At 44.7% G+C, this 71,637-nt stretch overlaps 2 protein-coding genes across 5 annotated transcripts; one reads left to right on the top strand and one right to left on the bottom strand.

The window, feature by feature from the left end:
* The first annotated feature begins 441 nt into the window (after positions 1-441).
* LYRM9 (LYR motif containing 9) lies at positions 442-19,530 on the top strand. 3 transcript variants are annotated; one of them, XM_030222618.1, is made up of 5 exons: positions 442-599; positions 14,029-14,087; positions 15,196-15,328; positions 18,645-18,737; positions 19,366-19,530. In XM_030222618.1, the coding sequence occupies exons 1-5, from the start codon at positions 462-464 to the stop codon at positions 19,378-19,380; spliced, it is 438 nt and encodes a 145-aa protein (XP_030078478.1). In that variant the 5' UTR covers positions 442-461; the 3' UTR covers positions 19,381-19,530. The 3 variants fall into 3 exon arrangements, with proteins under 3 accessions (XP_030078478.1, XP_030078479.1, XP_030078480.1); XM_030222620.1 differs by lacking the exon at positions 442-599 and adding an exon at positions 4,205-4,222 and having other exon boundaries at positions 18,645-18,822; XM_030222619.1 differs by lacking the exons at positions 442-599; positions 14,029-14,087 and adding an exon at positions 4,114-4,222 and having other exon boundaries at positions 18,645-18,822.
* Positions 19,531-25,672: 6,142 nt separating this feature from the next.
* METTL27 (methyltransferase like 27) lies at positions 25,673-47,526 on the bottom strand. Of its 2 annotated transcripts, XM_030222616.1 has the most exons (5): positions 47,336-47,526; positions 39,120-39,248; positions 35,877-36,012; positions 34,088-34,180; positions 25,673-26,402 (listed from the first exon to the last, which is right to left on the bottom strand). In XM_030222616.1, the coding sequence occupies exons 1-5, from the start codon at positions 47,453-47,455 to the stop codon at positions 26,164-26,166; spliced, it is 717 nt and encodes a 238-aa protein (XP_030078476.1). In that variant the 5' UTR covers positions 47,456-47,526; the 3' UTR covers positions 25,673-26,163. The 2 variants fall into 2 exon arrangements, with proteins under 2 accessions (XP_030078476.1, XP_030078477.1); XM_030222617.1 differs by lacking the exon at positions 39,120-39,248.
* Between the last annotated feature and the right edge of the window lie 24,111 nt (positions 47,527-71,637).

The following is a 71,637-nucleotide window of genomic DNA, read 5'->3' as shown; positions in this document are numbered from 1 at the left end:
GGGTGGACTGTGCAGGTCTTTTTCTGCCGTCATCTACTATGTTACTCCCAAGTCAGATCAGTTTTTGCAGATGCACTGGGTCTGGGAGGTTCTGGCAGTGCAGATGTATTCCTTGGAATCGGCCAGGTTTCAGTGATTCTGCTGCTCAGAATAAAATCAGCATCACTGAGCACACCCACACCAACTATAGGTCAGGTCACATGATTCTCCCGTACACTGAGCGAGATGATGATTTGTTCAACTAGTTATTTTTCTACAGCTCCAGCTCTATTCTTTCATTGGTTACACACTGTAATCCCCGCCCTTCTGTCAATTCTTAACTGGTGATCCACGTCAGCTTCTGATTGGTTACTTTAGAGGGGCCTTGATTGGTCAATGACGCTGACGAATGGGATGAGCGCCGTCATTAGGTCATCATAACGCTTGAAGTTGGAGGTGGGTGTCTCCCTATCGATGGGGGCATGTTTGTCTCTCTCGTGTTTCGCTACGTATTTGTGGGGGCTTTACTCGTTAGCTACAGCCGATACTGCGGCTCAGCGTGGGTAGAAGAACCAGGCTCTGACAGCGCTGTGCAACACGTGCACGTAGCCCTAGCAGAGGTAATATAAGCTTGTTAAACTACGAGTCCCGGGATGCACTGTGCTTTTTAGTACGCATGTCCAGGGCGCAGGGGACGCACCTGATTGGCTGTAAAGACATGGCCTGTATTGGTGGAATTAGCAGAAGTTAATAAGATTGTTTATTATTAGCTGGGTAATTTGACAGCTTTGGTAAGGGTCTGGAGACTCAACCCCCTTCCCCACTCAGATTGGCATCTTTGAGGTTTCTACCTACCCCCCCCCCCCCCCCCAGCCTACCTATCTGTTCAGCTATAAGTACGGCAGGGTGACAGTATTTTCAAAACCTTTGGGTATCTTGATTAATTCTTATTCCACAATGATCATCAATAATAATAATAATTGTAACGCATCACCACTTACCTGATATTCTGAATGTTTTCTTTCTATACCAAATTGCTTAATCCATACATGTTCTTTATTATGTAATACCAATTGTATCTTTACTCTGGAATGGCGAATGCCATGTCGGAACATTGTAATCCACATTGAGCCTGCAAATAGGTGGGAAAATGTGGGATACAAATGCAATAAATAAATAATTAAATTGTCTTCCTTTTATGTTTTATATTATTATTTCTTTAGATTTCTTCTTATTTACTAGCTATTCCTTACTTATTCACTTTATCCTTTCCCATCATTCTTCTCTCCGGTCTTCTATAACTCATTTTATTCTCTTGGCATTTCCTCTAGATTTTTTTCATCCTGTTTTCTTTCTTGTCATAGGTTTGTGAGCGACTTTGTAAGAGGTAGAAGAAGCTTGCCCTCTTGTGGGTGTCACAAAGATTTCTAACAGAGTGGACATCCTGGAGGGAGTTGAAAATATGAAAGAGATCTACAAAAATTAGAGTAGCGTAAGGTCTGGCAGTTCAAGTTTAATGTTAAAAACTGCAGAGTGAATCACATGGGGTATAGAAATCCAAAGAAGATGTACAAGATAGGAGGCAAGAAACTGATGATCATAGGTGCGAGACCTTCAGGTGATAGTGTTTGAGGATCTCATGGCAGTGGCTGTACTACTACTAACTACTACTAACATTTCTAAAGCGCTACTAGGGTTACGCAGCGCTGTACAATTTAAACATAGAAGGACAGTCCCTGCTCAAAGAGCTTACAATCTAAATGACAAGAGAACAATCTAAAGACAAGTGTACAATCTAGAGGACAAGGGTGGATAGATTGGGGCATTCTATGTTTCTCAAGCGGTTAGGCGCCGAAGGCAGCATTGAAGAGGTGAGTTTTAAGCAGAGATTTGAAGATGGGTAGGGGCATGGCGTATGGGTAAAGGAAGATTGTTCCAGGCATAGGGTGAGGCAAGGCAGAATGAGCGGAGCCTGGAGTTGGCAGTGGTGGAGAAGGGTACAGAGAGAAGGGCTTTGTCCTGTGAGCGGTGGTTACGGGCGGGAACATAGGGGGAGATGAGGGTGGAGAGGTAGTGAGGAGCCGCAGACTGAGTGCATTTGTAGGTAAGGAGGAGGAGCTTGAATTGTATGCGATATCTGATCGGAAGCCAATGAAGTGATTTGAGGAGAGGGGTGATATGAGTATATCGGTTCTGGCGGAATATAAGACGTGCGGCAGCATTCTGAACTGATTGAAGGGGGGATAGATGGCTGAGTGGGAGGCCGGTGAGGAGTAAGTTGCAGTAATTGAGGCGAGAGGTAATGAGAGCGTGGACGAGATTTCTGGTGGTGTGCTCAGAGAGGAAAGGGCGAATTTTGCTGATGTTGAAGAAGGATGCTAGGCTAGAGAGAGAGAGACACACACACATAACCGTCAGAAGAAATAAGGTGTTAATGTCTCTATATGGGTAGTTAGTGAGGCTCACTTGGAGTACTATGTATAGTTTTGGAGGTCGTATCTAGCTAAGAAGGTTTGAAGCAATTCAGAGAAAAGCAACAAAAATGGTATGGGGTTTGCACCAAAAGACATGAGAAAAGTGGAGGAGTGGCCTAGTGGTTAGAGTGGTGGACTTTGGTCCTGGGGAACTGGGTTCGATTCCCACTGCAGGCACAGGCAGCTCCTTGTGACTCTGGGCAAGTCACTTAACCCTCCATTGCCCCAGGTACAAATAAGTACCTGTATATAATATGTAAGCCGCATTGAGCCTGCTATCAGTGGGAAAGCACGGGGTACAAATGTAAAAAAAAAAAAGACTTGAGGACCTGAATATGTATACCTTAGGACAGTGATGGCGAACCTTTCAGAGACCGAGTGCCCAAACAGCAACCCAAAATCGAATTATTTATCGCAAAGTGCTGGTACTCATTATGGGCGGGGTCACCACATGACTCCACCCCTATGATAGCCACACACCCTACACCAGCCATGGCGCATATAAACAGACATCATTGAAAATATTATACTAGTATAGGAGAAAAAAAATAACATGATTTTCTTTCATTATAAATCATTTCTGTAAGCTGTTACAGCTCCAGTATACCCAGTGCAAAATAAGACAGCAGATGTAAATTCTCAAATTGGACATATTCCAAACACTAAAATGAAAATAAAATGATTTTTTCTACCTTTGTTGTCTGGTGACTTTGTTTTCTGATCATGCTGGCCCAGTATCCGATTCTGCTGCTATCTGTCCTCTTAACTCCGTTTCCAGGGCTTTCTTTCCATTTATTTCTTTACTTTCCTCCTTTCTTCTTCATTTCTTGCCCTCCATCCATGTCCAGCAACCCTCCGCTCCCCTCCAGCCACAAATGTCCAGCCACCCATGTCCAGCCACCCATGTCCAGCCACCCTCCCAGCACCAGGCAGCCTTCCCTCCCAGCACCCAGCATCAGGCCTTCCCAGCACCCAACATCAGGGCTCCCACCCAGCACCCATCAGGCCTCCCTCCCTCCCACCCAGCACCCAACATCAGGGCTCCCTCCCTCCCAGCACCCAGCATCAGGCCTTCCCAGCACCCAACATCAGGGCTCCAACCCAGCACCCAGCAGTAGCAGGCCTCTCTCCCACCCAGCACTACACAGCACCAGGCCTGCCTGCCTCCCTCCCTCCCAGCACCAGGCCTCCCTCCCGCCCTCCTTCCAACCAACCAAAGAAGCATCAGGCCGCCCGCCTGTCCTCCCTCCCAGCACCAGGAACCCCCCTCCTCCTTTGAAATGTAAAAAGGAGCGAAGAACACACGCTTCGCTGCCGACACACGTTGCCTTAACCCCTACTACTACTCGGGGTTAAGGCAGCGTGTGTCGGCAGCGAAGTGTGTGTTCTTCGCTCTGCGCGCCTTCGGTCTTCCCCTTCTGTCTCTCAAGCTCTGGTCCTGCCCCATAGGTGAGAGATAGGGAAAACAGCTACCTTAGCTTCAGGAGAAATTCCCTACTTCATAAATAATCCATTATGACTTCTATCTCCTAGTACCACCCACTATCTATTCTTATAATATTTTTGATCTCATACATTACATCAGTGGTATCTAATTTTCTCATACCTCACACTATCTGCTTTTGTCTCACCTAGATTGTAATCCACGCTGAACCCTGGAAAGGGGATATTGGCGGTATACAAGAATTGAATCGAATATGGAAAGAGGATGGAATCAAAACAACATTTAGCGGTTGCTTAGACAGCAATTCCAGCAGTTGGGAAGTAAAGCAAGTGCTGGGCAGATTTCTACAGTTTGTGTCCTGAAAATGGCCAAAAAACCCAGATCATATTCATGTAGAAAATATAGTCTTACAGCATGAATATCTCGGTGGTGGACACCTCGAAGATAGCAAGTAAAATGTCAGTCAACAGCATTATTGGGTATTGATTTAATCAAGTATTGACAATGAATGAATTATAAAACCACTCTTCAAGACTGCATGAAATATAACTGCTTATATGGATTAGGAACTGGTTGACGGACAGATGCCAGAGGGTGGTGGTGAATGGAATTCGCTCGGAGGAGCGAAAGGTGAGTAGTGGAGTGCCTCAAGGATCGGTGCTGGGGCCGATTGTGTTCAATATATTTGTGAGTGACATTGCCGAAGAGTTAGAAGGTAAAGTTTGCCTATTTGCGGATGATACTAAGATCTGTAACAGAGTGGACACCCCAGAGGGAGTGGAAAACATGAAAAAGGACCTACGGAAGCTAGAAGAATGGTCTAAGGTTTGGTAATTAAAATTCAATGCGAAGAAATGCAAAGTGATGCACTTAGGGAGTAGAAATCCACGGGAGACATATGTGTTAGGCGGGGAGAGTCTGATAGGTACGGAGGGGGAGAGGGATCTTGGGGTGATAGTATCTGAGGATTTGAAGGCGACGAAACAGTGTGACAAGGCGGTGGCCCTAGCTAGAAGGTTGTTAGGCTGTATAGAGAGAGGTATGACCAGCCGAAGAAAGGGGGTGTTGATGCCCCTGTATAAGTCGTCGGTGAGGCCCCACCTGGAGTATTGTGTTCAGTTCTGGAGGCCGTATCTTGTTAAGGATGTAAAAAGAATTGAAGCGGTGCAAAGAAAAGCTATGAGAATGGTATGGGATTTGCGTTACAAGAAGTATGAAGAGAGCTTGCGGACCTGAACATGTACACTCTGGAGGAAAGGAGAAACAGGGGTGATATGATACAGACGTTCAAATATTTGAAAGGTATTAATCTGCAAACGAACCTTTTCCGGAGATGCGAAGGCAGTAGAACGAGAGGACATGAAATGAGATTGAAGGGGGGCAGACTCAAGAAAAATGTCAGGAAGTATTTTTTCACGGAGAGAGTAGTGGATGCTTGGAATGCCCTCCTGCGGGAGGTGGTGGAAACGAAAACGGTAACGGAATTCAAACATGCGTGGGATAAACATAAAGGAATCCTGCTCAGAAGGAATGGATCCTAAGGAGCTTAGACGAGATTGGGTGGCAAAGCCGGTGGCGGGAGACAGAGATGGTGCTGGGCAGACTTTACGGTCTGTGCCAGAGCCGATGGTGGGAGGCGGGACTGATGGTTTGGAGGCGGGGATAGTGCTGGGCAGACTTATACGGTCTGTGCCAGAACCGGTGGTGGGAGGCGGGGCTGGTGGTTGGTAGGCGGGGGATAGTGCTGGGCAGACTTATACGGTCTGTGCCAGAACCGGTGGTGGGAGGCGGGGCTGGTGGTTGGTAGGCGGGGATAGTGCTGGGCAGACTTATACGGTCTGTGCCCGGAAAAGGACAGGTACAAATCAAGGTAAGGTATACACAAAAAGTAGCACATATGAGTTTATCTTGTTGGGCAGACTGGATGGACCGCGCAGGTCTTTTTTCTGCCGTCATCTATCATGTTACTATATGTGTTTGGCATTGTGGCAAATTGCCAACTGCTCTGTTTGTGAGCCAGTATTTGATCTTGAAAACAACAAATATTCTGTTCAGGGAGAATATAGCAGTTTCATCCAAAAACCTCCCTGAAAAAATTACAGATCACTAACGGAGACTTCGAGGGTAGGCAGAAAATATTCCACGGGTGATTAAAAACTTTTTGTAAATATAGGATCACTCAGTGTGGCACTGTAATCGCACACTAAAGAGCAAATATGGAGCTAACAAGCTACTATTTGCTACAATGAGTGGCAGTGTTCACACATCCTTGGGATCCTATCTGTGAACTAAACATAGCCATTTTTATTTTTTATCATATAGTGCCCAAACCTCCTAAGGATCTGTGGATCAAAATAAGTGTTCAATAAAGTGCCCAAACAAAATCATCAAAATCCATACTGAACATCTACTACTACTACTTAACATTTCTAGGGTTACGCAGCGCTGTACAATTTAACATAGAAGGACAGTCCCTGCTCAAAGAGCTTACAATCTAAAGGACACGTGAACAGTCAGTCCGATAGGGGCAGTCAAATTGGGGCAGTCTGGATTTCCTGAACGGTAAGAGTTAGGTGCCGAACGCAGCATTGAAGAGGTGGGCTTTAAGCAAGACTTGAAGATGGGCAGGGAGGGGGCTTGGCGTAAGGGCTCAGGAAGGTTGTTCCAAGCATAGGGTGAGGCGAGGCAGAATGAGCGGAGCCTGGAGTTGGCGGTGGTGGAGAAGGGTACTGAGAGGAGGGATTTGTCCTGTGAACGGAGGTTTCGGGTGGGAACGTAAGGGGAGATGAGGGTAGAGAGGTAGTGAGGGGCAGCAGACTGAGTGCATTTGTAGGTAAGAAGGAGAAGCTTGAACTGAACGCGGTATCTGATTGGAAGCCAGTGAAGTGCCCTGAGGAGAGGGGTGATATGAGTATATCGGTTCATAAAATGTAGAGATCACTTGTTTGGGTACTTCGCACTCCCCTAAACTTCTTCTGTCTCACACATACTCACTATCTCTCCTTCCATCCTTATTCCTAGCAGTCACTCATTCACACTCTGTCCCTCTTTGGAATACTCTCCCCTCCTCCCCATGCGCACACACACTTTCCATTTAACTTTCTCTCTTGGCACTTGCACATTTCAATCCCCCCCCCCCCCCCCCCCCCACAAACCAGGTCTAGCATATCTCCCCTGCCTCTTCTTCCCCTTTGCTGGTCCAGCATCTCTCTCCTTTCATCTTCTCTCCCCCCCCCTCACTAGGCCCACCATCTCCCACTCTCAAATCTCCTTTCCTTAGAGGAGCAGCAATATCAACATTAAAAACATTAATGTGCTGTGGATTGGGAATATTAGATGTTATTCTCTCAAAGATGGCCTGGGGTTACAAGAGTCCAGATGCCAGGTCATTGCAGGGAGGAGGAGAGGGGTGATTTTGTACACAACCATTAAATTTGAAAGGAAACTAGGGAGTGGAGGAAGTGGCCTAGTGGTTAGGGTGGTGGACTTTGGTCCTGGGGAACTGAGGAACTGAGTTCGATTCCCACTTCAGGCACAGACAGCTCCTTGTGACTCTGGGCAAGTCACTTAACCCTCTACTGCCCCATGTAAGCCGCATTGAGCCTGCCATGAGTGGGAAAGCGCAGGGTACAAATGTAACAAAAATAAAATAGATACTATTGGAGGTTCTACATGGAATGTTGCTATTCCACGTAGAAGGCTGCGCAGGCTTCTGTTTCTGTGAGTCTGACGTCCTGCGTCAGACTCACAGAAACAGAAGCCTGCGCGGCCACATTGGTGATCTGCAAGGACTGACTTCTACATGGAATGTTGCTAGTGGAATAGCAACATTCCATGTAGAATCTCGAATAGTAGCAACAGTGGAGGAGTGGCCTAGTGGTTAGGGTGGTGGACTTTGGTCCTGGGGAACTGAGGCACAGGCAGCTCCTTGTGACTCTGGGCAAGTCATTTAACCCTCCACTGCCCCATGTAAGCCGCATTGAGCCTGCCATGAGTGGGAAAGCGCTGGGTACAAATGTAACAAAAAAAAAAAAAAAAACTAGGGTAATGAGAGGGGAGGGGGTGGAGGTCTTCTCACACAACAAAAATGGGGTCATGTGGCTTTTTGTTATATGATGTTTTTGCTTATTCTGTTACCGTATGCGTGATTGCAGTCCCGTAATTGCTTGCTTTTTTTGTCTAGACTTGTTTGGTTGTTTGATCCTGAATGAAAACCGTTAAACCTAAAAACTTTAATAATGTGCATTGTGGAGCCTTCACACTCTCATGCTGTTGGCTGTGCTGTGTACAATTCTATATAGGTGTAATGGTATCAGTTTATTATATTTTGCTGGATTATATATACACCAATATATTTGTGCAGCTTTTATATATTTGACACTGCAGCAGAGAAAATAGTTTCATTTCAAGCCCCTCTCTCCCCATTCCTTTTTCTGGGAACTTCTGATAGCAGGGATAGTTAATTACAAACACTTAACAAAGACAAAAGAGAGATATATAACTCTCTCTGCCCTCCCACCTAAAAGGACTGAACAAAAGCATGACTAAGGTGGGTACCTGGACGCTCATCAGGACATCTCTGAAAACCAAAGACCCAAGAGACCGAAAGTCTGGAGAGCCCATTGAAGACAAAGACTTCAGAGGGGAAACCATAAACAGGACATTTGCTTGTCAAAGGTATACCTGCCCCTCCCATCAGCTTTCAGACATGTGCAGAAAGGAAGGACTTATAATGTGGTCATGTGAACAGACTACATTAACCATAATGCCTTGCAAAATATCCAGGACATGCACACACCATGCTTCTCTGCTAACATTATAAAAGGCCTGGAAACAGCCCAGCTCGCTCTCTTGGGACCTGCCTCCTCTTGGGACCTGCTGCTCTCTTTGGGGTCCGCTGATGCCTTGCTCCTGAAACATGTGCTCATCAATCAGCTGAACCACAGCATGCTTGTAACAAGGACTTGTAAGTAACATAACTTTTGATCTAGACCTGCTACTTTGCCTTACTTAAGCACAGATTATCTGTAAAGATCTCTTGAAACCTACCTCTCGTGTGCAATTGTATATTAAATCAACCTTTTTGAAGCTAAAAATACGGTCTCTTTGTGTTCTGAGTATATGGTATCTTTTATATATACTTAATCTATTTAATTTATTGCAATTATCACCTTTGGTGATTGGTGGAGAAATTAATATCCTAAAACTTATAAATACAGCATCTGCTCTTAAATTATAAACAGTAGCGAGTGCTCTCTAGAGCTATTTTCCCCAAAATAAATAATTTCTTGTAACATAGTAATAGGAAATGTAGATTGGGTTTGTAGAGCTTACAATATCATAGGGCATGAAGGTTCTGTAATGTGATTGCTGTTTTTAATGTTCATATTGCTGCCCTGGCAAGGAGAAGAGCAAGTGAGGGACTAGGGAACAGAAAGCAGTGGCAAGAGCCGTGCCCTCAGTGGATTTTTTTTTTGGGGGGGGGAGGGGGTTAACATTTGGACTGGCTAGATCCTGTGTGGCTTTCCCCTTTTCAATGCAGCATGTAAATGGTGGTGGTGGGGAGCCCTTAGCCACTTCGCTGCCTCTCCTCTTCCCCACCTCCCCAAACTACACCTGTGGGACTATGAATTGAGGAAGGTATTAAACCATGACCTGAAAAAATCCAGGCTGTGTGCTCTTGCTCCGACTTTACTGGATTGTGTCCCAGAGAACGATCTGATGTACGCAGTGCTTCAGAAAGCAAAATGAGGCCTAAGAAGACTTTGGTTATGGCCACTAAATGTTCCTTCAGTTGGTGGCCCTGTAGCTTAGAAAAATTTAGCAGATGAGGAGTAATAGCCCTGCCTGTTCCGGTTCCTGTAATGAGTACCAATAATCAGTGGACTAATAGTTCAAATAGAAGTTGCACGGGAAATTAGGGATGTGCACAGCCAAAAAAAATCATGCATTTTCCCCCCATGTCATTCATCTTTCTCGTGTTTGTTTCACTTATTTATTTTTCAAGACATAAACATAGTAGATGACGGCAGAAAAAGACCTGCACTGTCCATCCAGTCTGCCCAACAAGATAAACTTATATGTGCTACTTTTTGTGTATACCTTACCTTGATTTGTATCTGTCATTTTCAGGGCATAGACCGTATAAGTCTGCCCAGCACTATCCCCGCCTCCCAACCACCAGCCCCGCCTCCCACCACCGGCTCTGCCACCCAATCTCAGCTAAGACACTTGTTATACTGCCCATGCACTTTATATCAGAGTGGTTTATGTAATTAGCAATAACAAAACAAACAAAAAAAAGTTACATATGGTGCAACAAAAGGAGGGGATGCCTAGGACAACAACAACGTCAAAAAACCAAAAACTAACCATAAAATAAAAACTGTGATACAAAAGGGAGTAAGAAGCGATAACTTATGTTATTCATCATTAGACGTTTGGTTCCCAAGATCCATATTCTAGAGTGCAAGGGTGTACATTGCATGCAGGAACCTTTTTTTAAGCAATGGGATTGCCTATAAAGTAACATGCATGGAAGTAATTTCTGCTCTCGTAGTTAGATTATCCTTTTTTTTTTAAAGACCTTTTTTGTTTGTAGGTCTCAAAGATTAAGCAAGATTCCAGTCTAGTAGCACCACCTACTGGCCACTCAGCAACACTTCCCAAACAATAGGCCATTTGGGTTTTCCATTTTTTCCTTCTCTGTTATAAAAAATTCCTTTGCACTCTTCCCCACACCCTAATATATGCTTGTTTGGTTTTTTTTGTATATGAATTAGCTAGGCAAATAACCAGGTGCACTTTTTCTAATTCCAATATATCTTTTTTTGAGATGCTGTGCCCAGAATTGAACACAATATTTGAGGTACGGTTGCACCATGGACATTTTAAAGCATTCTAACATCCTCATTTTTGTTTTGTTACATTTGTACCTCACACTTTCCCACTCATGGCAGGCTCAATGTGGCTTACATGGGGCATTGGAGGGTTAAGTGACTTGCCCAGAGTCACAAGGAGCTGCCTGTGCCTGCAGTGGGAATCGAACTCAGTTCCCCAGGACCAAAGTCCACCACCCTAACAACTAGGCCACTCCTCCACTGTTGCTACTATTTGAGATTCTACATGGAATGTTGCTGTTCCACTAGCAACATTCCATGTAGAAGTCGGCCCTTGCAGATCACCAATGTGGCTGCGCAGGCTTCTGTGAGTCTGACATCCTGCAGGACGTCAGACTCACAGAAACAGAAGCCTGCACAGCCTTCTACATGGAATGTTGCTAGTGGAATAGCAACATTCCATGTAGAATCTCCAATAGTATCTATTTTATTTTTGTTACTTTTGTACCCTGTGCTTTCCCACTCATGGCAGGCTCAATGCAGCTTACATGGGGCAATGGAGGGTTAAGTGACTTGCCCAGAGTCACAAGGAGCTGCCTGTGCCTGAAGTGGGAATCGAACTCAGTTCCTCAGGACCAAAGTCCACCACCATAACCACTAGGCCACTCCTCCACTTACTTTCCTAATAATACCTAACATTGTACTTGCTTTCTTAGCGGCCGCCGCACACTGAGCAGAGGGTTTCAGCGTATCATCAATGATGACACCTAGATCCCTTTCTTGGTCTGTGACTCCTAACGTGGAACCTTGCATGACGTAGCTATAATTCGGGTTCCTCTTTCCCACATGCATCACTTTGCACTTGCTCACATTAAACGTCATCTGCCATTTAGATGCTCAGTCTCGTAAGGTCCTCTTGTAATTTTTCTCAATCCTCTTGTGATTTAACAACTTTGAATAACTTTGTGTTGTCAGCAAATTTAATTACCTCACTAGTTATTCCCATCTCTGTTAAAAAGCAGCGGCCCCAGCAAAGACCCCTGGGGAACCCCACTATCTACCCTTCTTCATTGAGAATACTGATCATTTAACCCTACTCTCGTTTCTATCTTTTAACCAGTTTTTAATCCACAATAGGACACTACCTCCTATCCCATGACTCTCCAATTTCCTCTGGAGTCTTTGTTAAACGCCTTTTGAAAATCCAGATACACAATATCGAACGGCTCACTTTTATCCACACGTTTGTTCACCCTTTCTTGGTGAGGCAAGATTTCTCTTCACTGAATCCATGTTGGCTTTGTCTCATTAATCCATGCTTTTGAATATGTTCTGTCATTTTGTTCATTATAATATTCTCTCCCATTTTTCCCGGCACTGATGTCAGGCTCACCGGTCTATAATTCCCCGGATCACCTGTGGAACCTTTTTAAAAAATCGGCGTTACATCGGCCACCCTCCAATCTTCCAGAACTACGCTTGATTTTAAAGATAAATTACATATTACTAACAATAATAATTACCTCCTGAACCAGATCCCAAAAATGTACAAAACATTTTATACTGCTTATCCCAGAAATAGTGGATTTTCCCCAAGTCCAAGTGATATTTCACTTATATATACTGTCAGCTACCAACATTTGCTTATTTCTGATCTGAAGAAGAAAGGCAACCTTCGAAAGCTAATCAAGAAATGTATTAAGTTATGTCCAATAAAAAAGGTATCATCTTATTTTTTTTTCCTTCTCTTGTTGGATCCTGTAAAGCAGTCCTTGATTTCGTCAAGGAATTTTCCTCCCTAGCATACCCTGATGTTACATTTACCCAGTCAATATCGAGTTAATTGAAATCGCCCATTATTGTGTTGCCCAGTTTGTTAGCCTCCCTAATTTCTGATAACAGTTCTACATCCTTTTCCCCTTTACACATGGAATTTCAATCCATAGGGATTCCAAGATGTGTTTTGTTTCCTGCAGAATTTTTAAATCTATTTGATTCAAGGCCCTCTTTAACATACAAAGCTACCCCTCCACCAATTTGAACCACCTTATCAGAACGATATAATTTGTTCCGTGGTATGACAGTGACCTACCAGGTCTCAGAGATGCCTGTTATATCTAATTTTTAATTTACTGCAATATATTCTAACTCTCCCATCTTATTTCTTAGGCTTCTGGCATTTGCGTATAGACATTTCAAACTGTATTTGTTGTTCCTATTTACATTAGTTGACAATATTAATTTGCAATCTTTTGTCTGATTTTTTTTTTTTTACTACGGTCTCTTTTGCAACCTCGCTATCGGATTACCCTTTCTTCCCTGTTTTGGTAATTTCTTTGAAAGATACCTTGTTCCAAACCATGCATTTTTGAATGACTGCCTTCCCCCAGGTTCTAGTTTAAAAGTTGCTGGATCTCCTTTATAAATGCCTATGCCAGCAGACTGGTCCCACCCTTTCGGAATAGGCTCCCCCTTCCCCAGAATGTTGCCCAGTTCCTAACAAATCTAAAACCCTCCTCCCTGCACCATCGTCTCATCCACGCATTGAGACTCTGGAACTCTGCCTGTCTCTTGGGCCCTGCGCGTTGAAGGGGTAGGTCTTCAGAAAATGCTACCCTAGAAGTTCAGGATTTGAGCTTTCTACCTGAGAGCCTACATTTGGCTTCCAGAACCTCTCGCCCACATTTTCTTATGTCATTGGTACCCATATGTACCAAGACAGCCGGCTCCTCCCCAGCACTATCTAAAATCCTATCTAGGTGATGTGTGGGGTCTGCCACTTTCGCTCCAGGCAGGCAAGTGACCAGGCTATCCTCATGTCCACCAGCCACCCAGCTATCTACATGCCTAATAATTGAATCATCAACTACAACATCCGTCCTAACCCTTCCCACCTGGGCAGAAGCTGCTGGAGACACATCCTCGGTGTGAGAGGATATCCTTTTTCTGATTTGACGCTGCATTTCGCTGTTCCAGCAGGCATGGCGACCAGCAACTGTTCCATATACCTTCGCGCTATGAAGGGTAGGTACTAGAACTGTTTGACGTTAGTTTTGCTGATTTTTAAAGTATTATAAGGAGCGGGGTCCCCGGAGCTCAGCTGCTATGCTGCTGGCGCTCTCAACGCATCACGTGACTCCTTATACTTGCTTTATATATTTTTTGTAATACAGGTTCTAGATAGACAGATATATATTTTTTACATTTATTTATTATTATTATTTTTATATTTGTTTTTTTGTTTGGTCTGCAAGCCTTACACCATCTTTATATTCCTTGTTTGGTTTGCCAGCTGTACACTTTGAGAAGACCGTTTCTTCTGCAAGAAATCATTACAGCAATAATATACAGGTACCTTCTCTACATTAGATTCTTTAATAGAATTTTTTAGTTGGTTCTTTACAGTTTTTTATAATACATTTTACAGTAAGCCATTTATAGTTAAATCTTTTATATAATACCCTTCTAAATATCCTATTTGTGTTAACATCACATCTCAGGCTCAATGTACTGTGATATAGAAATAGAGTATGCACTCTTGCCATTCCTAAACAATAACTATTTATTTTTTATCAGATTTATTTTTGTTACATTTGTACCCCACGCTTTCCCACTCATGGAGGCTCAATGCAGCAGGTAACGGAAGGCTAAGTGACTTGCCCAAAGTCACAAGGAGCTGCCTGTGCCGGGAATCGAACTGTTCCCCAGGACCAAAGTCCACCACCCTAACCACTAGGCCACTCCTCCTGCTTTCCAATAACTATGGCACCAAAACTGTTTTTGATACACACAGTCATTCCTAGATACATTGTTAACATATTTTTAATTTGATATTTTCAATTTAATGATTTTAATTAAAAAAAAAAAAAAAGTCTATTTGTACACTATTATTTGTATGCCATTTAGACTGTAAATTGGTCATTTCACAACCTTGCACATATAAATATTTGTAAATATATATGAAAGTCGTTTTTATAAAACTTTTACTTTATATACATACAAGTTTGTGTCTTATATTTGTTATATGTTTTAGTCACATTTTTTAGGTATGTACTGTTTAATTACTTTTACCATGTATATGTTATATACTGTTTTATGGACTTCTGAGGCAGGCCAGAGTGGCCGAAACACAACTCGTGTCGAGTCCAGGATTTATTAATAAACTTTTGCTGTGAACTTTCTTGAGTCCAGTAGAGGTTTCTTGATATCATCTGTTTTGTCTCCTTCGCTATGACATTGTTCTTTGGTTAGACTGGTGCAAAGGTTTGTTTTCTTCTGTGTTTGTCGATCTAGTTTTGTAAATCTCATCTGTGAGTATTCTGGGATATGTAGTCTTGTCTAATGCACTGATAAGTCCAACAGATCTCAGAAGGGTAAAGGATAGGCCTTAAAACTGGGACTAGTTTGAAGGAGTCTGGATTCTTTTGTACTCTAAAGGTATTTTGTGTCTGTCTGACAGGATTGTGATGGCCCCGCTGCCTAACGCTGCCCTGGTGCAGAGCCCTTTGCAACTGTATCGTTATCTTCTGCGCTGTTGCCGCCTTCTACCTACGGAGAGTATACAGCAGCATTACAAACACGCCATACGCCAGGTACTGTACAGCACAGCCATGGGCTCTGCATGGAGTGGAGGACGAGAGGAGGAAGAGACGGACAATGGGGAGGGGACCCTCAATGAAGTTACATGGAAACACTTTTAAAACAAATAGGAGAAAATATTTTTTCACTCAAAGAATAATTAAGCTCTGGAACTCATTCCCAAAGGATGTAGTAACAGCGGTAGCGTATCTGGGCTTAAAACAGGTTTGGACAAGTTCCTGGAGGAAAAGTCCATAGTCCCACTGCTTGCCCTGGGATTGGTAGCATGGAATGTTGCTACTATTTGGGATTCTTCCAGGTACTTGGTCTGACCCAGTATGGCTGTTCTTATGTAAAGAGGCAGGAGAGCACTTGAAAGGACTGGGAGAGGCAGGGATGAGGGAACACTGAGGAAGGGCAGCAGGGCATATGGGGGGGGGGGGGGGAAATAGGGCACAAGAATGTGGGCAGGAGATGAAGGCAATATAGAAATAGAGAAAATGACAGCAGATAAAGACCATACAGCCTATCCAGTCTGCCCATATATACCAGCTACTAAGATCTGCAGCCTCCTCGTGTGTGCCTATCCCATGCTTTTTTGAATTCAGATATAGTCCATTTAATCTCCCACCACCTTTTCCATGACAAAATATTTCCTTAATATGCTCCCTTTCACCTTCATCCTTTCTCCCTTCACTCCAGAGCTTCCTTTCAGTTGAAAGAGACTCACTTTCTGTGCATTTATGCCACAAATGTATTTAAATGTCTCTCCTCTGCTGCCTTTTTTCAAAGTATACTTATTTAGATCTTAAGTCTGTCCCCCATATGCTTTATGACGAAGACCACTGACCATTTTAGCAGCTGCCCTATGGACCGACTCTATCCTGTTTATATATTTTTGAAGATGCGGTCTCCAGCATTGTACACGATACTCTAAATGAGGTGTCGGCAGAGACTTACCTCCTTTTTCCTGCTGGCTATTCCTCTCCTTATGCTCCTGCTTTTAATTCTTAACCCTTCCTCGCTTGTTTGATCATTCCCACCATAGTAATTCCCTTATCTCTTATTTGTCCTGTTTGTCTTTCCTAATTAGATTGTAAGCTCTGTCGAGCAGGGACGTCTAGTAGCGCTATAGAAATGATTAGTAGTAGTAGTATGCTCCTGAGCATCCTTCTAGCTTTCACTGTCGCCTCTTCTACCTTCTACATACAATCACCCCAAAGTTCCACTCCTTTCATGTACAAAATTACTTAACCTCCTAAACTAGTAGTAGTATCAGTTTCCTGATATATTGCTGTTCAAAAATCAACATTATAGTGGTTTTCAAAATCAGAATTCTACATTAGTTTCGCATTATTCTGTACCACTCTGGCTTTTTGCAGGCCAAATGTGTGGCCCTGCATTTTTAAGCATTAAACGTATCACACACTAAACAATTTCTCAAGCTTCAAGATTCCTAATGTGGTTTTCCACAGCTTCCAAGATGTCTACCCTGTGGCAGATTTTGGTATTGTGTGAAGAAATGGCAAACTTTCCCGATAGCTCTTTCACAGTATCGCTTACATCAGGACATATGATTTGATTTACTAACTTAATATACTACTTTACACCCTAAGGTACCAAAGCAGTTTACAAATCATAATAACATAATTTAAAACACAATGTACATCAAATTAAACAGCAGAAATGAATCAAACTTCTCGTTACATTATCTTAACACTGTACATACCAATCCCGGTCGCACACTTCTGGTAACGCTCCTTTCCTTAGAGTGAGTGCCATTTACCAGTACCCTTTCTTGCCTTCCAGTCAAACAGTTTGTAATCCAGTCATTTGGAGCCCAAACCAAGTGTGCCCAGTTAATTTGCCTATGCAGAACAGCATCCTCCCCCAATTCAACCATTTGATCGCCCAGTCAAAAAATCAATCAATCAGATTTGTTTACCAAGACCTATTTCTGACCAAACCAAGCTGTGTTGGATCCAGTAGTCCACTGGATTTCAGAATCCACACAATTTCACTTTAACAGCATTTACTCACTACCAAGGTAGGACCAGGGGAGGAGGAATAAAAACCAGGAAGGAATAGAAGGGTTGAAGAGGGAACAGTTTCCCTTTTTTACATTTTCATGTTAGATATTTCTGGTTGTGAAACAGATTGCAGGATTAGAGCAGCGGTGAACAACCTCAGTCAGCAAGAGCCGCAACCCAGTCCGGTTTCTAGGATTTCTTCAATGAATATGCAAGAAATCTATGTTTGTGCAAATAGATCTCATGCGTATTCATTGGGGAAATCCTGAAAACCCAACTGGGTTGTGGCCCTCAGACAGACACTGAGCACCCCCTGCCTTACAGAATGCTAGTGTGAATGGGTGTATGTGCTTGTGTAGTTAGGCATGAGTCCTTGGGTTGGCCATAAAGTTTATAGTAGTCTGTAAGTCATTTGTGCAAGTGTGAGTTCTGCCCATACTCTGTATGTACACCTACGTGTAAGATACACACACATTTACAGAATCACTATTCAAAAATCCCAGTGCAAACTCTTCAAATATTTCATGAAGTTAAATTAGAAACAAAAAAAATAAATCTTTCACCACAGAGAGAATTATTTTCAAAAAGGACCTCTCAGCTCTGGCAATCTCTAGTAGCTCTCCAATTCAGAGGGAAGATTTGCTCACCAGGTATGTTCAGTGGTTCCCTTAAAAAAAAACAAACCTTTTGCAATATTTCAGTTGAGCAATACTTGAGGGTATAAACATGTATCTTAAACCGCAAAAGATGTGGTCTGGGGATGATATGGGGGTTTGCCCAGACTTGATTAATATTCTAAAGTTGTTGAAAGCTATCCCCCTATTTGATCTATGTATGAAGATACAGTGGGACTGGGGAAATATTGCAGTGTTTATTTTAGAGGAAACACTAGAAATTGTAGCAATAAAGGGGAAAGGCCCAAAACTGTGGCCTGTAAAATCTCGCACAGTAAGGGAGCATGAGAATCAGCTGCTTTCATATTGACAGTGGTGTAGTAAGTTACATGCACTCCTACATTTGGAGGTGAGAAATGCATGATATTCTGTCAAGTGTCAGACACAATTCTGCCTGTAGTTTCATTTTGAATCAACTAAGTGAACTTCACACACAATGGATTCCTTATCAGTTCCAGCATCTGCTTTGCATGATGGGATTTGTTGTTTTATAATGGTGGTGAGGGGGCTCTCGGTGTCCAAGCCCTCCATATACTGGATATCAGTATGAGAGTGGGGGAGGGACAGGTTTGACATGCTTTTGTATGGCAATTACCCTTGTTTTTCTGCCTGCACTTGTTTTGTAGAATTTCCGAGTCCATGCAGATGAAGATGATCCTGAGAGAATTCAGCAGATTATCAGAAGAGCCATTGAGGATGCCGACTGGGTCCTGAACAAAGTACGTTCCCCACTGAAGCTTATGTACACATGGGTAAACTTTTATATTTTCAGCACTGCTGCTGAACCAGAGTTCTGACCTTTGAGTGAGTAAGTTTCTCTGCTCGCATAAATTTGGAAGGAAAATCTTTGGACCTGAATCCTGTAATGTTCCCCTGGAGTGGAGGAGGAGCCTAATGGTTAGTGCAGTGGCCTGAGATCATGAGGAACTGGGGTCAGTTTCCACTGCAGCTCCTTGTGATCCTGGGTAGTTCACTTAACCCTCCATTGCTCTAGGTACAAAAACCACCTTAGATTGTGAGTCCATTAGTTGAGCTCTAGAACTTCTAAATAGTATGCATGAAACCAGCCTGGGGGTTTACACAGGACCATCCCTTCAGTGGTAGAGGATGCATCTGTCTGTCCATCGCTATGCATGAATGTTTAGTTTTGGGGTGGTGGTGGCACATGCCACAAGTGAGAGGGAGAACAGGTGAGACTGTGCCGCTGGTGCTTCCTATTTGTGCAGATGCCAGCAGCACTCCTTGTAGGAGGGAAGTGGGAGAGGTGAGGGTGGGTACTTTAGCTGAGAGAAAGTACATCTGTAAAGTGCTTGTTAACTTCTTCCTCTTTGTACTTTTCTGTTTCAGTATGAAAACAAATAGTCTATAGAACACACAAAGGAGACAATACGAGACTGAATCCACCTGTGGCACTTTACCCAGAACTCTGTGAACAGCAAAAGACAAGAGCGGAAAGCAGTTAGGAGAACCAAGGATCCTAGACTTGTAAATAAAGGCGCTTATAACACTGTAGCATAAGTGATCTGCACTTTCCCTTTAAGCATTACCAAAGCTGCTCCCTATCTCCTGTGTTGGAGATTATTTTAAATCTCTGACTTGCTTTAGTTTTCTGTAAGGCTTATAAATAATGTTTGTATATAGGTGGAACATACGGTACATATTAATTATATAAATCAGAATTTTGATTCAGTATAAAATCCCAGGAACTCTGAAAGAAAAAAAAGGGGGGGTTTTAAAGTGTCTCACAAAAGACCAATGAAGAGTAAGTCTGTATATTGTATATCACTTTATTATCATATGCTGTCAGTGAAGGTGTGCCTTAAGACATCGTAGAGTACCCAGTTAAATACTATTCACCATACTTCAGTTACAACCGACATTATCTCAAGACTGCATCATATGTGCTTGGCAGGATGGTAAATTCTCAACTGCTATTTAAGCATGAATGACTGTGATGTGCACAGAGTGGTGGGTGTTGGGCCGAGTGGATCTGCTGTCATTTACAATGTTGCTGTGTCTTAGTGTAAAAATAACTGTCTTCAAAAAACACTAGCTGATGAAATCAGGGGGGGGGACTGAGAGGCTTAGGCATTTGATACAGCACTATAGATACATTAATATAGAGCCGTTCACCTCCAGGGCTGCATAAGGGATACAGAGCCAGTCTCCTCATGCTGTTAACTGTAAGACTGCAAGGTTTAGATTTGTAAAGGGGATAGGTCTCATGGGCTCAGCATCTCTGACATTTGCTTTAGCAAACTTTCTGTGACTGCTGGCCCATTATGGCAGAAAGCATCTGGACCGATGACATTTACATAGACCGCTTGCCCAGCTTTTGAGTCCTGCTTAGGGGATACAGAACCTTTCATTCATAATTTTCTATCTGACGAAACATGCAGTGGTAAATTCAGTCCTGATCACATCATTAAAACCAATATGGGTGGCAGAGACTACCAGAGCAGCCAGCCCTGCCCTTACCATCATCATCTTGGTGCAGCAGTTCTCAAAATGGGACACTCACGGCCAAGTTTGGATTTCAGTATATCTGTAATGCAGTTGTATACAGTAGTTTACAGAGTGGTGATGCGGTTTAGTGTTTAGAAGACAGCTGCCCTCAAATTAAATATCTCTGGTACCTTTCAGAAAAATGTTTTTTCTAATGAGGTAGATATAAGCCAAGGCTAGGCTTCTGTTTTTGTGTGGGGTTCATATCTGCTTCATCAAGTACTTCTTTGCACATAGACAGTAGTAGCGGTTGCACAGACGGCACATACACCCCAGCTTGCAACAATCGACTAAAAAAAAAAAAAGAACTTTTATTGATTCCAAGGTTACAAATAACAGGAGCCTGTTTCAATGTGATGTTCTAATAGAATAAATAAAAATAGTCACATTGCTTCTGTCCCCCCCCCTCCCCCCTAAAATCTATACTGCATTTTTTTGAGGTGCTGAGGGACCACCACAAGGTTTTGCTGAGAGGAATGAATAAGGTACTCCAAATGAAAGATCTGATGAGTTAAAATCAAGGTTTGGAAAGACCTATGGGAATAAATCAGGAGTCAATGTTCTGCAACCAGTAGGGAAACTTCTGTTATAGCTCTTAGCTCCATGGATCAATTTAACTGCTGTATTAATTGAAATAGTAGCAAGGCAATTGGCAACAATGTCCAATGTAGCATATATTTCAGAAATAAAGAGGCTTGCAAGGCCAACATGAAAAGTAACTGGACACCATCTGCATAGATAGAGAATGTCATACTGAGGGTCAGGCAAAGGTTGCTAAAAAAAAACTGAGAACTGAGACATGTGGTACCCCAGAAAAGAATTTGTGGGCATCTGAGAAGAAATTTGACCAGTCAGCCTGAAAAGCTGTATCATTATGGTAGGATGAAAACCAGGGCAATACAGTCCCCTGTAAATCCTAAGAGTCCAATAGGCAAAGTGATTCAACTGGGCAGGACAGGCTTCTGTCCAGTTAAATTGCTTCCGACTGCTAAAATGCTGATATGCAAACCAGACTGTACTGTTGAATATTACCACAGACCACCTCTGCACTGTCCAGTTAAAGCTTGGGCGGAGCATGAGAAAAGCCAGGACCTAACCAGTTAGATAAGTGACTAAAGTTAGGACAGTAAAAAGGCTGTTCTAACTTTAGCCACAAAGCTAACTGGGCACCAAACAGAATACAGGCTGGTGCCTGGTTTGCTTCTGGATTCCAGCAGCTAGCTGTCCTGATTCCTTCTCCCTCCCACCTTGCACCTATCTTAGGCCCCCTCCCCCTCTGGGCCTGTCTAGTTGCCCCATAGGTGTTCGGTGGCCCAACTGTTTGGGGAGGCTAAAGGGGGTGGGGTTAGGGGAGGAGCCAGGGGTGGAGCTTATATACATAATTGTCTGATAACACAGAGAAAAAATAAATAAAAATAAAATAATCACAATTAATCCCTTTTATTAAATTTAGATATGTATCATATGTCAAAGAATAAAGTGGTTGCTCAAAGCATATTCTAAGCACAATCGCTCAACTGCAAAACACTATGAACAACTTTGTGCAAAAACACACTCAGAACCTTACTGTACCATACATATTACACTGGGCAGAACCTAATACACCAATATACCACCCATACGGAAAATGCAGACTGTCAACAATATGAAACAAGGGATCATATCATCACAATTCTCATGTAGAGCCACAAAAACACCCTAATTCATGTTTAATGTGGGATAAAATGCCATAAATAAGTAAATAAATATAAACTTTTAATGTTGAGCACCTGATTCTCAAAGTGGACATATTCCAAACACTATAATGAAAATAAAATTATCTTTTCTACCTTTGTTGTCTGGTGACTTTTTCTGATCATGCTGGCCCAGTATAAGTTCTGCTGCTATCTGTCCTCAGTGCAGGTCAGGAAGTCATCCTCGTTAAATATCTCCCTGGCAACCCAGGACACCTCCAGCCAACCCCCCCTGCTTTCCCAGCCGTAAGGTAAACAAACCATAAACCAATTTCTAGAACTGCTAGAGGGCTTTCACTGCAGCTCCTGCTGTGAGGATGGAGGTAAATCAACAATTTAAACCCCTCAGAGCACAGCAGCGGAGGCTTAGCCTGTCCAAGCCTCTTATACCGGGCTCCTATGAGTTGTCCAGTGGAATTGTATGAGCAAGAGCGATGCCTACTTGATCCTGCCTGTTGCAGCAGCCAGTGTAAAATGGCTGTCGCAGTCTCTAGCAGAAGCCTTACTCTTGGCCTTACAAACCCCTCTGGACTACCAGGTAGGCCCGGGGGAGGGCACAATTTAGAGGGTAAAGGATTTGTCAGTACTCAAGTTTATACCTTGCCACTTTAGTCCTGACGTAGGTATAAGAATGCAGATGTATGGGGTGCACTCAAAAATAATGGCATCATCAGCATATAGAGCTCTAGTCTTATGCTGATGACTAGAGGTCATCTTCAACCCCTGGATGTCAATATTTGGCTCTATAACACAAGTAAAGGGCACCCTAGACAAAAACAGTCTTAGTTGGCCCTGTATATCACCTGGATTACTCTCTGAAACACAGGCACTTAAAATTTTTGCAAGTCTCATATTTAAATGCAGAAAAACAGGTGCTGATGTGCGTTTTCATTTTTTGCTCGGACTTGCACGTTTGTTTCTCACTATCAGAGCACAGCTTCCTTCCACTTGCAAAAGAAAGACAAAGCCTACACTTTTATGTGAGAAACTGATAAAAATCTTTTCCTGAAAACCTTCTATGCTGTTCCTGACCTAGTGGTAAATTTTTCATTTCCTTCTGTGCATTGGGAAGAATACTTATTGTGACCTCATAAAATGGACATAACACAACTCTTCTGTTCTCCGATTCCCTAATGTGGCTGTGTCACATGAACTTGATCTTACCACAACATCACCCTGTACTTGTTCACACCGGAGCCTGCAAAGGCCTCTCCGGTACTATGTAAGCCACATTGAGCCTACAAATAGGTGGGAAAATGTGGGATACAAATGTAACAAATAAACATCTATTTAAATATAATTTACCGCCATCTTTAGTACGCATGTTAACACTGCTGCTTGAACCCTCCGCATTTGGCGCTGTATAATGTGCGTTAACTGCATGAGCATTGGCCCCTAAATAAGAACTCCATACTGATTACTGCTAGCAATCATACATATGTCAAGCTGTGAACATGTTTTGCCAGCACTGAAATGATTACATTGGCTACCTGTAAAGTATAGGACACAATATAACATTTTAGTTTTGATGTAGTTTTTTTTTTTTTTTGGTTACATTTGTACCCCGCACTTTCCCACTCATGGCAGGCTCAATGCGGCTTACATGGGGCAATGGAGGGTTAAGTGACTTGCCCAGAGTCACAAGGAGCTGCCTGTGCCTGGAGTTTATTCTGTCTTTCTCCTGTGTATTTGGCAAATATAGGGCCCTATTACGAAGCTGTGATAAAAGGGGCTGTTTTTGCCAAGCACCAGGGCCCCTTTTACCACAACAGGTGAAAATAACCAAAAATGGAATGGCCATGTGGTAAGTTTGCACTTGCCACACAGCTATTTTTTTTTTTTGGGGGGGGGGGGGGGGGGACAGCACCTACCGCAATCCCACACTAATGAGGCAGCGAGCAACACTGCCTGATTACTACTGTAGATATATTTGTTCAATATTTCTGCTAGCACACACCGGGGCGGAACTACTGCCAGCACCCGCGTTGGGCCGGCGGTCTTATCAGGCTAATAGATCTTTAAGATTGGCTATGGCAAGGAAGATTGTTGTTCCAGATTTGAAACATATATGTTATTCTGCTACCCTTAAAAGTGCTTTTTCTATTGCAGGTCTAGTGTTATGGAATGATCTCCATGGTCCTTTGTGATTTTGCTCTTCACATTTTAAAAAGGCTTTAAAATGCATTTTTTTGCAAACTTAAGATTTGATGTGTTTGACAGATTGTGTGTGTTTTTTTTTAATTGTAAGCTGCTTAGTTTTTAATGGGGGGGGGGGGGGGGGGTAATGAGTTTGAAAAATAAATAACTACTCTTCCTTTCCCCTAAAGCATTGTGTGTATTGTACGGCAGTATAAATTCTTTGTGAATGACAATGCGAGGAGGGTTTTTGTCAAAATTCCTAGCAGTAAGTTAGTAACTGAGCAATCTTTGAGTGAGGACCAAACTTTGGTAAGTATGTAGGTAAGTTTTCCCAGAGACCAGAGGGCAGAAAAGGGAGGAAGAAATGAGGCAATCAGATTTGTAGATCATGCACTCAACATTATTTTATTTCAGAATCTTTTTTTATTCATGAATAAAAAAGAATTATTACAAAGTGCGATTAAGTGTGTATTTCTTGCCAGTGATACAAGCTTTGCCCCAAACTTGCTTTTCTCCCCTTCCCCAAGCTCTGAAGGAAGATTATCCTAATGGATCCACTAGGATTAGCCTAGTGGATGGCCTAATATTGATTTGTATATAATTTAATAGTGCTACCCAAAAAGCTTTAATTCTCCTGCATTGCCAAAGACCAGGAGTGAGAGAATTCATACTGGATTGACATTTTAGACACAGAAGAGTGTTGGTATAAAATGCTACTTTTGAGCCCTGTGCACAATATGGAACTGGTATTACTCAACCCTTAAAACATTAGTGGACTATGAGGAACTGCAGACAGACTTACAAGTCTGGGCTTCACAATAGCAGGTGAAATTCAATTTGGAAAATTACAAAGTGATACATGCTGGGGAAAATAATCCTAACTCTAGGTACACATAGCGAGGGCAATGACTGGGAATGGTTGGACCTATTCTGTAGTGAAAAGTAGACACCTACTTTAATTGCTACATTACTGTTCTGTAAGGAACCTGTGAGCACGGTATTTAGGTGTGATCACTCATGCCCACCAGTGAGCTGGTGTAACTCCAGGCTCCGCTCATTCTGCCTCGCCTCACCCTATGCTTGGAATAAACTTCCTGAGCCCTTACGCCAAGCCCCCTCCCTACCCATCTTCAAATCCTTGCTCAAAGCCCACCTCTTCAATGTTGCTTTCGGCACCTAACCTTTATACCTTTCAGGAAATCTAGACGGCCCCTATTTGACTGACTGTACATTTGTCCTTTAGATTGTAAGCTCCTTTGAGCAGGGACTGTCCTATGTTAAACTGTACAGCGCTGCGTAACCCTAGTAGCGCTTTAGAAATGTCAAGTAGTAGTAGTATTTAAATGCCAAAGGGTCATACATACATTATAGCATTTAGTGCGAGTCCTGCCTACGCTTGCGCAATCTTCCAGAAGAGCGCTTAGGTTGGAATTTGGCATGTATGCACATATTCTAAACATTTACATGTGTAATGCCATGTAAATCTTAGCACCCGTTTTATAGACTTCCCCCATTAGGAGTTATCACCCTGGAAACTGATCTCGAAGTAACTGGACAATACGTTGAAAACCTCAACTTTGTGTGCAGCAGTGGTCAAAAAGGCAAGTCATTAGGGAAGGAAGTCAGAATATATTAGTGCTTCTGTATCAATCCATGGTGTGACTGCCATCTTGAATGTTGTGTGCAGTTCTGGTCACCACTTCTCAGAAAAGAAATGGTAGACCTGCTAATATCCAGCTATCAACCGTTCAGCTTGCATCTGCTATTCTCATCCCTGCGTAGACGCGCTTGCCACTTTCTTCCGATAGAGGTACACCGTTCCAGAGATGAAGTCCGAGCCTGGGCTGGCCTCCTCCATGGATGTGGCCTTCTCCCATTCTTTCACGTCCAGCACTGTCACCCTCTCCCACAGTTCTGTGCTCTCCAGGTCCTGCAGCCTCTCCTGCAGTTCAGACTTGTATTGCAAGTTGGAATGGTTAGTCCTGGTAGTGAGGCACAAGAAGCCACCTGAAAAGGGGGAGGGAAGATAAAAGAAATATCAAGAGCAGAGAAATCCACTCTAGAAGACAGGAGAGTTGGAGAGAAAGGATGAATTAATGAGCTGTCTCTCTCAGTGATCCCTAACTCTGGGGACCATCAAGGAGTTTGGCTTTAAGTATAACCAAGTTTATTAAAGAACTTTCTATCCTGGCAATCAATAGCAGTCTGAACGGCTTACATTCGAATCATGGGGTGGGGTGATGTGTAGACAACACTATTAGAGTAGGTAAGGGGGAGAACTACAGTATCAAATAGGACATAATGGGGAGTTGCTCTGTGAGCAGGTCTCACCTTCGATTTGTTCAAAAAGAGGTCAGAGAATAAAAATGTTTTAAGATCTCCTTTAATTTTTTGAAGGGATGGTTGCAGTCTAAGATGTTGCAGAAGCAGAGTTCTGGTTCTTGTACTGAAAAAATTGAGCTCCGTGTGGTGTGTAGTACTCTGCTTTTTTTGTAGGAAAAGAGGTACCGGTACTCATTACGGGTGGGGTCACCATCTATGGCTCCGCCTCTATGATAGCCACACTCCTTATACCAGCCGTGGCGCATATAAGCAGTATCACTGAAAATACTATACCAGTATAGGAGAAAAAATAACTTGTGATTTTTTTTTCATTATAAATAATTTCTATAAGCTGTTACAGCTCTAATATACCCAGTGCAAAATAAGACAGCAGATATAAATTCTCAAATTGGACATATTCCAAACACTAAAATGAAAATAAAATGATTTTTTTCTACTTTTGTTGTCTGGTGACTTTGTTTTTCAACTCATATTGGTCCCAGTCTCTGATTCTGCTGCCCTCTATCTGTTCCCTTTAACTCCGTTTCCTTTCCATTTATTTCTTTACTTTCCTTCTTCATTTCTTGCCCTACATCCATAGGTAAAAGCTGAGTCCTCTGCGGACTTGACTGGAGGCGTATAGAGTGGATCCAGCTTTTACCTATTTTATTCATTCATGTGCAGTTTTTCTCCTCTTTTCCCTTTCCCTCATCTTGTCAGTATGCATCTCCTTCTCCTTTCCCCCTCCCCTCCATCCATGTCCAGCATTTCAACTCTCTCCCCTAAATCCATGTGCATCTCCTCCTCCTCTGTCTTCCTTCCCCTCCAACATTTCTTCTCTTTTCCCTGCCCTCCATCCATGTGCATCTCCTTCCTGTCTTCCCTCTCCTCCATCCATGTCCAACATTTCTCATGCCCTTCCCTCCATCCATCCACATCAAGCAACTCTGCTCTCTCCTCTGCCCTCCCTTCCCATCCATGTCCAGATTCTCCTCTGCCCTCCCCTCCCATGTGTCCAGCGATTCTCCTTTGCCCCTATCCTCTCCTCCCAACCATGTTCAGTGACCAGCGATTCTCCTCCCTCCCCTGCCCCCATGTCCAGCGATTCTTCTCTGACCTCCCATCTATGTCCAGTGATTTCTCCTCTCCCCTCCCATGTCCAGCGATTCTCTGCCCTCCCTTCCTTGCCCAGTGATTCTCCTTTGCCACCTATCCTCCCCTCAATGTCCAGTAACTCGCCCCAGTCTCCACCTGCCCTTTTAAGCCTCCGTCGCGTTCCAGTACCCCAGCCCCACCTGCCCACCCTTAGCTCCCCGACAGCCCTGCTGTCTGTTCCTGCCACCCCGTGATGCATTAAAATTTTTTTTTTAACCTGAAGTCGCAGCGCCGGTGCTAGTGAAAGGACCAGGCTCGCCTCCTCCAGCCTTCCCTTCATTCCCTCTCAGTGTCCCGCCCTTGCGGAAACAGGAAATTACGTCAGAGGAAGGCGGGGCACTGAGAGGGAATGAAGTGAAGGCTGGAGGAGGCGAGCCTGGTGCTTTCACTAACACCGCCGGCGGTGCTTCGACTTCAGGTAAAAAAAAAATAAAAGATTTAAACGCGTCGTGGGGCAGCAGGAACAGAAAGCAGGGCTGTTGGGACGCTAAGGACTGGGACTACTGGGAGTTTAGCCTCCAGTAACCCAGAAATCACTGGGGGTAATTTGAGAGCAGAAGACTCACTCAGAGGTGGTTTTAACCCAGTCGGTGGGAGGAGGGTGCTAGAGTACAGCACAAGCAGCAGGTGCAGGCAGACCTGAGCTGTACTGGGGATAGACCCTCTAAGTGGCTGCGGGTTAATCCCAGGCGGGTGGCTAGGCGTTTTGTGACACGGTTAATTCTTGAGATTTGCACAGCTGAACACTGCACATATTTCCACAACCTCTGGTGGCTACTGACATCCTCAAAATAACAGGGCATCAGTGATAAATCCATAGCAAACAAGACTGTTGAAACGGCCGACTGCCTCCACATTCCCTCCACCTTGAGTGGTAGTGACGGCAGGAAGAGAGCGTTAAGAACACAGTGAACACACAGCTCCAGTTTCTACAGCTGCTGCTGCTCCTCATAATCATCCTGATTACAAAGGTGAAGGGGGAAGCGAGAAGCAAAAGCATCCAATAGGCAAGGGAATGCATTTTCATCATATCCCATCCTGCTCCTTTGCCATTATGTTGCCCCTCAAGCTACTGAAGAATCTGAAGGAGTGGAAGGAAGGAGAGAGAGAGAGAGAAAGGAAGAGGAGGTCAAGTGCAAGGAAAGATGAAGAAGATACTAGGGGGTAGGACCCTAAGAGCTGCTTATGTGCAGTTCAGTTAGATATTTTCTGTGTGTGTTCTCACTAAATGTTCAGGATGAAAAGAATGAGGAATGGAAGTGCCTGGCGTGGCCTAATGGTTAGTGTCGTGGGCTTTGATGCTGGCAACCTAGGTTTGATTCCCACTGCAGCTCCTTGTGGCCGAGCAAGTCCTTAACCCTCCATTGCCCCAGGTACAAAAACTTAGTCGGTGGTGGGAGGCAGGGCTGGTGGTTGGGAGGCAGGGATAGTGCTGGGCAGACTTATACAGTCTGTGCCAGAACCGGTGCTTGGGAGGCGGGGATAGTGGTTGGGAGGCAGGGATAGTGCTAGGCAGACTTATACGGTCTGTGCCCTGAAGAGCACAGGTACAAATCAAAGTAGGGTATACACAAAAAGTAGCACATATGAGTTATCTTGTTGAGTAGACTGGATGGACCGTGCAGGTCTTTTTCTGCTGTCATCTACTATGTTACTATGTAAGCCCTCTAGGGACAGAAATAGTGCCTGCAGATAATGTGTACAGCGCTACGTATGTCTAGTTGAACTATAGAAATGATTAGTAGTAGTAAGTGGCTGATTGGTTAGAGCAATGGGCTGAGAATCTGGGAAGCCAGGGTTCAGATTCTGCTTCTGCTGCTGACATTCTATGCAACCTTATGCAAGTCACTCTTCGCCATGGTTTAAACAAATTCATCTCTTAAGAGGTTGCAGTTATTTAAAAAAACCATCCGTTAAACTGCTCTGTAATGCAAATAAATATGATCACGTTACACCTCTGTTGTAAAAAGAACCTTGACTTCCTGTCTCTTATACAATTCAAGATTCTAGTAATTGCTAATCAGATTTTTTTTACTCCAAATTACCATGTTTCTGTTCATTATGCCCTCTTACTTGGACATTGCGATAATCACCACAAAATCTCATCTTCAGTTATAAGAACATAAGAATATTAGGTCAGACCAATGGTCCATCTAGCCCAGTATTGTGCTTCCAACAGTGGCTAATTCAGGTCACAAGTACAGAATCCCACATAGTAGCAAGATTCATGCTACTGCACCCAGGGACAAGCAGTGGCTTTCCCAATGTCTATCTTAATAGCAGCCTATGGACTTTTCCTCCAGGAACTTGTCTAAACCTTTTTAAAACCCACTCATACCACATCCTTCAGCAATGAGTTCCAGAGCTTAACTATTTGTTGAGTGAAAAAATATTTCCTTCTGTTTTAAAAGTGCCGAAAGCATTGTCCGGAAAAAAAAATGCCAAAACTATTCTGGACAACGCTTTCGGCACTTCAGGATTGAGAGATTTTGCACTGTGCCCAAGAGCACCTTTAATCTCAGACGTCAGGTAGGATTTTTTTTCAAGTTTGTTAAGCCTGCATCACTCCATTTTAATAGGAGAAACTTGGCCGAAACACGGCCCATGTCGGGTCTTTGCAATAAAGTTCTCACTTGTCCTGTTCCTGGAGTGCTTTTTTGTTTGCTTCTGTCCCAGTATGGCAACACTTATGTACATGAACTTATGTGGTCGCACCATAGCAATGCAGAGGCATTATAATATTCTTTGTCTTATTTTCTATGCCTTTCCTAATAATTCATAGCATCCTGTTTGCTTTTTTGGCTGCTGCTACACACTGGGCAGAAGATTTCAGCATCCTGTTCTCAATGACACCTAGATCTTTTTCTTGGGTGCTGACTCCTAGGGTGGAACCTAGCATCAAATAACTACAATTTGGATTATTCTTTCCAATGTGCATCACTCTGCAGTTGTCCACATTAAATCTTATCTGCCATTTAGATGCCCAGTCTTCCAACTTCCTAAGGTCTCCCTGCAATTTTTCACAATCCACGTGTTTTAACAGTGAATAATTTTGTGTCATCTGCAAATTTAATCACCTCACGCATTGTTCTCATTTCCAGATCATTTATAAATATGCTAAATAGCATCGGTCTCAGTACAGATCCCTAGGCACTCCACTAGTCACCCTTCTCCACTGAGAAAATTGGCCATTTAACCCTACCCTCTGTTTTCTATCCATCAACCAGTTCCTAATCCATAACAGAACACTGCCTCCCTATCCCATGGGTTTTTAATTTTCTCTCCTGAGGGACTTTTTCCAAACGTTTCCTGAAAATCTAGATACACTACATAACCAGCTCACCTTTATCCACATGTGTATTCACGTGTTCATAGCAATGAAGCATATTGATGAGGCATGCCAGTCTGTCTGTCTCATAACCCACACGCATACTTCATCCAGTCAGTCTGTCTGTCTGTCTCTCTCTCTCTCATATTAATGATATTAAAGGTATGTGGGGAAAATATGGGTATACCCCCCAATCAGAAGGGAATATTAGAAGGTAAATGCTAGTATAGAAAATAAGATGGAAAATGAACAAATGCTTGTCTGCTTTATCTGATGAAATGCTGAATTGACAGCTTCAAGCTGCTTAGTAAGCAATGCAACACAAATGTTGGAAATTGTTACCAGACATTAAACATAGACATGTTTGAGAGAGAATAGAGAACTGAAAGCGATGTATGCCCTTAGCCTTAATGTCTGAGCATGCAGGTGCAGTATGAAATAATGTATGCTAGTTGCAAAGGAATTCTTTTTTCATACTATAGACAGATTCTTTACCGGAATGGATCACGAACTTTGTCCTGAACCACTTTTATCTTGCTGATGGTAAGCAAAATATTATAGAGTGTAAACAGAGTATAACCTAGTAAATGATTCTTCAGAGTTTGTGTGTGTTCCACGATTTATGATGTACAGTGGTGGAAATAAGTATTTGATCCCTTGCTGATTTTGTAAGTTTGCCCACTGACAAAGACATGAGCAGCCCATAATTGAAGGGTAGGTTATTGGTAACAGTGAGAGCACATCACAAATTAAATCCGGAAAATCACATTGTGGAAAGTATATGAATTTATTTGCATTCTGCAGAGGGAAATAAGTATTTAATCCCTCTGGCAAACAAGACCTAATACTTGGTGGCAAAACCCTTGTTGGCAAGCACAGCGGTCAGACGTCTTCTGTAGTTGATGATGAGGTTTGCACACATGTCAGGAGGAATTTTGGTCCACTCCTCTTTGCAGATCATCTCTAAATCATTAAGAGTTCTGGGCTGTCGCTTGGCAACTCGCAGCTTCAGCTCCCTCCATAAGTTTTCAATGGGATTAAGGTCTGGTGACTGGCTAGGCCACTCCATGACCCTAATGTGCTTCTTCCTGAGCCACTCCTTTGTTGCCTTGGCTGTATGTTTTGGGTCATTGTCGTGCTGGAAGACCCAGCCACGACCCATTTTTAAGGCCCTGGCGGAGGGAAGGAGGTTGTCACTCAGAATTGTACGGTACATGGCCCCATCCATTCTCCCATTGATGCGGTGAAGTAGTCCTGTGCCCTTAGCAGAGAAACACCCCCAAAACATAACATTTCCACCTCCATGCTTGACAGTGGGGACGGTGTTCTTTGGGTCATAGGCAGCATTTCTCTTCCTCCAAACACGGCGAGTTGAGTTCATGCCAAAGAGCTCAATTTTTGTCTCATCTGACCACAGCACCTTCTCCCAATCACTCTCGGCATCATCCAGGTGTTCACTGGCAAACTTCAGACGGGCCGTCACATGTGCCTTCCGGAGCAGGGGGACCTTGCGGGCACTGCAGGATTGCAATCCGTTATGTCGTAATGTGTTACCAATGGTTTTCGTGGTGACAGTGGTCCCAGCTGCCTTGAGATCATTGACAAGTTCCCCCCTTGTAGTTGTAGGCTGATTTCTAACCTTCCTCATGATCAAGGATACCCCACGAGGTGAGATTTTGCGTGGAGCCCCAGATCTTTGTCGATTGACAGTCATTTTGTACTTCTTCCATTTTCTTACTATGGCACCAACAGTTGTCTCCTTCTCGCCCAGCGTCTTACTGATGGTTTTGTAGCCCATTCCAGCCTTGTGCAGGTGTATGATCTTGTCCCTGACATCCTTAGACAGCTCCTTGCTCTTGGCCATTTTGTAGAGGTTAGAGTCTGACTGATTCACTGAGTCTGTGGACAGGTGTCTTTCATACAGGTGACCATTGCCGACAGCTGTCTGTCATGCAGGTAACGAGTTGATTTGGAGCATCTACCTGGTCTGTAGGGGCCAGATCTCTTACTGGTTGGTGGGGGATCAAATACTTATTTCCCTCTGCAGAATGCAAATAAATTCATATACTTTCCACAATGTGATTTTCCGGATTTAATTTGTGATGTGCTATCTCTCACTGTTACCAATAACCTACCCTTCAATTATGGGCTGCTCATGTCTTTGTCAGTGGGCAAACTTACAAAATCAGCAAGGGATCAAATACTTATTTCCACCACTGTAAATATTGACCTATAACCCATGACTTAATACCTTTTGCCAATAAAACAGAACAGAAGTCCTGAGGGAGTTGAGAAAGTCTTCAGTGAGCTCACCACAGTTAAGTGTGGCCCGAGACTTTCTTTCATAGTGGTGAACGCATGTGTGTGGATTTCTTTCCCTTGACCTCTCCTACAGATGGGAGTGAACAGCCGAGTATGAAACTTGAGTACTTCTTCTATCCAGAAGTGCTATAAAAAGAAGCACTAAAAAACAGGACAGTCATGCATCTTGTTCTTGCTTATGTGGGACATTGAAAAATTTCACAAAAGTACAAATAGCTACTATACCTGAGTGTAACACACCTTCAACTACAACTGAAAAGAATCCAAAATCCAGCAGAACACATGGCCATCCTACTACAATCATTCATCTTAGGGGACTCAGATTGGAATAAAAGTCATCCAGATTCCCAGTTCTATCCAAAAATGCACAATTAAACAGGTAATTAAATTCATGGGAGTAGGAATTTATCTAGGGTAGCCAATGAAACAGACACCGAGGAATAACAAAAATAAAGGCAAGAAGAGGAGAAACAAGATGAAAGGATCACAATACGACATAAAGACAGACAGTCACAGAAGTGACAGAAATGGAGGATATTTATCACAGGTGTGTGACAGCTCTCACCTGGTTTGGTGACTCGGCAGAGCTCTGGAATCACACTGAGAGGAACCTGCCCAACACTTAGTGCTCCCACAATTATAACGGCATCGAACCAATCTGTGAGAACAAACACACCATTAAGGATCCAAACCCACTTCTTCATTTTCCTCGAAGATATTGCAGCAACATCAAGTACCATGTCTTTATCATCAATGACTGCGTTATCCCGGGAAGCTTGCACCTTCCATCATCAGCATTAACCTCGAGGTACAGTCCCCGACCCTGCACCTTCCATCCTCGGACAAGACTGCAGTGGGCTGAGATGGTTACATCCTGCTGCCTAGATCTGGGATTTGCCCTTGTAAGAGCAAAACTGGAGTGCCGGGTCCAATTTTCAGCCATAATGGAAACCGGACCCGGCCATCTCAAACCCGGCGAAATGCAAGGCATTTGGTTGTGGGAGGAGCCAGCATTTGTAGTGTACTGGCCCCCCTGACATGCCAGGACACCAACTGGGCTCCCTAGGGGGTACTTAAAAAATCTTAAAAACAAAACAAAATTAGCTTCCAGGTGCATAGCACCCTTCCCTTGTGTGCTGAGCCCCCCCAAATCCCACTGCCCACAAGTCTACACCATTACCATAGCCCTAAGGGGTGAAGAGGGGCACCTACATGTGGGTACAGTGGGTTTTGGGTTTTTTTGGAGGGCTCAACATTAACCACCACAAGTGTAACAGGTAGGGGGGGGGGGGGATGGGCCTGGGTCCACCTGCCTGAAGTGCAGTGCACCCACTAAAAACTGCTCCAGGGACCTGCATACTGCTGTCAGGGAGCTGGGGATGACATTTGAGGCTGGCAAAAAATGTTTTAAATTTTTTTGTGTGTGTGGGAGGGGGTTGGTGACCACTTGGGGAGTAAGGGGAGGTGATCCCCGCTTCCCTCCGGTGGTCATCTGGTCAGTTGGGGCTCTTTTTTGGGACTTGGTCCTAAAAATACATGGACCAAGTCCACCCGGCGAAATACTCGTTTCATAATAAGGTGAAGCTGGCCATCTCGTAACCCCGCCCCGCTCCGCCCCCCTTCGCTACCCTACCAACATGTCCCCTTGAAGGTTGGCCGGCGCCGCAATGAAAAAGCAATTGGGGCCGGCCAAAATCGGCTTTCGATAATACCGATTTGGCTGGGATTGAGAGAACACCGGCGATCTCCCGATTTGTGTCGGAAGATCGCCGGCGATCCCTTTAGAAAACAAGCCTGATATTTACCTCTATTTATATTGAGTGTTGCAAATTATAAATTGCAATACCAGGGAAGCATTTAATTAATATTGTTACCACTCCTCCAAGGACTATTTGTACTTTAGAGCTTTGTTGGGGTAAAGCCTGGCTGTGAAAGCTTTTGGTTAACGGGTATTTGGGGTTTTCATTTAGGTAGTGAGGATTTTTATATGTTTAATAAGTTAACTGTGATTTTATTTTAGTTATTTGTGGGTTGTTGTTGTTGTTTTTTTGATAGATGCAATTTAATCAGAGTAATCAGATAAATGCTGTCAACAAAGAACCAGACCCTGAATATGGCGTGAATGCATCCACTCTTAGGTCAACAACATTGCTTTATATAAGAATGATGATTATCTCTTTCTCTCATCCTTTTTTCTTCTCTCCTTATCTCTGTTTCTTTCTCTTCATCTCCTTCACTTCTTCTCCCTGTCTCTATCTCTTTACATTCCTTCCACTCTTCTACTCCTTCTCCTCTTCTCTCCCTCCATCTCTGTACTTCTTGTACTTCCTCCCACTAACAGATTCTGCTGTTACCTGTGGGTGCTGCTAGGGGTTCATGTCCCAGAATGTTTTGCTTCAGCTCCTGGTACAGCCTCTTCTGCTCCGCATGTTGCAGCATCTGTTCACTGCCGTCCACCCCATGAAAAATGCGGAATCCATGTCTGTATAACTGGGAAGTGGGCAGAAGTGTTAACTCACAATAGGACCATTTGGGCCACACAGTTTTTTGTGGGATTGTCTCCCAGTGCTCACTGCTTTTACTGTTCTGGATATAGCCATTGCCTTTCCTTACTCCCTCCTTGGCCTGTCTGCTGGAAGAATATAACAGTACTTGTCTCTAATTCAAAAACAGAGCCATGTTAGCCTGAAGCTCTGAGTAGCAAACCTACAACCCTACTGGGCAAACTGGACGGGACATTTCAGTCTTTATCTGCTGTCATCTCTATGTTACTATCTACCCCACCAACTGCATCCCTCTCCTCCTCCCATTATGTCTACGCAAGTATCAGAGCCTTGATGCAGTACCAGATTGGCTGATCTTGGCTCCTCTTTTTGGAAACTTTGTGTGAGCTGGTTCCTTCCAACATTTCTCCACTACCTCTCTGTTTCTGTTCCAAAATATGTTTAAATTCTGTCACAGCTTTCACTTGCATCTCTCATCCTCTCAGTAAAGAAATATTTTCTCACATTTTCTCTAAGCTGGTTTCCAAAATTATATCAGGACCCCCTTTAACTTTTTTTTTTTTAATGGAAAATGCCAACTTTGAGGCATGAATATTTGAGGGCCCCTTTTACCAAGCTGCAGCAAAATGGGGCCTGCTCTGGCGTTGACGCGATGGCGCAGTGGAGGAGAGAAGTACAGCCTGACTGCTGCAGTAGCCCAGCGGTACTTCCTTTTTTGCAAGCGGTAAGCCCATGTTGGGCTTACTGCCGCTTTGTAAAAGGGGCCCTGAATGTTTTTATCATAGCTTTCCTTTCTCTTCTGTTCCTAGGAATACATTTTGAGCTAGTCTTTCTCCAAATGGGTCAGTGTTGCACATAACATGGTACAAATGAACCTCATACATAGACCAGGAGTTTTGAAATATTATTTTCAGTCTGTCATATTTACTGCCGGGGAGGTTTGCATGACATCTGCATATTCTTCCCAGTGTTCTCCAGATCCACAACGAACCTTTAAGATCTCCACTTTTGCTACCCTACACTCTACCCAGCTGCTTGCGAGGTGCTAGGGATGTTTGCAGCCAATTTACATATTCCTCTGAGTGTCCTCCAGAGTGACCCCCAGGTCATAAGAACATAAGAGTAGCCATAGTGGGTCAGACCAGTGGTCCATCTAGCCCAGTATCCTGTTTTCCAAACAGTGGCCAAGCCAGGTCACAAGTACCTGGCAGAAACCCAAATTGTGGCAACAATCCATACTACAAATCCCAGGGCAAGCAGTTGCTTTCCATGTCTGTCTCAATAGCAGCCTATGAACATTTCCTCCAGGAATCTGTCCAAACCTTTTTTAAACCCAGATACGCTAGCTGCTGTTACCACATCCTCCGGCAAAGAGTTCCAGAGCTTAACTATTCGTTGAGTGAAAAAATATTTCCTCCTGTTTTAAAGGTAGTTCCATGTAACTTCCTCGAGTGTCCCCTAGTCTTTGTACTTTTGGAACGAGTAAAAAAAAATCTACTCATTCTATACCAATCAGGATTTTGTAGACTTCAATCCGTCTCTTTTCCAAGCTGAAGAGCCCTAACCTCTTTAGCCTTTCCTCATACAAGAGGGGTTCCATCCCCTTTATCATTTTGGTAGCTCTTCTTTGAACCTTTTCTAATTCTGCTATATCTTTTTTGAGATACGGAACCACAACTGAATGCAGTACTCAAGGTGCAGACTCACTATGGAGCGATACAAAGGCATTATAGTATTTTCGGTCTTATTCACCATCCCTTTCCTAATAATTCCTAGCATCCTTTTTCCATTTTTGGCCGCTGCCGTACACTGAGCAGAAGATTTCAGCGTATTATCTACATCGACACCCAGATCTTTTTCTTGAGTGCTGACCCCCAAGGTGGACCCTAGCATCAGGTATCTATGATTTGGATTATTCTTTCCAATGTGCATCACCTTGCATTTGTCTACATTAAATTTCATCTGTCATTTGAATGCCCAGTCTTCCAATTTCCTAAGGTCTTCCTGCAATATTTCACAGTCCGCACATGTTTTAATTACCTTAAATAGTTTTGTATCATCTGCAAATTTGATCACCTAGCTCATCATTCCAAATATGTTAAATAGTACCAGTCCCAGTACAGATTCCTGCGGCACTCCACTGTTCACCCTCCTCCATTGAGAGAAATGACCATTTAACCCTACCTTCTGTTTTCTGTCCAATAATTCCTAATCCACACCAGAACCTTGCCTCCAGAACCATAACTCTTTAATTTTCTCAGGAATTTCTCATGAGGAACTTTATCAAAAGGTTTCTGAAAATCTAGATACAGTACATCAACCGACTCACCTTTATCCACGTTTATTCACACCTTCACAGGAAGCAAATTGGTGAGGCAAGACTTCCCCTGGCTGAACCCATGCTGACTCTGTCCCATTTAATGTCCCATTAAATCATGTTCGTCTACGTGTTCTGTAATTTTATTCTTTATAACAGTTTCCACTATTTTGCCCGGCACCAATGTCAGGTTTACCGGTCTATAATTTCCCAGATCACCCCTAGAACCCTTTTAAAAAATCAGCGTCACATTGGCCACCCTCCAACCCTCAGGTACTACGGACGATTTTAACGACAGGTTATATATTACTAACAGCAGATCAGCAATTTCATGCTTAAGTTCTTTGAGTACCTTTGGATGTATGCCATCCGGTCCAGCTCTCAAATATTTCCCACACCTTTTGGAATTTCTCCATTTTAATTTGGTGCATTGCTGTGAACTTACTCAGAGGCCAATGGAGAAAGCTGCAGGTAGATCCATATGTAGATGGATACTTCTACCGCAAGTGTAATATTGTGACATGCAGTAAGCTAAGTGAATGCAAATTTTATGTATGCAGAACTTGGTATTCAAATGAGGGAGAGCCTGCTGGATGCATGCACACAAATACTGTAAGCGCGGCTTCTTGTGCTCCAGATCCTTCATTATCGCCCTGCCCATCTTCGCTTTTTGTTGTTTCTGCTCTCTGCAGAACGTTTTTGTTCTTCTCCTGTTTCTCTTCTTTCCTACAAAAATACGTTTCATAAACAGAGCTGGGATCCCCGTGTGTCCCTACCTCCACAGCCACTAGTCCTGTACCACAGGCCACATCAAGGATTGTTTGAGAATCACGATCCGCTGGGAATACCGATGCGAGACACTCAGCAGCCAGGCGCGGAGCTCGATACTCTAGAACGTCCACATCCTGCCAAGAACAGCAGAAAAGATGAGCATTTGAGTGAGGTGCTCCGTGCTCCAATACACTACATCCTACCAGACACATGCAGAAACAAGCACGAGTGAGGGACTTCATGCTTCAAAACACATCCAGTTACAAAAGAGACGGTACATGCGAGAAGGACTCTATACTCCAAAACACTCACATCTGGCTAGAAAAAAAAGAGATGGCCAAAGGGTGAGGGACTCTGTACTCCAGTTCATTCATATTGTGTCACTTAGGGCTCCCTTTACTAATCTGCGGTAAAAAGTGGCGTGCAGTAGTGTGGGTGGGTGGTTTTGGCATGCACTGGGTCATTTTTTACCACGACTGGGAAAAAGGGCTTTTTTAATGGGGCAGTAAATGGCCCTGCGCTAAAATTAAAAGTAGCTTGCGGCTATTTACTGCCTCAGCCCCCACCACCACCCATTGACCTAGCAGTAAGGGCTCACACATTACTTATTTGGCCGCACTGCTGATTACTGCTGGGAACGCCCCCTGCGGTAGAAAATAGAAAGTTATGTTCTACTGCAGAAATCAGCACGTGCCAACCAGAATTGCTAACCACCCTCCTTGCCAAATTCAAGCAGGAAATAGCAACAGGCAAAAGCATACTTCCCCTCCAATTCGACATGTTCACTGCATTCGACATGATAAACCATAACATACTACTAAGACTCCTAGACTACTTCGGGATTAGCGGAAACGTACTCAGTTGGATCAAGGGTTTCCTAACCTCCAGAACATATCAAGTGAAATCGAACTCAAATATATCATCACCGTGGAAAGCAGACTGCGGAGTACCTCAAGGGTCACCACTATCACCGATCCTTTTCAACCTGATGATGACTCCACTAGCCAAGTCTTTATCCACCCAGGGCCTCAACCCATTCATCTATGCAGACGACGTTACAATATACATCCCCTTCAAACATGATCTGACAGAAATCACCAACGAAATCAAACTCGGCTTGGACACCATGAACTCATGGGCAAATGCATTCCAATTAAAACTCAATACAGAAAAAAACACACTCCCTCATCCTCTCATCCCAATATAATACGAACATACCTACAAACCTAGTCACCCCAGACCACACCCTCCCTATTTCAGATAGTCTGAAAATCCTCGGTGTCATAATCAACCGGAACCTTACACTCAAGAGCCAAGTTAACTCCATAATCAAGAAAATGTTCCACTCAATGTGGAAACTCAAATGCGTGAAACCATTCTTCCCGAGGGCAACATTCCATAACCTAATACAATCAATGGTACTAAGCCATGCAGACTACTGCAATGGAATTTATGCGGGATGCAAAGAGCAACTCATAAAGAAACTACAGACCGCTCAAAACAGCAGCCAGGCTTATATTTGGAAAATCGCGATTCGAAAGTGCCAAACCCCTCCAAGAAAAACTGCACTGGCTCCCAATTAAAGAACGTATAACTTTCAAAATCTGCACCCTGGTCCACAAAATTATCTATGGCAAAGCCCCTGGATATACGACCGACCTTATAGACCTGCCAACCAGAAACACAATCGGACCATCACGAACATACTTAAGGGGACTCAAGTACAAATCAATTTAAGGATCCAGCTGCTCCTATATAAGCACGCAACTATGGAATGCACTACCGAAAGCCATAATAACAACCTACAACCACCTTAGCGTCCGGAAATCACTAAAGATCATCCTGTTCGAAAAGGCATACCCTACTGACCCAACTTAAGTGCCTGAACCCAGCAACACAACAAAACCAAAGCCCATAATGAACTCTGTATAACTCTTCTTGTCTACGATTCTCCTAATGTGTCTGTAACACATGAACCTCTTTGATAATAACATCACTTTGTATTTGTTTCATCATTGAAGGCGACTAACGCCTCATGGTACTATGTAAGCCATATTGAGCCTGCAAATAGGTGGGAAAATGTGGGGTATAAATGTAACAAATAAATAAATTACTGCCAGGTGCCTGAGCTACCCCAGCGGTAATGCTGATTTGGCGCATACTACCCGTGCTTTACCCCTACTATGTCTTAGTAAAAGGGTGCCCTTAATGAGGGAAACAAAGGGAAAGTATTGAATGAATACTTGAACAAAACAAAAAAAGAAAAGAAAATATTTGAATTCAACACAGGACTCATTTTGGTACATTCAAGAATGTGTGCAAAATAGCTGTCAGCCTACATACTTTAGGCGCGAGCACTTACGCTATGTCAAAGGCAGGTGTAAATGGTCGCTCTAAAGTTGGCAGCTACATGTGCAAGTGATAGAGTTTTATACTACTTCTACTACTTATCATTTCTATAGCGCTACAAGGGTTATGCAGCGCTGTACAAGTTAAAACATGGGGAAGGACAGTCCCTGCTCAAGAGAGCTTACAATCTAAAGGTAACAAGCTATGTAGTCAGTGTAGGTATCATGAATGGGGAAGGTGGTTAGGCGCCAAAAGCAAGGGAGAAGAGATGGGCTTTGAGTAAGGACTTGAAGATGGGCAGGGAGGGCGCATGGCGTATGGGCTCGGGGAGTCTGTTCCAGGCATAAGGTGATGCGAGGCAGAAGGGGCGGAGTCTGGAGTTAGCGGTGGTGGAGAAGGGTACAGATAGGAGTGATTTGTCCTGGAGCGGAGGTTACGGGTGGGACATAGGGGGAGAGGAAGGAAGAGAGGTAATGGGGGGCTGCAGATTGAGTGCATTTGAAGGTCATTAGGAGAAGCTTGAACTGTATACGGTAGCGGATCGGGAGCCAGTGAAGTGACTTGAGGAGAGGGGTGATATGAGAGTATCGGTTCACGCGGTAGATAAGACGTGCGGCGGAATTTTGGACAGATTGAAGGGGGGATAGGTGGCTAAGCGGGAGGCCAGCGAGGAGAAGGTTGCAATAGTCAAGACGAGAGGTAATGAGCGAGTGGACGAGGGTTCGGGTGGTCTGTTCAGAGAGGAATGGGCGAATTTTGCTAATATTATAGAGGAAGAAGCGACAGGTCTTAGCTGTCTGCTGGATATGGGCAGAGAAGGAGAGGGAGGAGTCAAAAATGACTCCGAGATTGCGGGCTGAAGAGACGGGGAGGATGAAGGTGTTGTCAACAGAGACAGAAAGTGGGTGAAGAGGAGAACAGGGAAAGACAAGGAGCTCAGTCTTTGCCATGTTCAGTTTCAGATGTCGATGTCTGAAAGGCAGGCCGAAACTTTGGCCTGGGTTTCAACTGTGATGTCGGGAGTGGAGAGGTAAAGCTGGGTGTCATCAGCATAGAGATGAGATCAACGAGCCCAGGGAAGAGGTGTATATCGTTTCCTCTTCGGTGATCTCAGGGAAGGAGGAGAAGGAGGACAGGTTAGGTTGGTGGAGGAGGTGGGTTAAGAAGTCATAGGGAGGAGAAGGCTTGGAAGTGAATTCAAGGTTTATCTTCTGCACTTTATCGCGGAAGTAGTCAGCTAGTGTTTGAAAAGAGAGTGAGGGGGTGGGTGGGAGCGGAGGGCACTTTAAGTAGGGAGTTGAGGGTGGCGAAGAGGCGACGAGGGTTGGAGCCAAGAGAATTGGTTAATTGAGAATAATATTCCTGTTTGGCAAGGAATAGGGAGGACTGGAAGGAGGATAGCATGAATTTGTAATGGGTGAATTCTGACAGGGTGCGAGATTTCCTCCAGAGTCGTTCAGCAGATCGGGTACAGGAGCGAAGGTAACGGATGCAAGGGGTTAACCAGGGCTGAGGATTAATGCGCTTAGTGGGGCGAGAGACAGATGGTGCTAGGGTATCCAGAGCAGTGGAGAGAATTTCATTGTAGGTAGACACAGCCGTGTCGACAGATTCAGAAGACGAGATGGACGGGAAGAGATTGGAGATGTGAGAGGATAGGGTAGGGGGGTCGACAGCTTGGAGATTCCGGAAGGCAGTGGTTATAGTTGGGCGAGGTTGAGGGGGAGGGTGATGAAGTGTGAGGGTGATTAGGTGATGATCTGAGATAGGAAGGAATGAGGTGCAGAAATTAGAAGGTGAGCAGGAAGAGAAGAGAACGAGGTCAAGACAATGGCCATGGTGAGTAGGGGTGGTAGAGGATAGTCGGAGGTTAAAGGAGGATATCAGAGTGAGGAATTTAGAAGTGTAGGAGTTGGATGGGTTGTCAACGTGAATGTTAAAATCACCAAGAATGAGCGATGGAGATGCGGGATCAAGAAAGACGGTGAGCCACGCGTCGAAGTCAGTAAGGAATGAAGAGAGGGGCTTATCAGGGGGGCGGTAGATGACAGCAGAATAGATGGGTAGAATAGTCGGATGGAGTGAGCTTCAAAGGACGAGAAGCAGTGAGACTGCGGCAAGAGGAGGGGTTGGAAACTACAGGAGGGCGAGAGAAGTAGCCCGACGCCTCCACCGCGGCCATCTGGGCGGGGAGTGTGGGAGAAGAGATAACCTCCATGACAAAGGGCCGCGACTGAGGCAGAGTCGTCAGGGGACAGACAGGTTTCGGTTAGGGCGAGTAGATGAAGGGAACGAGAGATGAAGAGATCGTGGGTGAAGGGCAGTTTGTTGCAGACCGAGTGGGCATTCCACAAGGCACATGAGAAGGGAAGGGAAGAGGGGGGGAGGAGGGGAATAGAGACGAGGTTGGAGGCATCACGGAATCGTTTGCGTGGATAGGAGGAGGACAGGTGAGGGGGCCCTGGATTAGGATTAATGTCTCCCGCGGATAGCAGGAGAGTGCGGAGGAGGGTGGGGGAGGACGGGCGACGAAGGCGGCGAAGACGGGGTGCACTTAGGAGGAATGGTGAAGAGTTAATGGCAGGAAGGAGGTGTTGAAGATTAAGGGCTAGGAAGGAAGAGGGGGACAAAGATGGTGAGGTGGTGAGGGATGGGGGTGAATAGGGTATTGCCGTAGTGGGCAGGTCGGGAGGGAACACAGGTGGGCAATGAGTTCCAGCGGTGGACAGCGGTAAGGGGAGGGGAAAAAGATTAGGAAGGGACAGGGTAATGAAGAGGATGTGGACAGGGGCCATAAGTAGTGATTGCGGTGTAATAGGTGTAAGTGTAGAGACTGAGGTGAGAAATAGATAGATAGAGCGGAGAGCCGAAGGCTTGGAATTGGAGGGATAGATGGATCGAAGAGCAGGTAAGTCAATGGCTGACAAGTTAGCAGTTATAACTTGTAGATGCAACTACAAGCCACGCCCTTGACCCACCCCTTTGTAGCTGCGAGCTATAGCATTTAGGCGCTCAGTTTCTAGAATATCGCCTAAGTGCAGTTCCACATGTAACCACAAATTAATGCCAATTAATTAATTTGTTACATCTGTACCCCACATTTTCCCACCTATTTGCAGGCTCAATGTGGCTTACATAGTATCGTAATGGCGTTCGCCATGTCAGTTGATAACAAATACAAGGTTATATTGTGGTCTGATGAGGTAGGTGTGTCAGGCACCATGAGGGTCGAAGGGAATTATAGGTACTTAAGGCCAAGTAATTTAACAATTAAGGGCTCCTTTTACCAAGCTGTGGGAAAAGTTGGCCTTAGCACGCACTTACGAGGGTGTTTTCCATGTGCTACGGCCATTTTTCCCGCTGGTGGCAAATGGCCAATTTTCTATTTTCACAATTAATGGCCATGCACTAATGTTGCCATTAAAAAGTTCCTTGATGCAAACAGTTGCTAAATAAAAATAATCTTGTTGCTTACAAAAAAGACTCAACATGGAATCATGTTTTAGCACGGCATGTCTACCTCAGGAGTCGTAGTTGTTTCTCCAAGTCCCTCAGCTATATGGTAAGCCGTATTGTAGAAAATCTATATTAGTTGAATGTTCTAATGCAGGCTTATTAGGTGCATCATTAGTATAATAACTCTGGTATTTGAATTCAAGTGCTGTTAAATGTGCATAATTTTGATACTGTTTCACAGTAGTTCTGTTATTAGGTTTCAATTTACTGTTTTCAAGCTTACCCCATTTATCGTATTTATATTTACTCTTGGTTATTTTACTATTGTTATGCTGTTAACAAAACTGTAAGATTTATGTTAAACTGTACCTGCTGTACACCGCCTTGGATGATTCTCTTCATATAGGCGGTTAATAAATCCCAATCTACTATAATAATTTGTACCTCCAATGTTCTGAAGCTGACTGCCAGGAAGTTGAAGCCCAGTTTCGTAATGTCTGAAGCCTTCCGGTGATGTCACCGTGTTGCCTGGGAAACCGCGACACGTCTCAAGCATGGGCGCTACGAGTTCACACCACCATCTCCATCCCTTCCCAGTTTAGCAGTCCCGCCCCCCCCCCCCCCCAGATGGGAAGGCAGTGTGAATCACCACTTGCCTTCAATGCTGACGCCGGACCCCGAGGTAATTTTTAAATTACAGCCGGCACGCAGGAAGGCGAGGGGCTGCCGGAGGACAGGTCCTGCTTGCACTTCGAGGGAGGGAGGCGCGGGGGCGTGGAACTCTGAGGGGAGGGGGGCATCCTGCAACTTGAAGGGGAGGAGGGGCATCTTGCAGCTGGAAGGGGAGGGGGCCGTGGAACTCGAAGGGCAGAGGGGTCCTGCAACTCAAAGGGGAGAGGGGCCTGGAACTCGGAGGAGACGGAGGGAGGGAGGGAGGGGGCCTGGAACTTGGATGACAGAGAGGGACAGAGGGAGGAAGGGAGGGGGCCATGGAACTCGGAGGGGAGGGGGGGCTGGAACACAGACGACAGACAGGGAGAGAGGGAGGTAGGGAGGGGTGTGTGGAACCTTGCTAGTGCCTGTTTCATTCCTCTACGAAATGGGCCTCTTTTACTAGTAAATAAATAAATAAGTACGTAAGTGAAACGGAACAGCTACAATGATTACTATCTGTGGTCTTTAAAAAGACCGTACACAAAATGCCAAAGTGTTTCCAACAGTTCTTAGAAGTAAATCTCTGGGAAAAAAAGAACATGTCAGCGGTCTGTGCGGAGCGCTATGCTTACAAACAACTACAAGACTACTGAGGCAGGCATGCCGTGCCGAAACACAGTTCCATGTCGAGTCTTTTTGTAATAACCAGAAGATTATTTTTATTTAGGAACTGTTTGCATCAAGGAACTGTTCCTAAAAGTTATACACATTAAAGTACCGTTTTATTTTTATGTCTCATTGGTTGTTGAGCCTTCTTCTGTTTCCCGCTTTTTGTTTTTTGCTTTCCTTCTGTGGGATTTTTACGTTCGGCCAGTAAATGGCTAATGTTGCCATTAGCACATGGCCATTCACAGAAATTAGAATGTAAACACTTACCACCACCCATTTTGTAAGCGGTAAAGGCTCACGCACCAATCCTGCGATAATCAGTTAGCGTGTGGTAATGCAGAAATGCCCATTCTCCATCCCCAACAAACCCCCTTCATTGTTTCGCATGCAGTTTGTGCGTACAAATGTCACTTACCACAGGCCACCTGAGCATATCCCCTTTTAAGCTGCGTTAATTCCGCGTTTGTGCCTAATGCAGCATAATTAAAGGGCCGCTAAGTTAGATGTGCAACTGCCACAATTCTCTAACTTGTGCGCCCCAATTTGTGTGCTGATCGGAAATTTGGTCATGTAATTTAATGGAATCCGGGGGATTATGTTTAGTTTGCAAGGCTTTTCACATGGGCATTCCTGTTTAACTATCAAACAAATTACTAAAATATGAGCCTCAGCGTGAGTTACATTCCTCTCAAAAGTGTTCATTTCTGCTGCCCTCTGAGTTCCATTAAATTGATTAACACCAGAAACAGTTTATTTTTCTATGGAACTCATTACCATACTCAGTACTGAGCAGCATTTCTAGTTATATATGCGATTTTGAAAAGCCTTAAAGACCTGGCTATTTGTGAACAGTTGTGGACTGAATTTAGATTAGATGTTTCCCCACAAATATTTCTGGCAATGATATTTTACCACATATGTATTATTTCATTTTCAGTAGTAAATTTTTACCTTTTTATTTTGATTGTTTTTACTGTCGGTTATGATTTTAAATTGTTTGTTCAATTTTTAGCATTGTAAACTGCTTTAGAACAAATATTGTGGTCTCTAAAGCAGATCAAATGAAATGCACCGAATGTGCAGGCTTCCTCACCTGTTCATATTCGAAAGCCCAACGGTCATAGAACTGAAGTTTTTCTTCCAGCGTGGTGCCTTGATGGGCTGACGTGATAACCTTTTGCACCTCTGCCAGGTTTCTCCTTGGTGGTTCCATCTTGAATCTGGACAGATTCAGCTTCAGAAGTTGGAGAACAAGGACAGTGCCGGGCAGACTTCTATGGTCTATGCACTGAAAATGGCAAGGACAAATCAAGGTCAGGTATATATAAGAAGTATCATATCATGAGTTTATCTTGTTGGGCACACTGGATGGACCTATATCTACTGTCATCTACTATCAATTTTTATGTATTATTTATTTATTATTTGCTTAGGCATTAAGCTGCCATTTTGGGATCCTACTCAGTAGCATCCCAAATCCCCATGCTAGCATCATGCTGACAGAAAAGAGGAAGCAACCGAGCCCAAGAACCTGCTTGTTTTTAGACAGCCACTCTTCATCCACATTAACTGATATTAACATTTAATCTCCATATCCTAAAATTATTAATCCTGAAATGTCATTGATGAGGCCACCTCATCAGCACTCCTACTATAGTGCTACTAAACTTACGCAGCGCTGTACAAATTAACATGAAAAGACAGTCCCTGCTCAACAGAGCTTACAATCTAAATTGGACAGACGAACAGACAGCTAGGGGTGGGGAAATTGCAGTGGTAGGGGTGATAAGTGAGGGTGTTGAGTAAGAGAGTCATGGTTAGGAGCCGAAAGCAGTAGCAAAGAGGTGGGCTTTAAGCCTAGACTTGAAGACAGCCAGAGACTGAGCCTGACGTACTGGCTCAGGGAGTCTATTCCAGCATAGGGAGCTGTTCTTGATGTTCAAAAACTAGCCTGCCTAAAATAAAGCATCAGGAAAAGGGCTGCCTATAGCAGGATTTGTGACTGCTCTAGGTCCTTCAGCATATTTCCTTGCTGGCTCCCCCTCCCTTCCCTGCTCTACACCCAAGCAATCAGCAGAGCTGGTGACTATGGTGCCTGTGCCAGCCAATGATACAATGATGTTAGGATTTTGCATGGTAAGAAATATATTGTCCAATAACCTTGTGATGTCACTGTGCTGATGACATCATCCTGTGAGGTCTGTGACATCACAAAGTGCTCAGTTTAATGTGTGAGGAAAACTGGCAGCAGGGAGGCTGACTGGAGGAGTGCAAAGTGTGTGAGGAAGACTACAGGAAGAGCGCTGGGGAGCCGGCAGTGTGTGTGTGTGTGAGGGAGGCGGACAGCGGAGGTGCATGAGGGGGTCCAGGTGGACTGAGGCCAGAAGATGGAGAAGTCAGAGAACAGCATAGGAATAAAGTGCAGTTTGGAGGGAATCCTAACACAAGTTGTGGAAATAATGATCCTGGTAAGTAGGCAATAACTACTGTATAATAATCCTGGGAGCCAATACAGAAAGCTACCACAGGCCTATCCGCGTGGTTACCACACACTGAGCAATGAAGAGAGTGCATGTGTTAACTTGCACAGAATACATGGCCACACGAAGCATTAACATTTTTATTTATTTATTTTTATTACATTTATACCCTGTGCTTTCCCACTCATAGCAGGTTCAATGTGGCTTACATATTATATACAGGTACTTATTTGTACCTGGGCAATGGAGGGTTAAGTGACTTGCCCAGAGTCACAAGGAGCTGCCTTTGCCTGCAATGGGAATCGAACCCAGTTCCCCAGGACCAAAGTCCACCACACTAACCACTAGGCCACTCCTCCCTAATGTGAAAAAATTCTCACAGTAACTGTTCATCAAAAGCTCCCTAATGAGGTAAACGGGAGCTTTTGATGAACAGTTACTTTGAGAATTTTTTCACCAAGTCCAGACAGTGTACACGGGTTTGTAAAGAGAATTTTATGCCAGTTTTGTCTTGTTTGCAACCAGAAAGAAGCTTCTACAAGTCTCAAAGGCAGATGAAAGCAACAGACATGAGCATGTGTCTGGCCAAAGGGTGTCTGGACACACGTGCACTTACCGCAAAGCCTTTGTGCGCATGTAATTTCATAGAATCCGGGGGATTAGCCACAAATTTTCATTGCATAAAATTTGCATCCGCATGCACCTCTACTGTAATCCTTTTTTGCATCAGCCCCCTGATATACGCTAGCACAGGCTGCAACAAACAGTAGTCATAATAATAATCATGGTAAGATCTGACCCAGGCTATGACAGGCAGACCTAAGAGCAACTGTGAGTATCCCCCATCAATTCCTGCTACCCCAGAAGGAATGGAAGAAGATCTGATTTTGGAATCCTTATGACATTTGCTTTTTCCCTGCTGCCTGATGGTTCAGTACCTGTGGACATATTCCCTTCCTTCTTTCTCCACAGGGAGCCGTGGACTTCTCTTTGGAGCAGTGGCAGACAATCCGTATGCTACCCCAGCTCACTCCTCAGACACTCCTCCACTGAGTCTTTGTGTCCGAGGCATCAATATTCACTATCCCTGTGGCAAAGATGCCAGGTGTCCAATTAATAAGCTTGGACTCAAAGCTCATGAAAGGCAGTTGTACACTTCTATGCAAGCAGAGAGATATTCCAGGACTGGTTGAAATAAAGAGAGTTAGCTAGCAGAACCTGCAGGAAATATTGCACACACCTCAACTTAGAAATGAGGTTCATGACCAGGGGCACAGTCATCCCTCAGATTTGTGTGTGTGTGTGTGTGTGGGGGGGGGGCAATATATCTTTCCTTCTCCCACCCCCCGTGCATGTTAAAAATATGTTTGCTGACAGAAATGCCGATGTCCCACCAGCCAAAGAAATTTGGTGCCCAAACCGCTCCCTTCCTTCTTACGCTGCTGCTATAATGTGGAAGTCAGTGGTGTGCCTCCATCCAGACTCCGGGATTCCCCAAGCATGCTTGGTTCTTGTGTGAACAGAATTTCTTTGGCTGACAGGGCTTTGGCATCTCCGCCAGCCATTTAATAGAGTGCTGCAGATTTGGAGGGGGGCCTCAGGCCCCCAAGGCACCCCCCCATGGCTACGCCACTGTTCATGACTGCATGGTATGTGTGCAAAACCCATTTGAACCCTGTACCCCTCAGAAAAAAAACGCACCCATTAAAAAAATAGATTGCTTGTGATTTTATCAAATTCCTTGCTTCCTGATGGATGTGGAGATCTGGGAACAAGGGAGGCAGCGATTAGAAATGAACAGCAATCTGATAGAACCCTGCTCTCTGCCCTTCGGAATAACCTTCGGAAGTATCAATAGAAAGCACTCTGCAAATTAAATGAACAGCAGGTGGAGGAGGGGTGTTGGGTGAGTCAGGGAGAAAAAAGTCTGGAATTAATATTGGGGATTGGCAACATGAGGTCTATCTCTGCGGCCATTGTCAGGAAATATTTTACATTCAGATAAATAAATAGGGACTGCAGTGACATAATCATAGAATCTAAAAAAGACCTAAACGCAGCTGCCCAGAAACATGGATTCTTAAATTGTGAACCTCTAGACACAGGAACCTCAATTTGACAATCCCTAGCTTTGTACAGCCTGAGCCTTCACTTAACAGACCAGAGGCCCCAGCACTACTACTACTATTTAGCATTTATATAGCGCTACAAAGCGTACACAGCGCTGCACAAACATATAAGAAAGACAGTCCCTGCTCAAAGAGCTTACAATCTAATAGACAAAAATAAAGCAAGCAAAGCAATCAATTTGTAGAGGAAAGAGGAGAGGAGGGTAGGTGGAGGCAAGTGGTTACAAGTCAAAAGCAATATCAAAGAGGTGGGCTTTTAAACTAGATTTAAAGATGGTCAAGGATGAGGTAAGACGTAGGGGCTCAGGAAGTCTATTCCAGGCATAGGGTGCAGCAAGACAGAAGGAGCGAAGCCTGGAGTTGGCAGTAGTGGAGAAGGAACAGATAAGAAGGATTTATCCATGGAACGGAGAGCACGGGAAGGGGTGTAGGGAAGGACAAGTGTGGAGAGATACTGGGGAGCAGCAGAGTGAATACATCTATAGGTCAGCAGAAGAAGCTTGAACAGGATGCGAAAACGGATAGGGAGCCAGTGAAGCGACCTGAGGAGAGGGGTAATATGAGTAAAGCGACCCTGGCAGAAGACGAGACGGGCTGCAGAGTTTTGAACCGACTGGAGAGGGGAAAGGTGACTAAGTGGGAGGCCAGCAAGAAGCAGATTGCAATAGTCTAAATGAGAGGTGACAAGGGTGTGGATGTGGGTTCTGGTAGAGTGCTCGGAAAGAAAGGGCCGGATTTTACGGATGTTGTAAAGAAAGAAACGACAGGTCTTAGCAAGAGGAGAGAGAGGAGAGAGAGGAGTCAAAGATGACCCCAAGGTTTCGAGCCGAAGAGAAAGGGAGAATGAGAGAACCATCAACAGAAACAGAAAACGCGGGGAGGTGGGTTGGGGGGGGGGTGGGGAAATGAAAAGCTCGGTTTTGGTCATGTTTAATTTCAGGTGATGTTGAGACATCCAGACAGCAATGTCAGACAAGCATGCTGAAACTTTGGTCTGGATGGAAGGTGAGATATCAGGGGTAGAAAGGTAGATTTGGGAGTCATCAGCATAGAGATGGTAGGAAAAGCCATGGGATGAGATTAATGAACCAAGGGAAGAAGTGTAGATAGAAAAGAGGAGGGGACCAAGAACAGAACCCTGAGGGTACGCCGACAGGCAGACAGATGGAAGTAGAAGAGGATCCACCAGAGTGAACACTGAAGGTGCGGAGGGAGAGGTAGGAAGAGAACCTGGAAACCAAGCACTCTCTAACTTACTCTCCATTACGGCTGCCTCACCACTGTTATCTAATCATATACTAACAAAGCTTCTATTTTATCCCTCTGCATATGCTGCACCAAATTTCACCCCCAGTACATACAACCCACTAAGATATGTTCTGTTCTGGCCCTCTAAACCCATAGCTCTTCCATCAGCTACAGCCTTAAAAAAAAAAAAAAACCTCAGCTGCAAATATTTAGTACACACTTGCTCCTGTGGTTAGTCTAGACCAGTGATGGCGAACCTTTCAGAGACCGAGTGCCCAAACAGCAACCCATCGAATTATTTATCGTAAAGTGCCGGTACTCATTATGGGCGGGGTCACCACATATGACTTCACACCTATGATAGCCACACCCCTTACACCAGCCATGGCGCATATAAACAGACATCATTGACTAGTATAGGAGAATAAAATAACATGATTTTCTTTCATTATAAATCATTTCTGTAAGCTGTTACAGCTCCAGTATACCCAGTGCAAAATAAGACAGCAGATGTAAATTCTCAAATTGGACATATTCCAAACACTAAAATGAAAATAAAATGATTTTTTCTACCTTTGTTGTCTGGTGACTTTGTTTTTCTGATCATGCTGGCCCAGTATCCGATTCTGCTGCTATCTGTCCTCTTAACTCCGTTTCCAGGGCTTCCTTTCCATTTATTTCTTTACTTTCCTCCTTTCTTCTTCATTTCTTGCCCTCCATACATGTCCAGCAACCCTCCACTCCCCTCCAGCCACAAATGTCCAGCCACCCTCCCCTCCAGCCAGCCTCCTCTCCCCCTGCCCTCCCTCCCAGCACCAGGCAGCCCTCCCTCCCAGCACCCAGCATCAGGCTTCCCACCCAGCACCCAACATCAGGCCTTCCTCGCTCCCACCCAGCACCCAACATCAGGGCTCCCTCCCTCCCAGCAGCACCCAGTAGCAGGCCTCCCTCCCACCCAGCACCACACAGCACAAAGCCTCCCACCCACCCAGCACCAGGCCTGCCTGCCTGCCTCCCTCCCAGAACCAGGCCTGTCTCCCACCCTCCCTCCAACCAAAGAAGCATCAGGAACCTCCCTCCTCCTCTGAAATTTAAAAAGCGTACCGTCCTCAGGGTTAAGGCGGCGTGCGTCGGCAGCGAAGTGCATGTTCTTCGCTCGACGTGCCTTCGGCCTTCCCTTCTGTCTTTCAAGCTCTGGTCCCGCCCCATAGGCGGGACCAGAGCTTGAGAGACAGAAAGGAAGGCCAAAGGCACGCCGCACGAAGAACACGCGTTTTGCTGCCACTGCCGACGCATGCCGCCTTAACCCTGAGGAGTAGGACGACAGTACGCTTTTTAAATTTCAGAGGAGGAGGGAGGTTCCTGATGCTTCTTTGGTTGGTTGGAGGGAGGGCGGGAGGGAGGCTGAACTGGTGCTGGGAGGGAGGGAGAGTGGGTGGACCAGCGACAGCGCGCGTGAGATAGGTTCACCATCACCGGTCTAGACCATTGATTTTCAACCTTTTTCATCACATTTACAAGGCACAAAAATTGTCAAGGTACACCTCCGAGTCCTCCCTTCACTAATCCACCAGGGTTAACTGGCACTGAGCACCTCCATGTCCTCTCTTACTTCACTGCAGCTGCAATTACTTTCTACCCGGGCTGATGCTGCACTTGGAGGACACCAATAGATCATGTGACCTCTGATGCTGCTGGCCCGTGCATGCGTCAATGTGAGCCTTGCTGCATCAGCCAGGACAGGGAAGTTGCGTTAGAAGGGAGTGGAATGCGGCAGAGGAACAGCGTCAGGGCAGATGCAGGCAGCCTATCAGAATTGCTGCTGCGCTGGTGACCTCTGAGCAAAAACATGATTTAAGTTAGACAGGGAATGTGAGAAAAAGTGAGGGAAACCTCAGATTGGGATGGTGAGAATAGGAAGAAATGATGGACTGCGGGGGGGGGGGGGGGGGGGGGGGTAGAACTGTGGGCCCCAGGGCAACTGGCCTATTTCCCCCCCTATAACGCTGGCCTTGCCTAGATGGGATTCCAGCGGGAACCCTGTGGACTCCCCATACAGCCCTGGGCCACGGCACACTGGTTGAAAAAGCCTGAAACAACCAAAAGTCCATCAAGCCCAGCAGCATCCTGTTTCCAACAGTGGCCAATCCAGGTCACAAATACCTAGCAAGATCCAAAAAAAAAGTACAAAACATTTTATACTGCTTATCCCAGAAATAGTGAATTTTTCCCCAAGTGATCTATGGACTTTTCCTTTAGGAAGCCGTCCAAACCTTTTTTAAACTCCACTAAGCTAACCGCCTTTACTCTGGCAACGAATTTCAGAGTTTAATTACACGTTGAGTAAAGAAAACTTTTCTCCGATTCGTTTTAAATTTACTACATTGTAAGTTCATCGCATGCCTCCTAGTCCTAATATTTTTGGAAAGCTTAAAGACGCTTCACATCTACCCGTTCAACTCCACTCATTATTTTATAGACCTCAGCCGCCTTGTCTCCAAGCTGAAGAGCCCTAGCCACTTTAGCCTTTCCTCTTAGGGAAGTTGTCCCATCTCCTTTATCATTTTCGTCATCCTTCTCTGCACCTTTTCTAATTCCACTATATCTGTTTTGAGATGCGGCAACCAGAATTGAACACAATATTCGAGGTGCGGTCACACAATGGAGCAATACAAAGGCATTATAACATCCTCATTTGTTTTCCATTCCTTTTCTAATAATACCTAACATTCTATTTGCTTTCTTAGCCGCAGCAGCACATTGAGCAGAAGGTTTCAATGTATCAACGACGGCACCTAGATCCCCTTCTTGGTCTGTGGTTCCTAACGTGGAACCTTGCATGACGTAGCTATAATTCAGGTTCCTCTTTCCCACATTCATCACTTTGCACTTGCTCACATTAAACGTCATCTGCCATTTAGACGCCTAGTCTCCCAGTCTTGTAACGTGCTCTTGCAATTTTTCACAATCTTCCTGCGATTTAACGACTTTGAATCATCAGCAAATTTAATTACCTCACTAGTTACTCCCATCTCTAGGTCATTTATAAATATGTTAAAAAGCAGCGGTCCCAGCACAGACCCCTGGGGAACCCCACTAACTACCCTTCTTCATTGAGAATACTGACCATTTAACCCTACTCTCTCTGTTTGCTATCTTTTAACTAGTTTTTAATCCACAAAAGAACACTACCTCCTATCCCATGACTCTCCAATTTCCTCTTGAGTCTTTCATGAGGTACTTTGTCAAACGTCTTCTGAAAATCCAGGTACACAATATCAACCGGCTCACCTTTACCCATGTTTGTTCACCCCTTTTTCAAAGAGGCAAGATTTCCCTTCACTAAATCCATGTTGAGTTTGTCTCATTAATCCATGCTTTTGCATATGCTCTGTAATTTTGTTCTTAATAATAGTCTCTACCATTTTGCCCGGCACCGATGTCAGACTCACCGGTCTATAATTTCCCGGATGTCCTCTGGAACCTTTTTAAAAAATTGGCGTTACATTGGCCACCCTCCAATCTTCCGGTACCATGCTCGATTGTTGAGTAAACATAGCTGCTGGTAGATAATTGTTCACAGGGATCCAGTAATTGAATGGTAATAGAGTTTAAATAGACATTTAATAGAGCTCTGCTGCAGTTCATATTCTGTTTAGACTCAGCAGACTGGAACCGACGCAGAAACTTACTGTGAACCTCACTGCATGGTCATTGCCAACATTACTGGCCAAGCAATGCAGAGAGGAGTTGAGTGCGGGTACTAACTTGTGCAGAAGACACGGCCGCACAGTGTATTGAAATGGATGCTAATGAGGTCATTAAGCATTCCATTGCATTGCACATAAAAGAGGGTTTGGAATGCGCAGTTACGGTAAGAAATGTTTTGCTAGGTCCAAGACTCGACTTGAGCCTCTTGTACCGGATAGCTTTCCTGTCAAGTGCCTGAGCAATGACTGGCTGAGGCACTGACAGGAAAGGTGACATAAAAAAAATTCTGGCAGTCTGGATCAGCTCCCTCTAACCTGTGTCCCGAGAAACAGGCCCCCAAACCCCAACTTAAATAAATTCCTGGTGTCTCGTGAACCCTCCAAACCCCTGACTGAAAAAAAACCCCCTTTCTTGCACCCCCACCCCCTCTGAAAAAAAAAAAAAAAACCTTTCCAAGGTGTCCAGTGCACCTCAACCCCTCCCCAAGGCCACCAAACCTCCTCCCAGTTCATATCTCAAAGGAGGAAGAAGTGATGCCCATTTGCTTCTGCCTCTGAAAGGTGGTGGCGCCAGCCCTGCGAAATGTTATCAGTCTGCCATATTGACATTTTTCCCTTATTTGGTAGTTGGGCAAACTGACCTCGCCCAGTGTGTGCTGCCATTTTTCAAAGGGGGGAAGTGCAGCTACATACTAGAGAAAAGGTTTTTTTTTTTTACAGTCAGGATCAGGGAGGGAGCGCACTAGACATCAGGGATATACTTAAGTTGGGGGAGTCAGTTTGTCAGGGCATGGTTGGTGACATTTTGCAATGAGGTGTAGATTACTGCCACAATTGTAACACAGCAGTAATGTGCATGCTGAGATGCTTTTGAAGCACTAATTTTGTGACAGATCCATGTCTCTGCCAGGAGGCTTTCTATATTGGCCCATGTTTACTTTGGACACCTTAGGGAACGTGTTGATGGGAGAGGTGGATTGTTCAGTTAAAAGGCCTTGGAGGCTGGGTTGTTTCTTTGCACCTCAAATAAAGTCTTAAAGCCAACAACTGTAAAATTCAAATTTGAATGTGAAAGAAACAGTAAAATTCAAAGTTAAATGTGAAAGAAACCAACTTATTATGCCTTGCAGTTTCCAGCCTCTTATTAATGCATAAATGTACCTAAGAAGCCCAGACCTGTAGCATAATACAAAAGGGGTTGCTAAAATCTGAGCCACCCCAGGAGATCTCTGCTTCAGACAGGCACAGCTGGATGGCTGCAGAGAATATGTTTTTCTTCATTCTTTTACCTACAATTCTAATTATTGTGTTTAGAAAAAGTACGACTTTTAAATTACTGCTGACATTTTATATTGTTTTTAAGAAACCAATAATTCTTATTATCGGATTATTCAGTTTCTATCTGCATTCTGCCTTCCTGCCTCTTCTAAGTACATAAGTAAATACCACACTGGGAAAAGACCAAGGGTCCATCGAGCCCAGCATCCTGTCCACGACAGCAGCCAATCCAGGTCAAGGGCACCTGGCAAGCTTCCCAAACGTACAAACATTCTATACATGTTATTCCTGGAATTGTGGATTTTTCCCAAGTCCATTTAGTAGTGGTTTATGGACTTGTCCTTTAGGAAACCGTCTAACCCCTTTTTAAACTCTGCCAAGCTAACCGCCTTCACCATGTTCTCCAGCAACGAATTCCAGAGTCTAATTGTGCGTTGGGTGAAGAAACATTTTCTCCGATTTGTTTTAAATTTACTACACTGTAGTTTCATCGCATGCCCCCTAGTCCTAGTATTTTTGGAAAGCGTGAACAGACGCTTCACATCCACCTGTTCCACTCCACTCATTATTTTATATAACTCTATCATGTCTCCCCTCAGCTGTGTCTTCTCCAAGCTGAAAAGCCCTAGCCTCTTTAGTCTTTCTTCATAGGGAAGTCGTCCCATCCCTGCTATCATTTTAGTCGCCCTTCGCTGCACCTTTTCCAATTCTACTATATCTTTGCGACCAGAACTGAACACAATACTCAAGGTGCAGTCGCACCATGGAGCGATATAACGGCATTATAACATCCTCACACCTGTTTTCCATACCTTTCCTAATAATACCCAACATTCTATTCGCTTTCCTAGCCGCAGCAGCACACTGAGCAGAAGGTTTCAGTGTATCATCAACGATGACACCTAGATCCCTTTCTTGGTCTTTGACTCCTAACGTGGAATCTTGCATGACGTAGCTATAACTTGGGTTCCTCTTTCCCACATGCATCACTTTGCACCTGCTCACATTAAACGTCATCTGCCGTTTAGCCGCCCAGTCTCCCAGTCTCGTAAGGTCCTTCTGTAATTTTTCACAATCCTGTCGCGAGATAACGACTTTGAATAACTTTGTGTCATCATCTGATCTATGGATTGGAATTATTAATATTTACTAATCAACATAAACTTTTGTTGCTTTTCAGTAGTCGAAGTCCAATGTTAGCCAAAAAGCAGGAGAAAAACCTCTGCAGAAGCGCACAAAGCAACACGAACAGCAAAGGTGATCCACGGAAGGAAGAACAGGCAGGAATTCACCAAAGCAAGTTTTATTGAAGAGGGACCCGACTCGGCCAAGTTTCAGCTTTCTTTCATCAGGGGTCACCAGATTCTTCAAAACAAAACTTAAAGAGTTTACTCTAGCAGAGAAACTTGTCACCGATGCTGCTTTTACATTTGGCAGATGATGAGTTTCTCTGCTGGAATGAACTCTTGTTTTGAAGAATCTGGTGACCCCTGATGAAGGAAAGCCAACATTTGGTCAAATTGGGTCCCTCAATAAAAATTTGCTTTGGTGAACTCCGGCCCGTTCTTCCTTCCATGGATTACCTTTGCTGTTTGTGTTGCTTAAATGTTACCCAAATCTGGTCTAGGTGTATGTTAAGGGAAAATTAGGTCCTTACCTGATAATTTTCTTACCTTTAGTCACAGCAGATGAATCCATTAACTGATGGGTTGTATCCACCTACCAGCAGGTGGAGATAGAGAACACTGAAAGTACACAGTGATCCAGGACGTCCAGCCCCTTCTACCTTCAGTATATGAAATTTCCAAAGCAGAGTGAAGAAGACAAAATAACATGAACTTTCCTCACAGTGAACAAACGCTCCCTGAACCGGAGGGACCTTCTCAACCTCCTGCTATATAACAGCATGTAGCATCTCTGAGAGCTTGTCTTCACGTACTCCTGAAGAGACAAAACATCTGTATGAAACATCTGTACAAAAACAAAGTCAGAAAGGGAGGGGATGCAGGCGAATCCGAAGCAGAACCTGCCCTATCAAGGGCCAGGGAAGGAACACGTACAGGAGGCCCGAAGACCAAGGTTGAGCCAGTGCATCCAACCCTGCAGCACAAGGGTCTCTTCTTCTGCTGAAGAAGCGAGGGACTTTGGCATTTGCACATGACGCCATGAGATCCAATCCTGGAATCCACCATTTGGCACAAAACTGAAGAAAAGCTTCCTCGGCAAGTTCCCATTCCGCCGGGTCAAGTTGATGCCTGCTGAGGAAATCAGCTTGCACGTTGCTTTGACCGGCAATGTGAGCCGCGGACAGCAGCTCCAGGTGGCGCTCGGCCCAGTAGAAAATCTCAGACGCCTCCGTGGCTAGGGCTCTGCTGTCATGTTGTCTGAAAGAACTCGGACTGGGAGACCCTCCAAAGTCCTGTGGAAGGCCAGAAGAGCTTGGAATATCACTTTCAGCTCCAAGCGATTGATGGACCACCCCGCTTCCACGGTTGTCCACTGACCCTGAGCATAGTGTCCCAGGCAATGTGCTCCCCAGCCTGATAGGCTAGCATCTGTTATCACCAGGTGCCAAGAGGGGAGAGCCAGCAGCATCCCTCATCATAGCATCGTAGCATTGAGCCTGCCATGAGTGGGAAAGCGCGGGGTACAAATGTAACAAAAAAATGATGTTGGAGAGCCACCAATTCATGCTGCGCTGGGCCGCAGGGAGCCACAGAAGCCTGTGTTGGTATTCCTGGGAAATCGGAGACCATTGCCTCAGCAGGGAAAGTTGCAGGGGTTCACCCACAGGGTAAAAGTGACACATAGCCCTAGCCACTTTCAATGGGCCATCAGGTTCAGACCATTGAGCTGTAATAAGCTCTTGGATAGAGTCATGCACCGGAAAATCCCGAGAAGGCTTTCTAGTACTGGCCATCTTAGGGTTAATAGAAGAGGCTGTGGCCATGTCAGGATCGTCAATACTGAGGGCCTGTAAGGCATCAGAAATGAGAGCTGGCAGCTCGTCGCGGTGGAAAATCCATACTGCTTTAGGGTTATCCAACTCCTGTGGCAAGCAGACCCATCAAAATCCCCGAAACCAGACAACGGGGGAGAAAGGGGTGGTCACTCATCTGTGTTTAGCCTCAGCCAAGAGCTCGGGGGAAGAGATAAAGTCTCCAGCAGACGCTGGGCTTTCAAAACCTGGAGGCAATCCAGTCCGCAGTAAATTTTCAGAAGGCTCAGGCAGGGCTCTTTTTTAACATAAAGGCCCTATGCATCAGCAGCACATATTCAGGAGCAAAAGATGCACCCTGACCATCCGCTCATATTAGGGGAAGCGGAGGTATGAGCCTCTCTAGAAACCTCGAGGAGTGGCGTCCCCCTGCACTCAGACTCCTCAGCCACAGCGCGGGTCGAGTCATGTGGCGCAACCAAAATGGCGCCCGCTGCAAACTCTGTCGGGCGGGAAGAATCACCGCCATCCATGCTCGTGCCAGCATTAGTGTCTAAGCAGCACGTGCTGCAAAGCCCCGCTGCTGTCCTGCGTTTTCCACATCGGGAGCAGTGCTTAACTGCTTCAGCAGCCATCGCCCTTCTTCGGCGGAAAACAGAAACAAAATTGCAGCGGCGCACCAAAACTTACCCCGCACAGGAATGCTGTCAGCGGGAACCTCCCCGGAGGAGCTGGGCACCACTCTCCACACCTCTGGAGACCGAGTCAAACGAGCTCCGGTCAGGCTGCGAAGTTCCAGGAGCGCTGGAGAAAGCCTCAGAAGTTGCTGCGCTGTTAAAACGAGCCTCTTTTTTTTTATACTGTGAGGAAATTTGGAGGCAGGCAGCCACAGAAGGAATCCGGGAGGAGGGGGAAATGGGGTAAGGCAGGGACAGGGAAAACCAAGTATGCCTTTAAAATGGGCACCACCAGCCCTACACCCTCGCTTGACTGGCAAAGCACAGGAGCCACCCCAGGCATAAATCCAGGAGCTGAGAAAGCGACGACGTCCACATCTGCTGGGAGATAAGAGATATACTGAAGGCAGAAGGGGCTGGACCAGGGTTGCCAAATAAAAAAAAAAATTCCTACACAAAACCGTCAAAAACCCGCCCAAAAACCATACACACCCCACCCCGATGTCATCACCCCCACCCCCGACGTCATCAACCCCGCCCCTTCCGTCATCACCCCGTCCCCTCTGTCATCAGCCCGGCCCCCACCGTCATCAGCCCCACCCCCATCGTCATCGCCCCACCCAAAACGTCACAAACTCCGCCTCTGACATTAGCCCCACCCCCGCCGGCCGAAAAACCGCCCCAAAACCCGCACAGAAAAAACAAAACGAGCCCAAAAAACCGCAACCTGCCGCGGGCAAAAGTTTCCTGCGGCGGGTTGCGGAAACCCGCCCAATTGGGCGGGAAAACCGCCCATCTGGCAACCGGTGGGCTGGACGTCCAGGATCACTGTGTACTTTCAGTGTTCTCTATCTCCACCTGCTGGTAGGCGGATACAACCCATCAGTTAATGGATTCATCTGCTGTTGATGACAAGGAATTATCCTTTAGAAAACTTAAAACAGATTTCTGGAACTTCTGCTCTCTGCACAACCCATCTGGGAGTCTGGAAATTCAGCCTGACTCCCCTCTCCCTCCTCTCCTTACTCCATGGTTTGCTTTTCTGATTCATGAGCAAAGATTTCATTTTTGGCCAATTCACAAATTCCTGACAGCTTTACTCATTAAAGTCTGAACTAGAATTGCTTTTTTCTCCAGCCAAGAGCACTGATTCTCATCATGATGCTACGGGCTCCTAAAGCCAGAAGGGCTCTGTCACCAGTGAAATCAGAAATAGGGGTTTTAGCCAGTGTTGATGATGGAGCATCAGAGCTCTTTGGAGATTGCAGGAATATGAAGGGACAGCCTATGAGTGTGATCTTTGGCCTTTCTGAGGGAACGATGGATGGAGCAGCAGCAGAGTTCTTGAAAGGTTCTTTGCCTTCTCGAGCTCGAAATGGTTAAGGCAGAAGATTTCTGCTTTCTAGGCTCCCAAGTTTCTGTGTCAGTGTTGGTGGGACCTAAATAATTTACTGATAAGTTAGACAGCGAGTACACGTCTAGATATGTATGTGTGTGTATGTGAAGTAACAAACCTCCATGTAAAGAAGTTTCCAGCTATGTGATATCCTGTGCTAGTATTCGCTGCTGCACACTTTGTAGACGGACGTTCACAGGGGTGGAGTTTGGGAGGAGCGTGGGCAGGTGCATAGTTAGGCACATACACACCAATATTCAGCTGGTGGCAATCAGTGTTGTTTTAAGCACTGACTTCCACTAGCTAAATTAGACGTGGATATTTCATGCTGGGCCATGTCCGGGTGCTGGCACTGAATATCTGTGTATAACAAGGCATTTGCTGCTCACCGGCACTTGTGTGGGTCCTGGCTGATATTCAGCTCTGATCCATGTAACACACTTATACAGGTCCTGGCTGAAAATCTAGTCCCCCAAGCACCTTCCCTCAGTTCTGATCCTCCTCTATAGCCCACCCATTCTGAATTCCCTCCCAATTCAAGCCCCGCCAACTTAGCACCCTCGATGCTCCTGTCACCCACTCAACCCCCCAAGAACTCCCGGGACTTACCCAGGGGGCTATCCCTGGTGGTCTAGCGGAAGGGGGCAGGAACGGTCTCTGCTTCTGCTCCCACCCTGTCTGACTGCAGGTGCAAAATGGTGCATGCTGCCTCCTAGTGGTAGTCTTGTGGTACTACTGCTAGGGAGTCAGCCATCCATATAAGTGAATATTGAAGAGGGGATCAGATGGGGAGGGCCTGAGTTGGGGGTCATTGGATCGAGGGGGCCTAAGCTGGGAGGGGGGAATCAGAGTGAGGGGATTGTGAAGATTGGGGCAGGGCATTGGATTGGCAACCCAGAAGCTGTGACCGGATGTTGTGTGGGTGCCAGCCAATATTCAGTTCTGGCACCAACACAGTTATGCCTCCAAAGAAAGGAAGTCTGTTGTGTGGTCACTCGCTCTGAATATGGCCCATGCCTGGATAAGTGCTGGCTCTTCCTTGATTCTGCCCCCGGACCAACCCTCCACTGCCCAGTTTTTGAATGGAGGGTTAAAGCTGATATTCAGCAGAACTGCTTTGGCAAGTGCCGCTGAATACTGGCAGCTGGCTCAGAGTAGTTTAGCTGGGAAGAAGCCTCTCTTGCTTGGTTAAACCCCTTTAAACATTGGGCTCATAGATTACAAAAGACAGTCATCTCCACGCATACTTTCACAATCTAGACATCAGAGGGCTACTGAAACTGGGGTTTTTGGTTTCAAACAAAACTGAATCTGCAGCCAAAATCTGTCAAGTTGAACCCCAAACCATCATCCTCCACCCCCGGCAGAGAATGGGTCTCCCCGGCCCACCCTCCCCTTTGGCAGAGAATGGGTCCTCCTGAGCCCCCCCCCCCCCCCCCAGCAGAGAATGGGTCTGCCCAGGCTGTCCGCCTCCTGACTACAAATGCAGCCCTCCCTCCACCCTCCCTAGGCCAGCTTTCATAAAACAGGAAAGAACAAACACTGAATAAAACATTAAACTCAGATACATACAAACTGTGGTGTTTTCACTGTTTTTTCCTTGCACATTTACGTTTGGGATCTTATAGTGTGTAATTTCTGTTGACTATTGCTTTTTTGATTTTTATCATATCATTTTCACATATTCACTCTGTGCACTCTCTCGATTCTTCTCTTTTTTGCACCACCTTTTATAGCGGTGTTCCAATAATCTGAGTTTCATGTTTTATTCAGTGTTCGTTCTTTCCTGTTTTATGAAGGCCTTTCCTAGCATACATACCCTTTACATGTTTTTCTTTTTCTTCTTCACAGACAGTGTGTGTTTCATTTATGTAAGTTTAAAGACATTAACAGATTGCATTAAGGTGCGTTTTTTTTCTGCTCTCCAACACAGGCACATTTCACCTTCACACATACTTCTTAACCATGATTATCACTTTGTATGATTTTCTATTTCAGCTTGCTAAAGATGTTTTACTGTAACAACAAGTCCATTTGTAATATACATATGTATGCACATATTTAAGCATTTAGTACAACCACATTTCATTATTTTATCCACTTCTTGTTTGTACTTTATTTTAAAAGTCAATTGATTCTTACCAATGTATTTTGAGTATTTTACTTTGTTTTTTTTTTTACATGTTTGTAAAAAACATGTTTTTTTTTTTACATGTTATTGTTTAATTTTAGATCCCTGAGGCAGGCACTTAGCCAGAACACAGTGTAGTGTTGGGTATTCTCAAGAATAAAGTATATGATCTTTCCTTCATCCTCCAGTTGTTCTTTGGCAGAGAACTACTGGCTACACTACTCTTTCTGTGTGGGTTGAAATTCCATGTAGAAAAGGGAAAAGGACGGTGATAGGAGTGTACTACCGTCCGCCTTGCCAGGATGAGCAGATAGACGCAGAAATGATAAAAGAAATCAGAGACGCAAACAAAATGGGCAATGTGATAATAATGGGTGACTTCAATTATCCAAATATAGACTGGGTAAATGTAACATCGGCACACGCTAGAGAGGTACAATTCCTTGACGAAATCAAGGACAGCTTTATAGAGCAGCTGGTGCAGGAGCCGTCAAGAGAAGGAAAAATTCTAGACTTGGTCCTTAGTGGAGCGCATGATCTGGTGAGGGACGTTATGGTACTGGGGCCGCTTGATAACAGTGATCATAATATGATCAGTTTTGATATCAACCTTGAAGTATCTATATACATAGGAAGTCAAATACGTTAGCGTTTAACTTTAAAAAAGGAGACTATGATAAAATGATAAGAACGGTTTAAAAAAAAACTTAGGGGGGCAACTGTTCAGAAGGAAAGGATCCTCAGGAGCTTAACCGAGATTGGATAGCAGAGCCGGTAGTGGGACGCGGGACTGGAGGTTGGGAGGCAGGGATAGCTGGGCAGACTTATACGGTCTGTGCCAGAGTCGGTGGTGGGAGGCGGGGATAGTGCTGGGCAGACTTATACGGTCTGTGCCCTGAAGAGCACAGGTACAAAACAAAGTAGGGTATACACAAAAGTAGCACACATGAGTTGTCTTGTTGGGCAGACTGGATGGACCGTGCAGGTCTTTTTCTGCCGTCATCTACTATGTTACTATGTAACTGAGAGGGTAAAAACTGTACAACAGGAATGGACGCTGTTCAAAAATACCATCCTGGAGGCCCAGGCCAAACATATTCCGCGAATTAGAAAAGAAAGACGGAACTCCAAAAGACAGCCGGCCTGGTTGAAAAGTGAGGTGAAGGAAGCTATTAGGGCTAAAAGAAATGCCTTCAGAAAATGGAATAAGGAACCGTCTGACAATAACAAGCAGCAGCATAAGGAGTGTCAAAGCAAATGCAAGACGCAGATAAAGAAGGCCAAGAGAGATTACGAAAAAAAGATAACATTAGAGGCAAAAAAAACATAGTAAAAATTTTTTTCGGTATATTAAAAGCAGGAAGCCGGCAAAAGAATCAGTTGGGCCGCTGGATGACCGAGGGGTAAAAGGGGCAATCACGGAAGACAAAGACGTAGCGGAGAGATTGAATGAATTCTTTGCTTCGGTCTTCACCGAGGAAGATTTGGGTGGGATACCGTTGTCGGAAATGATATTTCAAGCGAACGAGTCGGAGAAACTTACTGACTTCACGGTAAACCTGGAGGACGTAATGGGGCAGTTCGGCAAACTGAAGAGTAGCAAATCTCCTGGACCGGATGGTATTCATCCTAGAGTACTGATAGAACTGAAAAATGAGCTTGCGGAGCTACTGCTAGTGATATGCAATTTATCCTTAAAATCGAGCGTGGTACTGGAAGATTGGAGGGTGGCCAATGTAACGCCCATTTTTAAAAAAAAGGTTCCAGGGGAGATCCGGGAAATTATAGACCGGTGAGTCTGACGTCGGTGCCGGGGAAAATGGTAGAGGCTATTATTAAAAACAAAATTACAGAGCACATCCAAGGACACGGATTACTGAGTCCGAGTCAGCACGGCTTTTGTGTGGGGAAATCTTGCCTGACCAATTTACTTCAATTCTTTGAAGGAGTAAACAAACATATGGACAAAGGGGAGCCGGCTGATATTGTGTATTTGGATTTTCAAAAGGCGTTTGACAAGGTACCTCATGAAAGGCTACAGAGGAAATTGGAGGGTCATGGGATAGGAGGAAAATTCCTATTGTGGATTAAAAACTGGTTGAAGGATAGGAAACAGAGAGTGGGGTTAAATGGGCAGTATTCACAATGGAGAAAGGTAGTTAGTGGGGTTCCTCAGGGGTCTATGCTAGGACCGCTGCTTTTTAATATATTTATAAATGATTTAGAGATGGGAGTAACTAGCGAGGTAATTAAATTCGCTGATGACACAAAGTTATTCAAAGTCGTTAACTCGCGACAGGATTGTGAAAAATTACAGAAGGACCTTACGAGACTGGGAGACTGGGCGGCTAGATGGCAGATGACTTTTAATGTGAGCAAGTGCAAGGTGATGCATGTGGGAAAAGGTTCCACGTTAGGAGTTACAGACCAAGAAAGGGATCTGGGTGTCGTCGTCGATAATACACTGAAACCTTCTGCTCAGTTTGCTGCTGCGGCTCAGAAAGCGAATAGAATGTTGGGTATTATTAGGAAAGGTATGGAAAATATCGTTCCATGGTGCAACCGCACCTTGAGTATTGTGTTCAATTCTGGTCGCCGCATCTCAAGAAAGATATAGTAGAATTGGAAAAGGTGCAGCGAAGGGCGACTAAAATGATAGCGGGGATGGGACGACTTCCCTATGAAGAAAGACTAAAGAGGCTAGGGCTTTTCAGCTTGGAGAAGAGACGGCTGAGGGGAGACATGATAGAGGTATATAAAATAATGAGTGGAGTGAAACAGGTGGATGTGAAGCGTCTGTTCACGCTTTCCAAAAATACTAGGACTAGGGGGCATGCGATGAAACTACAGTGTAGTAAATTTAAAACAAATCGGAGAAAATATTTCTTCACCCAACGCGTAATTAAACTCTGGAATTTGTTGCCGGAGAACGTGGTGAAGGTGGTTAGCTTGGCAGAGTTTAAAAAGGGGTTAGACGGTTTCCTAAAGGCCAAGTCCATAAACCGCTACTAAATGGACTTGGGAAAAATCCACAATTCCAGGAATAACATGTATAGAATGTTTGTACGTTTGGGAAGCTTGCCAGGTGCCCTTGGCCTGGATTGGCCTGTCGTGGACAGGATGCTGGGCTTGATGGACCCTTGGTCTTTTCCCAGTGTGGCATTACTTATGTACTTATGTGTGTACTTTTATAAACAGTAAGTTACAGTCTTCCACCTATGTGGCTTTTCTTTAGACTCTCCTTGGCACACCAATCTCTCCAGTGACGCAATTTCATTACTTTGAGGTAATCCTTGACTCTTCCCTATCATTTTGTCGCATATCTCCCACTTATTAAACTTTTTTTGTGAAAGTGTTATGGTCACTTTTTCGATGATAACACTTTCCACAAGCTTATTCTGTCCTTTATCACATCCCATCTGGATAATTGTAATATTATTTATGTAGGTTTACCATGCGCTACATTGAAAAAGTACAAACCCTCCAGAACACAGCTATCAGGTTACTCTGTCACAGTTGTCGTTGTGATCACACCATGCCCTTACTGAAACACCGCTGGCTACCTGTTGAATACCGGATCACCTGTAAGATTGCACTACTGCCTTCAGGGTAGGAGTCCCCAATTATATTTCAAGCCTGGCTACCCCTTATTCTCCTTAAATGACCATCGCCTGGTTTTACTAAGTCCTAAACTTGCACGTTTGAAAGCAACCCAGTGCCATCTTTTTCCTTGCGCTCCATATTTGGAATAACTTCCCCCTTTCCCTCTGTAGTGACCAATCTTTGAAGAGTTTTAATTCAAAATTAAAGGCCTGGCTCTTCCGGTAAGCCTTTGGGGAGATGGTGTAACAAGAGATCTCAGCTTGTTTTAATGTTCTCCTGAGCCTTAGTTTTCCCCTATGTGTCTCTGCGTTTGAGTGATTGAATGCTTTTCCTATTATTTAATGGAGTTACTTTTCCTTCTTAAATGTATATATTTTTAATCTGTACACCGCTCTGCTCTGCCCTGGCAGCTAGAGCGGTTTACTAAGTCACAATAAACTATAAACTGCTATTTACAAAGTCTAAACTTAGCCAGCCAGTACTTGAATATTCGCGGATAGCTGGCTGTATCGTGTGATATAGGCGTTAGTTGCTATGTGCTAATATTCAATGGATATAACCGGCTATCTCGCACTGAATATTAGTGCTTAGCCAGGTCCTATTTTAACTGGCCAGATGTTCCTGGCTGGTTAAATAGCGCTGAATATTGAGAGGCATGTGCCTAACTTTAAGTGCCTGTACAGAATGGCCCCCTATGTCTGTGAATGGCCTACATTGTCTGTGTACATACCCTTGGATTGAATAAACTGCTTATAGATATTACATCTCATATGTGTCTGAATACATCTGGTATGTGCTATATGTATAATAACAGGAGCGATATTCAACCACTTGACTGCCACATAAAGACAAGTGAACGACTAGTTTTCTTATGTTTATGTGGGCTGTTCCGCAGGCCTGTCCATTTAAGTAGTCACTTTTGAGAGAGGTTTTCAGATTGGGCTGGCTTAACTATTAGACAGAACAGGCGGTTGCCTAAGGCAGCAAAGAGAACCTACAGTCAAAGTAAAACAGTAGATCCTGATAGCCTCACAAACTCACAGAACCGTCAGTGCACCCTTTTATCAGTAAGGAATGTGGATAATTTTCAAATAGCCTACTTACTCAGGATTTAGGAAACTGATCTCATATTATCTACTTTAGTAGCAAAGGGCCTGATATTCAGCTGGTGGCAATCACCGTTTGCTGACTGCCACTGGTGTTATACCCAGAAATTCAGTGCCAGGCCATGTCCGGGCTCTGACATTGAATTTCTGGGTACAGGGAGCTGGCTAAAACATAGCTGGTTAAGTGCGATATTTGGCACTTAAATGTTTTATGCAGTCCGACTCTGCACCCAGACTGCCCCCCCCCCCCCCCAATAGCCAGTTTTGGCTTGGGCGTACGCCGCTAACTGGTCATTTTCAGCAGCAATCCAGTTAAGTGCCTCTGGAGGTGCCCAATTAGCCACGGACACGCGATTTAAACGGCCAGGAACCTCTCCTTGTTGTTTAAACCATTTTGAATAGCGGGCCCAAAGTTCATAATGTTTGAAAGTATGTGATATCCAATTATACATGCTTACAGGATTGTTCTGGAAGTGATCAATGGTATTGAGGGGATCATAGCTGTTGAGTTTAATCATCAAAATGTTAGGTTGGGGGACAGAGACCTCTCTACAGCAGCTCTGGACAGACAGTTTACATGAGTGGTGCTTCCAGGTTCATGGGTCCACAATTTTTAAAGGGGAATTCCTTAAAAGTGAGCTAGTAGGCTTCGTTCCTTTTCTCTCGCGGCACCTTATGCCTGGAATCGTCTTCCTGGACCTATACGTCTAGCTCAAATCCATGCTGAAAACCCACCTTTTCACTGCTGTTTTTGGCTCCTAGTATCTACTCGTTTGCCCTCCCCTTGCTCCTTCCTTCCTTCTCACCCAGTACTTCCCTTACCCGTAACTGTCTTGTCTGTCTGCATTATTTAGATTGTAAGCTCTTTTGAGCAGGGACTGTCTCTTTGTGTCAGGTGTTCAGCGCTGCGTGCATCTGGTAGCGCTATACAAATGCTAATAATAACAATAATAGTAGGCCAGTGCTGCAAGGATCTCTTGCAGGTACATGTGCGAAAGAGCAGGCACAGGAATTTCAACATGAAATCCCCACATTCACTCCTGCTGCCTGATTCCTCCACTGCTCCTGAAACATGGGTAGGTCAATTTACAAAGTAAACTCCTGTTTAACCAAGCTGAATTCCTTTCAAAATGGCATTCCATTGTTAATTTACATTCATTATGTGGTCCACAAACCCCCAGACCCTTTTGTACAGTGCTGCTGCTAAGATTTTTCCTTGCCTATGGCCTGTATGAGTTTTGTCGATTTCAGAGCTTTTCTCCAATTTGCCAATTACTACTACACCTCAAGATCTTGGGAAAAATATCTGGAGTGGCACAGGCTTTTACAGATTTAACTCATGCTGTGAGCTTACCTGCTACTTTCCTCCATACTGCTAGCCCCCCTCCCTTCCCCTCCCCTCCCCACTTGTGTCTTTGGGGAGAAGGGTTACTACACTTAGCCCACTAAGCCCAGTCTCATTGCATTCAGATCTGCCACTTGCCACACAGAGAGCGACAGGCAGCAAATTGTCACTGGCAAGTAGTCAGAAAGGAACAGGCTCAGCCTGATGTTACTGCCTGTCTAGCTTTGCAGGTTGAAAATCACAGGCTACGTACTTACCTAAGTACCAGCTGTCCCCCACTGACTGCACTCACCCTTTGTATTGTACCACTTCCTCTTCTGAACCCTCTGCCTCCTCCCCCTCTCCTCATGCCATTAAACTCCTCCTCTTTTCCGTGCTTCAAACCCTTCCCATCCCTCACCTATCCTGTTAGCTGGTTACTGCTTTTCCTTTTACTTCTCCCCCATGCACTTCTCCCTGTCTCACACACTCACTGCTTCTCCTTTCTCCCTGCGCAACTCTTTCTGTTTGCATTTGTATTGAATCTCACCCCAGGTCAACAGGAACAGGCTGATCCATTCCTGACTGCAGAGCTGCAAAGTTAACCCATTCCAGGAGGGAGACTTTTTGGCCGGTCCTGGTTTTAAAGTTACATCCCAAAGTAGTGTGGGACTTGTAGTCCATGATTCTATCCATTGAACTCAGTGCTGCAGGTCCCATAATGCACCAGGATGAGGTTGGCAGAAATCCAGGACCGGCCGAACAGTCTCCCTCCTGGAATGGGTTAACTTGGCAGCTCTGCAATCCGTTTCATGCCTGAACTCAGAATACCTAGAAAAGACACAAAAAGCACTTCAAAGAACTTTAATAATGCTGTTAAGGGAGCAGCGGAGTAAATAATAATACATGTATTGTATAAAATATAAAATTAATAGTACATATTCTTGCTGTTTACGTGCGTGCCTCCGCTTTTCATACGTTCAAGCAACACCTAAGGCGCCTTGCCCTCAGCAGTGTTGGCAGATGGAAAACATTTGTCACACCCAAAGCCAGCCCAAAACTGCACAGTTAATTTGCATGTGAATGACACCATTAATAAATATTAATGAGTTCATTTGCATACAAATGACATCATTAAGCCCGCCTCCGTGGGGCTTCTACTGGCCGCAGCCATAGGAAAACCAGCCAACCCGCTGCCAGTGGCCACGGGGAAAAAACCCACGATGGGCAAAAAAAATGCCGGCGGGGCTTTAAAAAGCCGCCCAAAATCCCGCAACCCGCACGCGGCGTCAAAAAGCCGCAGTGGCTCGCGGAAAGGAGCCCAATTGGACGAGAAACCCACAGCCCTGGCAACACTGGCCCTCAGCCTCAGGCT

This window comes from Microcaecilia unicolor, chromosome 13, assembly GCF_901765095.1.
Source record: "Microcaecilia unicolor chromosome 13, aMicUni1.1, whole genome shotgun sequence".
NCBI lineage: Eukaryota > Metazoa > Chordata > Amphibia > Gymnophiona > Siphonopidae > Microcaecilia > Microcaecilia unicolor.
The sequence above is the reverse complement of the archived record's forward strand: the minus strand, read 5'-3'. Positions and strand labels throughout refer to the sequence as shown.

Excerpts from the sequence above, each read along its gene's own strand:
- LYRM9 (XM_030222618.1), top strand. The coding sequence starts at position 462 with ATGTTTGTCTCTCTCGTGTTTCGCTACGTATTTGTGGGGGCTTTACTC. Across the intron at positions 600-14,028 it reads TGCACGTAGCCCTAGCAGAG|CTGTACACTTTGAGAAGACC; the intron begins GTAATATAAGCT and ends TTGGTTTGCCAG. Across the intron at positions 15,329-18,644 it reads ACAAACACGCCATACGCCAG|AATTTCCGAGTCCATGCAGA; the intron begins GTACTGTACAGC and ends CTTGTTTTGTAG.
- METTL27 (XM_030222616.1), bottom strand. The coding sequence starts at position 47,455 with ATGGAACCACCAAGGAGAAACCTGGCAGAGGTGCAAAAGGTTATCACG. Across the intron at positions 34,181-35,876 it reads ACCCCTAGCAGCACCCACAG|ATTGGTTCGATGCCGTTATA; the intron begins GTAACAGCAGAA and ends TTGTTCTCACAG. Across the intron at positions 26,403-34,087 it reads CTGCCGAGTCACCAAACCAG|GTGGCTTCTTGTGCCTCACT; the intron begins GTGAGAGCTGTC and ends CCCCCTTTTCAG.